The sequence below is a fragment of the Rhinoraja longicauda genome, chromosome 13 (assembly GCF_053455715.1).
Source record: "Rhinoraja longicauda isolate Sanriku21f chromosome 13, sRhiLon1.1, whole genome shotgun sequence".
NCBI classification, from domain to species: Eukaryota; Metazoa; Chordata; class Chondrichthyes; order Rajiformes; family Arhynchobatidae; genus Rhinoraja; species Rhinoraja longicauda.
In genome coordinates, this window is record NC_135965.1 from 23,007,171 (window position 1) to 23,078,151 (window position 70,981).

The 70,981-nt window shown below is 51.2% G+C and overlaps 2 protein-coding genes across 3 annotated transcripts in view; both read left to right on the forward strand.

Moving 5' to 3' along the window:
- Window positions 1–1,019: 1,019 nt before the first annotated feature.
- LOC144599545 (traf2 and NCK-interacting protein kinase-like) lies at window positions 1,020–38,261 on the forward strand. Of its 2 annotated transcripts, XM_078410560.1 has the most exons (18): window positions 1,020–1,639; window positions 9,586–9,750; window positions 9,994–10,251; window positions 12,521–12,627; window positions 13,159–13,358; window positions 15,402–15,496; window positions 18,577–18,776; window positions 20,059–20,194; window positions 26,099–26,266; window positions 27,605–27,707; window positions 28,666–28,836; window positions 30,471–30,614; window positions 31,069–31,203; window positions 32,307–32,407; window positions 32,490–32,639; window positions 34,185–34,344; window positions 35,722–35,861; window positions 37,398–38,261. In XM_078410560.1, exons 1-18 carry the CDS (start codon window positions 1,172–1,174, stop codon window positions 37,479–37,481), a joined length of 2,985 nt encoding a protein of 994 aa, XP_078266686.1. In that variant the 5' UTR covers window positions 1,020–1,171; the 3' UTR covers window positions 37,482–38,261. The 2 variants fall into 2 exon arrangements, with proteins under 2 accessions (XP_078266686.1, XP_078266687.1); XM_078410561.1 differs by lacking the exon at window positions 26,099–26,266 and having other exon boundaries at window positions 1,021–1,639.
- A 20,630-nt stretch (window positions 38,262–58,891) lies between these two features.
- slc2a2 (solute carrier family 2 member 2) overlaps window positions 58,892–70,981 on the forward strand; it is a 32,090-nt gene continuing 20,000 nt past the window's right edge. Inside the window, exons 1-3 of the mRNA XM_078410563.1 lie at window positions 58,892–59,007; window positions 68,448–68,540; window positions 70,420–70,613. Of these exons, the coding sequence (XP_078266689.1) occupies window positions 58,960–59,007; window positions 68,448–68,540; window positions 70,420–70,613 (335 nt within the window). The 5' untranslated portion in view covers window positions 58,892–58,959. The remainder of the gene's footprint in view (window positions 59,008–68,447; window positions 68,541–70,419; window positions 70,614–70,981) is intronic.

Sequence of the window (70,981 nt, forward strand, 5' to 3'; positions counted from 1 at the left end):
AGCGGAGTCAGGGGGTATGGGGAGAAGGCAGGAACGGGGTACTGATTGAGAATGATCAGCCATGACCACATAGAATGGCGGTGCGTACAGGCTCGAAGGGCCGAATGGCCTCCTCCTGCACCTATTGTCTCTTGTCCGTGCCATTTGCCCATGTTTGGCTCACATCCATCTAATCCCTGTACCTATCCTCGTAACTTTCAAATGTTGTTATAGTATGTGTCTCAACTACCTCCTCCTCCAGCAGCTCGTTCCATATACCCACCACCCTCTGAGTGAAACACTTTCTCCTCTGAGTGAAAAACTTTCTCCTCAGTTTCCTATTAAATCTTCCCCCCCCCCCCCCCTCTTAAACCCATGTCCTCTGGTTCTTGATTTCCCCCACTCTGGGTAAAAGACTGTACCTCTATCCTATCAGTTCCTCTCACGATGTGAAACATCTCTATAAGATCGCCCCCCCATCCCCCTGCGCTCCAAGGAACAAAGTCCAAGCCTGCCTAACTTCTCCCGAAAGCTCAGGCCCTCGGGTTGTGGCAACATCCTCGTAAATCTACTTTGCACTCTTTCCAGCTCAATGCCATCTTTCCCATAGCAGGGTGACCAAAACTGAACCCAAACTCCAGATGCAGCCTCACCAACCTGTTGTATAATTCAAAAGCCAAGAGTGCTTTACTGTAATACTAGACCAAGCAGACCTCTCCTCCCCCTCCCCCCTCCTAGTAGACTGCAGACAGTAAATACCACAATAAACAACAAAATAGTTCAGTACATATAGAAAAAAACAGACAAATAGATAGGCAATAATAGTGCAAAGTCAAAAAATGATGCTGGCAGGTTTGTGAAGTTCCTAGTCTGTTTGGAGGTTGTGGTGTTTAATGGGCTGATGGGTGCGGGGGAATGATGCTGGCAGGTTTGTGAAGTTCCTAGTCTGTTTGGAGGTTATGGTGTTTAATGGGCTGATGGGTGTGGGGGAAGAGGCTGGACCTTCCAGTTCTCACACTACTCTACCTTCTCCTGTGCCGTCTATAACCGTAAGTGTCACGTTGCAACTTGTCTACTCAAGACTGTGACTGATGATGGCCTTCTTCACCACCCTGTCTACCTGTGACGCCACTTTGCTCTCTCGCCCAGCTTGGGCTCGGGAGGGGAGGGGAGGTTTGTGTGTAAGTTGTGAATGAGTAATGTTTTTGTCCTGATTCAGGTTCAGCGGAGGGCACAAAGTAACTCTCCACAGCGCACGCCCAACCAGGACGGGTTGGGTACGAGGTCCAGCTCGTTCAATGACATCTCGGGGGACCCGACCGACTCTGGCTGGTCGCCGTCGGCCCCCCACTTGCATACGACCACTCACCTGTCCTCCGATGCCGCCCAGCCCCCCGGGAAAGGCAGGGGGATGGGGTGCAGCCCTGGCAAGGAGCAGAGCAGGCAAGGCGGCCCCAAACCACAGCCTGGTCCCAACCAGGCACCGGGCAAGTTGCCGAGGCAGATGAACAGGACGCCGGGGAAGCCCAAAGCGTCGCTGGGATTTGTGTTTGACTTTGGGCCAGACGGCGTGGTGAAAAAGGAAGTAACGACTGCCGGCGGCCATGCCCAGGGTGTGGAGGAAGGCGGCAATGACAATGTGATGGGGCACGGTGGGACGGTGAGGAGGCAGCACAGTTACCACCTCACCCCCGAGGCCAGCAATCCAGTGCCAGTGCACAGACCAACGAGAGGCCCCGCCATCACACTGCACTCCCAACACGAGGAGCAGACGCCTCAGTGGGAGGAGGGCAGGGGCTCGGAGATGCACCACTCCCATCCCTCCTCCACCCCCCCTCACCTCGCCTTCTACCCGCTCCACCCACCCCTCACGGCCGCTGACTACGACGTCTTCCACCCCAGCCCCAGTCCCCCGTCACACTGCGGCCGGCCGGGGTCTGAGCAGACTCTCCTCTGCCCCCTCAACCACTCTCTCGGCTCCAGCAACCCCGAGCTGTACCGCCGGGCCCGGTCCCCTACCCCCATGTTTGGGGGGCACGACTCAGCCTCAGCCCATGCCAGTCCCAGCGGCTCCCCGCTCTTCCCCCGCCGCATCCCTGCTGGTGCTGCCTCTCCCACTCGGGGGTCCGCTTTTTCCCCCGTCCCCTCCTCCTCGGGCTCCCTCTCCCCCCACTGTCCACCAGACTGCACCGATGACCACGGCAGGGCGCTGAGGTACAGCCCGGTGTTCAGGCTGGACATTGAGTCGGAGGAGGGGGACTGTCTGAAGAGTTTGGCGGCTCGCTCCCCCTCCCCACAGGGGTCGGCCGCAGACTGCCAGCCTGCCCACGCCCTCTCCCACTCCCACCCCGAGGGGTGGCTACACTCTCAGCTCAACCCGAGGCACAACCAACTCCTCCTCCGCACTCAGAGCATCCCCCAGACCGGCTCACCCCTCCCCTCCCTCCAGCTCCACACCCGGCACCTGCCCCTGCCGTCCCCACACCCACATATACACGCACACCCACACCCACACGCACACCCACACCCACACGCACACCCACACCCACACGCACACCCACACACACACGCACACCCACACCCACACGCACACCCACACCCACACCCACACGCACACCCACACCCACACGCACACGCACACGCACACGCACACCCACACCCACACCCACACGCACACCCACACCCACACGCACACCCACACGCACACGCACACGCACACACACACACACACACACACACACACGCACAGCCCTGTGCAAACCACTCACCGCCCCTCCTGCACCAGTGTGGCCCCTTGTCACACCACCCCGAGAAACAACTGCACACCCCCACCCCCAACCCAAACAACCATCACCACTGACCCCGTTCCACCCTATCTCTGCCCCCTATCTCTGCCCCCCTCTCTCTGCCCCCCTCTCTCTGCCCCCTTTCTCTGCCCCCTTTCTCTGCCCCCTCTCTCTGCCTCCCTCTCTCTGCCCCCCTCTCTCTGCCCCCCTCTCTCTGCCCCCTCTCTCTGCCCCCCTCTCTCTGCCCCCCTCTCTCTGCCCCCCTCTCTCTGCCCCCTCTCTCTGCCCCCCCTCTCTCTGCCCACCTCTCTCTGTCCCCTCTCTCTGCCCCCCTCTCTCTGCCCCCCTCTCTCTGCCTCCCTCTCTCTGCCCCCCTCTCTCTGCCCCCCTCTCTCTGCCCCCTCTCTCTGCCCCCTCTCTCTGCCTCCCTCTCTCTACCCCCCTCTCTCTGCCCCCCTCTCTCTGCCCCCGTCTCTCTGCCCCCCTCTCTCTGCCCCCCTCTCTCTGCCCCCCCTCTCTCTGCCCACCTCTCTCTGCCCCCCTCTCTCTGCCCCCCTCTCTCTGCCCCCCTCTCTCTGCCCCCCTCTCTCTGCCCCCCTCTCTCTGCCCCCTCTCTCTGCCCCCCTCTCTCTGCCCCCCCTCTCTCTGCCCCCCTCTCTCTGCCCCCTCTCTCTGCCCCTCCCCCTCTCTCTGCCCCTCCCCCTCTCTCTGCCCCCCTCTCTCTGCCCCTCCCCCTCTCTCTGCCCCTCCCCCTCTCTATCCCCCCTCTCTCTCTGCCCCTCCCCCCCTCTCTGCACCCTCTTTGCCCCTCCCCACTCCCCTCCACCCTTCCCCCCCTCTCTTCCCCCATCTTCCCCCCCTATCTTCCCCCCCTCTCTGCCTCCCCTCTCTGCCTCCCCTCTCCTCCCCCCCTCTCTTCCCCCCCCTCTCCCCCCCCCTCTCCCCCCCCCCCCCGCTCCCTGGCCCTAATCTTTGCCGCTGCCTCCTTGAGACCCACGCTATCGTCCCTCCGTCCAGCAGCAACCTCAGCACAGAAAACCACCTCCACACAACCCGACCCCCCGACCCCTCCACCCCCCGACCCCTCCCCATCCATGGCCCCCGACCCCTCCACCCCTGACCCCCCGACCCCTCCCCATCCATGGCCCCCCACCCCCCCGACCCCTCCACCCCCCACCCCCCGACCCCTCCCCATCCATGCGCCCCACCCCCCAGCGCTACGTAGCCCTCCCGCATGCCATGCCATGCCCTGTGACTGTCGGGCTGCGTGCATGCACACCACTGCAGGCCGTAGCTGCTATCTCCTGCCTGTACCCTTGCACAGTGAGAGCACCGCGAGCCGACCTGCCCCCTGGAGGATCAGAGAGGAAGCAAACGTTAGAGCTCCACGGTTTGTGTTGGGATTGGGGCAGGTGTCGATGGCAGCCGGAGGGAGGGGTGGTGTTCTGGGGGGTTCACCCAGAATCTGATCCGTAGAATCGTTGCATCAGAAGTCAGTAGACAGTGATCTTACCCAATCATCTGGTCTCTAACTCCCTCCCCCCCCCTCCCTCCCTCCCTCCCTTATCACCCTCCCACAGGCAACAATAGTAGGTGTTACCGAGGGGTCTTGCCCAGTGGATTGGCACCCTCATGCCAGGCTTGGCAAAGATTTCAGGGTTGCCAGTGGAACAGTGCCGGTGGGGGTCAGTGGTGGGAGATTCAGGGCAGGGTCTTGAATGCTGGAGAGATGGACAGAGACACCACCCAGTCATCACCTTCCCAAACTACTGAAGGGTCTGGTGGTATCATAGGTCCTATCTCGAACAAGCTGCTAGAGGAAGCTAGCGAAGTGGATGCAGTCACTACTTTAAAGAGGCATACGGGCAGATCTAAGGACACAGTGGGTTGAGGTTTGTTATTGTCACGTGTACCGACGAGGTACAGTGAAAAGCTTTGTTTTGTCATGGTATCCAGACATAACAGACCTGGCCAGGCCAGATCCAGGCCTGGATAGAGGGGAGGTGGAGAGCATGTTTCCACAAGTGGGAGAGTCTAGAACCAGAGGACATAGCCTTAGAGTAAAAGAACGTCCCTTTGGAAAGGAGATGAGGACAAATTTCTTTAGTCAAGAGTCTTTGGTCAAAGGGCGGTGAATCTATGGAATTCATTGCCACCGACAGCTGTGGAGGCCGTCAATGGATATTTTAAAGGCGGAGATTGACAGATTTTAGATGAGTAAAGGCATCAGGGGTTACGGGGAGAAGTCAGGAGCATGGAGTTGAGAGGAAAAGATTGATCAACCATGATTAAATGGTGGAGTAGACGATGGGCTGAATGACTAATTCTGCTCCTATGATTCATTATGCATGAATTCTACACGTAAATACAATCGAGTCAAACTCAAGTACAACAGGTAGAGTGGGCTTAGGTATGGGCCAAATGCAGGTAGATGTGTTCAGGCCAATATAGCATGGACCAGGCGGGCCGAAGGGCCTGTTTCCATGCTCTCTGTTGCTCAAATTAGCTATAAACGAGAGTTTTCCTGTGGCAGTTTCCACAAGCCCCTTTGCTCTCTTAATTCATTCTATTGTTGCCTGTGGCAAACGCATCCCCCAAATTATCTTTGATCCAGTCTGCTGATCTTCAACATACTGAGTGTGGTCATGTTACCTGAGGCATCAGTGTTCCCTGCCCTGTCCACTGTTGTGTTCCTGTGTCAGAGAGCACTATTGGAGACGGGTCCTAACTGTTGGAGTTGGCACCATTACAAGATGGACATCATTACACATTGACATGAAGCTGGGTGGTTGCAGAGTTCCCGCTCAATGTGAAATTCAGTCTTGAAGCTTCACCCACTGAGAACTAACCTGCATCAGTTGTGACTGTCACATTTATAAAGCACCTGAGCACAGAATAAAACTCACCACGCTATAATCAAGGCCAGAGACAACGTGCCGGTGTAAGTCAGCAGGATAGGCAACATCTTTGGAGAACATGGATAGATGGCGTTTTGAATCGGGACCCTTCTTCAGACCCGAAACGTCACCTATTGCTTTGAAGAAGGGTCTTGACCAGAAATCTCCCACCCCTATTCTCCAGAGATGCTGCCTGACCCGCAAAGTTACTCCAGCACTTTGTCTTTTCCTTTGTAAACCAGCATCCGCAGTTCCTTGTTTCTACACTTTATCGAGCACAAGGTCTGGTCAGAAGATGTTGAGAAACAAGGTGCCCAAAAGATGGATCGAAGAGGTTGGTTTAACTCTTCGGAAATGGAGTGCATTAATGGAGAGAAAGAGAGGCATTGTGGGAGGCAGAGCAGACTCGGGAAGCTCAGTAGGAAGGTCGCTGAAGAGATAGCCAACAGGAGTGGAAGTATTTGGGGATACGCAAGAGGGCACAATTGGAAGTGCGCAGAGATCTGGAGGGTATGCGGCGGGGGAAGGATTGAGGGATTAGGAGGGGTGGATCTAGGTTTGGTGAGGTCGAAGGGTGCAGCGGGTAGAGCTGCTGCATTATAGTGCCAGACACCTGGGTTTGATTGTGACTCGATGCTGTCTGTGTGTGGAGTTCCTACGTTCTCTCTGTGACCGCATGGGGTTTTCTCCGGGCCCTCCAGATGTACAGATTTGTAGGTTAATTGGCTTTGGTAAAAAATCTAAATTGCCCCTTGTGTGCAGTATAGAACTAGTCGCTGGTCGGCACGGACTCGGTGGGTCAAAGGGCCTGTCTCCGCGCTGTACCTCCTACACCCCAAGTGCGTGAAGGAGAGATGTAGGAGGTCCTTCCTGCCCGCTGCTGTGAGACTGCACAACCAGTACTGCTCCCAGCAGACGAGTCAACAATAACAGCTAAGAACACACAGAAAACGGATGACAATTTATGTATCTTTTATTTATAATGAATGATCTCTTGCTATCCACTTTGCTGCTGTAACACAGCAAATTTCCCCGGTGTGGGACGAATAAAGGAATATATTATTATTAAGTCTAAAGTTCATGGAAAGTCTGAGTTAGAGTAGTGTTTTTATCTATTGGGGAAATGAAATTAAACAGCCAGGTTGAGTCTTTCCCCTTTAAACCTCCCCCTTGGACTAGACCTACTCCTCCTGACTACTTAACGTGGCTTGTTGATGAGTATTCTGTGCTCTTTGCTCTATAAATGGTTTGCTTTCAACCCCAAGGCAAACGTTACCCTGCCAGGTGAGCCAACTGATGCCTTCCAGATCTAAAGTACTGACAGAAACTGTTAGATCTCAACGAACCCACCCAATTTGAACCCATTCTCTCCTTGCTGCCATTTGTAATGTTAAGCACTAATCCTGGCGTTGCGTCCGAGGAAATAATTGATCTTCACACCACTAACCCCTTGCTTGGTGCGGGAAGAGGCAGGGGGCTGTGCTGCTGAGTTTGGAGAGTTTGCCTGATGCATCTGGGTGGCTGCTTTGGAACTTCACTCCAAGAGCGAAGACACAAGGCGGCTTCTCTTCATCTTGTGGGACCAGAGGTTGGAGAGACCATGTTCTTCCTGAAGAGCAGGACTGGCCTGAGAGAGAGAGATCTGCCAAAAATGAATGGACAACCTGTTTTGGTGACAGTCCAGGATTGCTGGATCTTCCGTCTGAACTCGTGAACAGCCATCAGGAGCCAACTTTCATGTTTGGACCTTGGATGTTAAATTTGGAGGGATTTTCCCTTGGAGTTTGAAGACCTCGCCATGTGTCAACCAATGCGACTCTAATCTTTACATCTTCTCCTCTTTGGGACTTCCCTCTAGGTGTCACGGGCTGCGGTCTGATGGGATACTGTCTTATTCTTTGATTGTTTTTCCAGGATGTGCGAATGTTTGGCAGAAGCTGTTGGGAATTAGTAACCAGTATTGAAGAAACATGAAAGCTCCTTGCTTTAATTGGAATTTAATCTACTCCTGCCCCTTGGGAAGACCACCAAATGAATCAGCCCCCTCACTCGAGAGGCTCGCAGTGGGTCAGAAGGAGAAAGCTCACCTTGTTTATCAGAGGCACTGATTCATTTATAATGAACCGATTATTACCTATGTTCAATTAACAAATGGCACGCTGCAGAATGCTGCCTGGATTGGTGGGTATCAGCTACAGGGAGAAGTTGGGCAGACTTGGATTGTTTTCTCTGGAGTGTCAGGCTGAGGGAAGACCGGTATGAAATCTTGTGGAGGTGGCTGTGTGGAAAGAATTGCCAGAGGGGGCAGTTGAGGCAGATACTATCGCAACATTGAAAAGACATTTGGGCAGGTACATGGGTATGGAAGGTCGAGAGGGATATGGGCTAAACCTGGGCAGGTGGACCAGTGTTGATGGGGCCTCCTAGTCAGCACGGGCAAACTAGGCTGGAGGGCCTGATTCTGTGGTGTAACTCAAGTGTATAAAATTATGTAGAGCATAGCTAAGAGCAGAACCTTTTTCCTCGAGTGGAAATGTCAAGGACTAGAGGGCATAGCTTTACGGTGAGTGGGGCAAAGTTTAAAGATGTGCGGAGGTAAGGTTTTTACGCGTAGGGTGGTGGGTGCCTGGAACGCGCTGCCAGGGGTGGTGGTGGACGCAGATACGATAGTGGCGTTTAACAGGCTTTGAGACGGTTACATGAAAAGGCCAGGAATAGAATGACATAGATCATGGTAGACAGATGGGATTAGCTATATTGGCATTATGGTCAGTGCAGACATGGTAGGCCAAAGGGCCTGTCCGGTGCTATGTTCTGTGTTTGTGTCTGGATCAGGCGGGCTAGCTGAGGGTGGAGCAACTGATGTCTAGGACCTTGTGGTCAAAAACTTAAATTATTCCGACTGGGAATGTTCAGAAACGTTCAACGTTCAAAATCCTTCCGGTTGGAATTCACAGGAGTTCTGCTGCTTGGTTCCCACCAGCTTCTGGCAAGCCGCACTACCACAAATTAATTGCTCGTGGACCTCTGTTACCAATCAGCCTTGGATGTTGTAGGTCAGCCATCAATGTGTGCCAGCCGCTGGCAACGCATGGTTTTCGATCCGAAGCAGAATACTGCCAGTCCTTCCCCACACCTCGGGAGTACAGCCCCTGTGCTGCAGACCCAGCCCCAATTGGATTCCATCGTTTGCCGCCAAAGTAAGACCCCCATTCCTCCTTGAGTGGGCTTGCAGTTCAGCTGCTCGGCTGGTGCTGACCAGGTCCCGTCCCTGTGCCCTATCGGATATTCTCCTTGGGAGATGAGTTGTACCGCCCCTCCTAAAGGGAGTCTGGTTACTCCCGGAGGGAATGGTTGCTGGAGAATGTATCCATCCACCCAGAAAGTGGTGGCAAGAATACGTGGATTGCATGAGAAGGTCTCAATCCAAGCTCACTGGTCCCAGCTCCAAGCTCACTGGTCCCAGCTCCAAGCTCATTGGTCCCAGCTCCAAGCTCACTGGTCCCAGCTCCAAGCTCACTGGTCCCAGCTCCAGGCCAGTGGTCCCAGCTCCAAGCTCACTGGTCCCAGCTCCAAGCTCACTGGTCCCAGCTCCAAGCTCACTGGTCCCAGCTCCAAGCTCACTGGTCCCAGCTCCAAGCTCACTGGTCCCAGCTCCAGGCCAATGGTCCCAGCTTCAAGCTCACTGGTCCCAGTTCCAGGCCAGTGGTCCCAGCTCCAAGCCAGTGGTCCCAGCTCCAGGCCAATGGTCCCAGCTAGAAGCCCTTGGACCACTGCATAGTATCTGCTTCGGGTGGAGATGTGTGCTGGGGATGGTGTGCAGGACCAAGATGGGATGAAGGTATTGCTTTGAGGTAACTAACCCTGGTTCTTTCATCCCCCCCCCCCCCCCCCCCCCCCACTGGCCGCGGCCGACCGTCCAGGTGGAGGAGCGTTCCAAGTTGAATCGGCAGAGCTCGCCGGCTATGCCGCACAAGATGGGCAACAGGATGTCCGACCCCAGCATGCCCCCTCGCTCCGAGTCCTTCAGCAGTGGCGGAGTGGCCGCCCCGCGGAATCCTCCTGTGCACGAGGCCACCGAGTCTCAGGTGAGGTCAGGGCTCCTGCCCCCACACCTGGGATCTTTCCAGAAGGTCTCTCACTCTCCCCCCTGTGCGCACGATCCCTCTCTCCCCCATCGCCAGGTCTCCCCCTGATTTCCCCCCACCCCCGACACAGCACCTTCTTGCCCCGGTCTCAGTCTCTCTCTTTACCCCCTCGCCGAGTCTCTCTCTCTCTCTCTCTCTCTCTCTCTTCCCCTGTTCCTTCCTGACGGTGCTCTCTCTCCTCAGGTGCCAGTGGCCCACCTGATCAAGGGGAAGCCCCCTGGCTCCTCCATGACCGGCTCCCAGTCGCTGCATGAGCCGACTAAGGGGCTGTCGGGCACCTTCCTTTCGCAAGAGGGGGTCCCGCCTCACCGGGGGGACATGCCGCGCCAGAACTCGGACCCCACCTCTGAGACGCCCCCCCTCCCACCCCGCATCACCACAAGTGATGACAAGTATGGGGGTGGAGGCTGGCTCAAGCAAGAGGACGTTACCCCGCCCAAGGTAGGCACTGGCCCCGGGCACATGGGCATGAGCACGCGGAGTGGGCAAGTGGCATAGTGGGCATGTGGGCGGGTGGGCAAGTGGGTAACTGGACCAGTGGGCAATGGCCATGTGAGCAGGCAGGTGTGTGGACAAGTGAGTATGTGTGGACAAGTGGCCATGTGGGTGCGTGACCCTCTGGACGAGCGGCCCAATGGGCAAGTAGATGTGTGGACAAGTGGTCAAGGAGACAGGTGGGCCTGGGGGCAAGTGGTCTAGGGAATATGTGGATTTGTGGGCAAGTAGCCCATTGGGCAAGTAGATGTGCGGGCAAGTGCAACAGCAGGCAAGTGGTCCATTGGGCAAGTGGATGTGTGGGCAAGTGAACCAGCAGGCAAGTGGTCCAGTGGGCAAATGGATGTGCGGTCCAGTGGGCAAGTGGATGTGTGGGCAAGTGGATGTGTGGGCAAGTGGACCAGCGGGCAAGTGAACGTGTGGGCAAGTGGACGTGCGGGCGAGTGGTCCAAGGAGTTTATGGATTTGTGGGCAAGTGACCGGGTGGGCACGTGCCCCATGGGGCAAGTAGATGTGTGGGCTGGTGAACCAGTGGGTTTGTGGGCAAGTGGCCATATGGGTAACTGGTAGTGTGGGCCACTGGCCCTCTCATACATTGGAACCAGAAAACCTTGTACCTGTTTCTTCCTTGGCGAACACGGTTTCAGGTTTAGGTTTATTACATTGTCACATGTGCCGAGGTACAGTCATACGCATTGTTTTGCATGCTATCCAAACGGATCAGATAACACCACACATAAATACAATCAAGCCAAACTCAAGTACAATAGATACAGCAAAGGAGAAGTTACAGAGTGCAGAATATAGTTGTCAGCATTGAAGAGCATCATTTCCAGAGACAAAGTCCAATGTTCGCAATGAGATAGAGGTGAATCGGACAGTGCCGTAGCTTATGGGAGGGCCGTTCAGTAGTCTGACAACAGAGGGGATGAACCTGTTCCTGAGTCTAGTGGTGCGGTCTTTCAAGCTTCCGTACCTTCTGCAGGAAGAAGAAAGAATGACCAGGGGTGGGATATATACATAAATACATAGACAATAGGTACGGAGTAGGCCATTCGGCACTTCGAGCCAGCACAGCCATTCAATGTGATCATTGGTGATCATCCACAATCAGTACCACGTTCCTGCCTTCTCCCCATACCCCTTGCTTCCGCTATCCCCAAGAGCTCTATTTAACTCTCTTTTGAATGCATCCAATGAATCGGCCTCCACTGCCTTCTGAGTCAGAGAATTCCACAAATTCACAACTCTCTGCGTGAAAACGTTTTTCCTCGTCTCCGTTCTAAATAGCCTTCCCCTTATTCTTAAACTGTGACGGGGACAAGTCTTTGATGATGTTTGTTGCTTTCCCGAGGCAGCGTGAAGGGAACACGGAGTGAGTGGTGGGGAGTCTGGTCCGTGTGATGGACTGCATGTCCTCCGACGCCAACTAGACCTCCCATCTACCTCATTGAAGACCCTTGGACTATATAATCAGACTTTACTTGACATTATCTTGCCTTAAACTTTATTCCCTTTATCCTGTATCTGGACACTGGGAATGGCTCGATTGTAATCATAGAGTGATACAGTGTGAAAACAAGCTCTTCGGCCCAACTTGCCCACGTCGACCAGCCTGCCCCGTCTACAGTAGTCCCACCAGCCTGCGTTTGACCCATATCCATCTACACCTTTCCTATCTATGTACCTGTCCAAATGTTTTTAAAATATTGTGTTAGTACCTGCCACAACTACCTCCTGTGACAGCTTGTTCCATATACCTACCACCCTTTGTGCAAAATAGTTGTCCTTCAGGCTCCTATGAAATCTTTCCCTCCTCACGTTAAACCTTTGTCCTCTGGTTCTTGATTCCGCTACTGTGGGTAAAAGATACCCTATGTATCCCTCATGATTTAGTTCTATAAGATCTGCCATTTGCCCACACACCCACTTGCCCACACACCCACTTGCCCACACACCCACTTGCCCACACGTCCACTTGCCCACACATCCACCTCTATAAGATCACCCCTCAACCTCCTGCAGTCCAAGAAATAAAGTCCTAGTCTGCTCAACCTCTCCCTGTAGCTCAGGCCCTCGAGTCCTAGCAACATCCTCGTAAATCTTCTCTACACCCTTTCCAGCTTAGTCATGTATAGCCTTTCTGCTGACGAGTTAGCAGGGTACCTCGGTATACGTGACAACAGAATCTAAATTAAACTGACTCTGTCCACAGGTCCCTCAGAGGACCACGTCCATCTCCCCAGCGCCTGGCCGCAAGAATTCCGCAGGGAACAGCGCCGGGCTGGCGGCTCGGCCCGGAGCGCAGCCATTAAGAGCAAGGTAATGGTCGGTGTGGTGGCTAGTGCGGCTACAAGGGTTTCCCAGCCTTGGGGAAGAGTTAGCGATGGCTCTGAGTTCTGAATGCTGAAGGAACTGAGCGTGCGGCAGGGATAACAATTCCCAGCATCCCAACGGGACTTGGAATATCTGGAACGCCAGGACACGCTCGTGAGGAGTCGCTGAATGGGCACAGTGTTGGAAATGGACATTCGGCCCATTGCTCCTATGCTGGGGGGGTTGGGCAAAGGAGGGTTTGGGGGAGGGGAGCGGAGGGAGTCTGGGTGGGCAGGGAGGGGGTGGGGTGGAGGGTTGGGTGAGGGAGAGGTAGGGAGGGGTTAGGGAAGGGGGTCTTGCAGTGGGCAAGGTGGCTCAGGGACGGGGTGGGTTGGGAGGTCGGTGTTGGGCGGGTGGAGGGGCAGGGTGGGGGAGGGGTTGGGGAGGAGAAGGGAGGGGATCTCACAGTGGGACAGGGCGGGAACGGGTTAGGGGGCCAGCTCTGACCTTGACCCTTTCTCCCCCCCCCCCCCACAGTAACCCGGACCTGCAGAAGGTGGAGCCCCCCCTGGAGACCGCCCTCCATGTGAGCAGCAGTGGCAGCTCGTCCAGCTCCAGCACGCCCAGCTCCCAGCCTAGCTCCCAGCCTGGGTCCCAGCCCGGGTCCCAGCCTGGCTCCCAGCCTGGGTCCCAGCCCGGCTCCCAGGCTGGCTCCAGTGAACGCAGCCAACTGAGAGGTGAGGCCTGGTGGAGGGGGGAGGGGGAAGAGGAGAAGAGGGGGGAAAGGAAGACAAAAGGGGAAGGAGAGAGGGTGGGGGAGGAAGGGGAAAGTGCGAGGAGGATGGGGAGGGGAGGGGGAAGGAGGGGGAGCAGAGGGGAAGGGGAGCAAAGGGGGAGGGGTGGAGGAAGCGGAAGGGGAAAAGACGGGATGGGGAAGAAGGAGAGAAGGGAGGGAGGAGGGGGCTGGAGGGTGGTGAGGGATGTGCTGGGGGGCTGTAAGGGTGGGTGATTAGGGTGTACAATCGAGGACTCGGGGAGAGGTTGGACAGGCTAGCACCATCCCTTGGAAGAGGAGGCTGAGGGGCAACCAGGGTCTGGAATAGATGTTGAGTCAACTTCACCCCAGCTCCAAGCATTGCTCTGTTGCTTGTTGCCCCTCTCCCAGTGAGTGTGGATCCTCTCAATACAGTCAGAGGGACATACGACATGGAGACAGGCCCTTTGGCCCAACATGTCCATGCCGACCAAAATGCTACACCTAAGCTAGTCCCACCTACCCACGCTTGGCCCATAGCCCTCTCAACCTTTCCTGTCCATGTACCTGTCCACATTAGGAAAGCTAACCAAATGTTCTTGTTTATTGCCGGAGTATTTGAACGCAAGAATAGGCATACCGTGTCAGCATCTATGTTGTTATAGTAACCTGCCTCAACCATCGCCTCCCATTCCATATACCCACCACCCTCTGTGTGAAAGAGTTGCGTATCAGGTCCCTATTAAATCTTGCCCCTCTCACCTTAAATCTATATCCTCTGGTTCTTGATTCTCCTAATCTGGGTAAAAGACCTTGCATTCACACTATCTGTTCGCCTCATGATTTGGCCCACCTCTATAAGATCACATCTCAGCCTCCTGCGCTCTAAGGAATAAAGTCCTGGCCTGAGTAGACACAAAATGCTGGAGTAACTCAGCGGGACAGGCAGCATCCCTGGAGAGGAATAAGTGACGTTTCAGGTCGAGACCCGTCTTCAGACTTTCTTCAGAAAGTCATAGCCCTGTTATCTGTCCCTGTAGCTTAGGCCATCGAGAACCAGCAACATCCTCGTAAATGTTCCCTGCGTTAGACGTATGCGCAGGCTAGGACTTCATTCCTTGGAGCACAGGTGGCTTTTCTTTGCTTTAGACTTTAGAGATCGCGGAAAAAAGACCCTTCAGCCCAGCGAATCCGTGCCAACCAGCGATCCCCGTACACCAGCACGATCCCCGTACACCAGCACGATCCCCGTACACCAGCACGATCCCCGTACACCAGCACGATCCCCGTACACCAGCACGATCCCCGTACACCAGCACGATCCCCGTACACCAGCACGATCCCCGTACACCAGCACGATCCCCGTACACCAGCACGATCCCCGTACACCAGCACGATCCCCGTACACCAGCACGATCCCCGTACACCAGCACGATCCCCGTACACCAGCACGATCCCCGTACACCAGCACGATCCCCGTACACCAGCACGATCCCCGTACACCAGCACGATCCCCGTACACCAGCACGATCCCCGTACACCAGCACGATCCCCGTACACCAGCACGATCCCCGTACACCAGCACGATCCCCGTACACCAGCACGATCCCCGTACACCAGCACGATCCCCGTACACCAGCACTAAACTACACACTGGAGACAATTTACAATTTACCACAGCCAATTAACCTACAAACCTGTGAGTTTTGGAGTGTGGGAGGAAACCGGAGCACCCGGAGAAAACCCGCAGGGAGAACATACAAACTCCGTACTGACAGCATCCATAGTCAGGAATGAGCCCTGGATCTCTGGAGCTGTAAGGCAGCAACTCTGCCACTGTGCCGCCCTTATATTTATAAAAGATGTAATGTACTGTGGCATGAACGCAGTCCCCCACCACCACAGACTTTGCAGTTGAGTATCCTGCATTTGGGGCCAGGCGCTATGTGAATGCAGGTTGTTGTTGCGGGGGGGGGGGAGGGGGTCTGTTCCGGCCCCTCACGTTGCTCCCTCGTTGTCGCCGCAGGTACAGGCAAGGCTGAGGGATCACCCGTCCTGCCGCACGATGCCACCCGGAGACCTGAGGAGAGTCACGAGCTAACGAGGCCGGGGAGGCCGGCGGTGAGTCCACGCCCGACTATAGGCGGAGGGGGGTGGGGGTGGGGGCGATAGGTAGGGGGGGGGGGTGACAGACACAGCCATGCTCCCATGCTGACCAATGTATTGGGGCAACACCCGGTCTTGGACAATAGACGGAACGGGTTGACCAGTCAACTGGGCTGACAGGCAGAGGGGCCAGCCGGCGGACTGAGGCTCCTCATCTACAACACACCCACTGTCATGGCACCTGAGGATGCCATTCGGCCCATTGACTGCATTCTGGCTCCATCTGGCTGCACGACAGAGACTGCTCGGCCCATCTTCAGTGGGACTATCCAGTCCAGCCCACGTCTCCCTGTTCTTTTCTCATTATCCCTGAGAACTGTTTTGTGAGGCATCCCGCATTTTTTGTTTGTTGCCTTGACTACCTGTTGGTGGGGGCCCAAGGAGTATTGAGGAACGGAGGGAGTCTGATGAGCAAGTCCAAGGATGCTTGCAGGTGGCAGCAGATGGTGGTAATGCTGGCGCTGAAGAGGGTGCAGAGGACATTGCACTGGGATGGAACTAAGGACCAGAACCCGAGGGCACCGCCTCGGAATGAAAAGACGTACCTTTCTTTAGCCAGAGAGTGGTGAATCTGTGGAATTCATTGCCACAGATGGCTGTGGAGGTTTAGCCGTTGGGTACTTTTACAGCGGGGGTTCTCATTAGTAAGGGTTCCTCATTAGTAAGGGTGTGAAAGGTTATGGGGAGAAGGCAGGAGAATGGGGTTGAGGAAAAGGTAGGTCAGCCATGATCGAATGGCAGAGCGGACTCGATGGGCCGAATGGCCTAATTCTGCTCCTGTGACTTATGAGCCTCCTCTTGGCCTTATGGAAGGTAGTTATGAGGAGAGGCTGGATAGGATGGGATTCTTTTCCCCAGGGAGCAGGAGGCAGAGGGTGGGTGTTACTGACCCCCGGTGTAGGAAGTTACTGCAAATGCTGGTTTATACCGAAGATAGATACAAAGTGCTGGAGTACCTCAGCGAGTCAGGCAGCACCTCTGGAGAAAAGGAGTAGGTGACGTTTCGGGTCGGGCCCCTTCTTCAGACTGACCGACCCCCTGTTCTGCGTAGGGAAGCAATTACCCCCTGTGGACAACAGGAGGGCCTAGTGAGCAATGCCATCATTTTGTTTGATCAAGTGATGTGCCATCAGGCGTTGAAATTGTCCGTCGGTTTTAACTTTTTTTTAAACTAACATCTCCAATTTTTTTTCTTTAACCTCTGTCTCTATCTCCCTCTCCCTCTCCCTCTCCCTCTCCCTCTCCCTCTCCCTCTCCCTCTCCCTCTCCCTCTCCCTCTCCCTCTCCCTCTCCCTCTCCCTCTCCCTCTCCCTCTCCCTCTCCCTCTCCCTCTCCCTCTCCCTCTCCCTCTCCCTCTCCCTCTCCCTCTCCCTCTCCCTCTCCCTCTCCCTCTCCCTCTCCCTCTCCCTCTCCCTCTCCCTCTCCCTCTCCCTCTCCCTCTCCCTCTCCCTCTCCCTCTCCCTCTCCCTCGCCCTCTCCCTCGCCCTCGCCCTCGCCCTCGCCCTCGCCCTCGCCCTCGCCCTCGCCCTCGCTCTCGCTCTCTCTCCCTCTCTCTCTCTCATATATCTCGATCGCGGACTAACATTCCCTCCCTCCCAGAGCTATAAGAAAGCCATTGATGAGGTTAGTGCCACCTCCACAGGTAACCGTGGGAACGTACGCTGACTCCAAAGTGGGCTTTCTATCATAGATATAAGGAACTGCAGATGCTGGTCAACCAAAAATGCCACAAAGTACTGGAGTAACTCAGCGGGTCAGGCAGCATCTCTGGAGAAGATGGATAGGTGATGATTTAGGTCCGGACCCTTCTTCAGACTGGCCTGGATGTACACCCATTTCTCCCTGCCCCCTTCCCCCTATAGTCCTTTCTCTGGCTTCACATTTTCCACCAATCTCGTTATCTCACACTTTTTGTCTTTTCATCGCTGGTCTTTGTCCTCCCATCTGCCAACCAACACCCCCCTCTCCTGTATCCACCTATCACTGACCAGGCTGTCTCACCAACACCTCTCTTCCAGCTTACTCTCCCCCCCTCCCCCACTACAATCATTCTGAAGAAGGGTCCCGACCTGAAACGTCACCTGTCCCTGTTCTCCAGAGATGCTGCCTGACCCGTTGATTTACTCCAGCACTTTATGTCTTTTTTGTTTGAGTTTTCTATTTATTCTTTTCTGAAAAGTAAAGGCTTGAATTGTTGTGATTGGTTGGATGATTTACTGGCACTCTAGTCATGTGAACTAGTTCCAATACCCAATAGGCCATTCAACCAATTAGCCTTCATTCCCATTCCCAAAACTAACAAGAAAGATGGTACAGAAGTGTGAAAACGCACACCTCAAGATTTAGGGACAGTTTCTTCCCAGCTGTTATAAAGCAACTGAATCATCCTATCACCAACTAGAGAGCAGACCTAGCCTCCCATCTATCCCATTGCAGACCCTCGGACTATCTTTAATCGGACTTTACTGGACTTTATCGTGCACTAAAGGTTATTCCCCTTTGTTGGATCTCTACACTGTGGACGGCTCGATTATAATCATGTATATCCACTGACTGGTTCGCACACAAAACCTTTTCATTGGACCTGTCCTGAACTCAACTTTGAAATAACTGTTTCTGTTCTCCCATCGGACTCTTGATAGCTGCTGTTGGATTGTTGAGGAGCAGGGCTTTCAGATGCTCGATGCCCTCATTCCCTCCATCTCCTCCTCCCTCTATCCCTCTCTCCCTCCTGAGTTTATCTGGCTTCCCCTTAACCCCATTCCTCTTTCTCCCTCACCCACTGCCACCACGCTCTCCGTAGTACCTGACTACATCGATGTGCCGGTATTGTCCTTGGTTCCTAGTTCTGGACTTGCCCACAGGTAGAGGTATCTCTACACGTCCCCTATTGGAGGGGGGAGGGGGGGGGGGGGAGTGCCCTTGCCTGCGCTGGAGACTTGTCCCCCCTCTCCAGCCCTCAGTACCGGACAAGAATAACAACATGACCTCCTTCTGGAGAGTTTATATTTTCCTCTCGTTTCTTTCTCCCTCAGGACCTGACTGCTCTGGCTAAAGAGTTACGGGAGCTTCGGGCTGACGAGACCAGCCGGCCTCCCATTAAAGTGACCGACTACTCCTCGTCCAGCGAGGAATCGGAGAGCAGCGATGAGGAGGAGGAGGAAGAGGAGGAGGAAGATGGGGACAATGAGGCTCAGGATGGAACGGTGCCAGTCAGCGGCATTCCCAGGATCATGTAAGGGAAAGGTCAAACATCACTCCCAACTGGAAAACGGCACTGAGTAGCGTCCCCCCGAGTAGCGTCCCCCCCGAGTGACGGTCCCCCCCCGAGTGACGGTCCCCCCGAGTGACGGTCCCCGAGAGTGATGTCCCCGAGTGACGCCCCCCCCGAGTAGCGTCCCCCCGAGTAGCGTCCCCCCGAGTGACGGTCCCCCGAGTGACAGTCCCCCCGAGTGACTTCCCCGAGTGATGCCCCCCCCCGATTAGCGTCCCCCCGAGTAGCGTCCCCCCGAGTGACGGTCCCCCCCGAGTGACGGTCCCCCCCGAGTGACGGTGTCCCCCGAGTGACGTCCCCCCCCGAGTGATGCCCCCCCGAGTAGCGTCCCCCCGAGTAGCGTCCCCCCGAGTGACGGTCCCCCTGAGTGACGGTCCCCCCCCGAGTGACGGTCCCCGAGTGACAGTCCCCCCCCGAATAACGCCCCCCTTCAATGATACTTTATAGCCACATGCACCTAGATACAGTGAATCTCTTTGTTTTATCAAACAGCCCTGTAAGGTCATACAGCACCTTACCTAAGCAGTACACAGAGAGGTGCCATATTTCTAGTACCCAACAAAGTTACATAAAGTTGATCAAGTAGACTTATTTTCTGCTGCCAGAGGTGAAGCCCCTCTCCTTGCTCTCGATGGCGCGGGTCCCCCTACTCCCTCGGCCGTCCCCCTCACACTCGACAGCCCACCTCACTCCGCACATGACTAACAAGGAACTGCAGATGCAGGTTTACGAAAAAAAGACGCAGAGTGCTGGAGTAACTCAGCAGGTCAGGCAGCATCCCTGGAGAACATGGATAAGTGGCGTTTGGGGTTGGGACCCTACAATCAGTCTGAGGAAGGGTCCCGACCGAAACATCACCCCGGCCTGAAGAAGGGCCCCGACCCAAAACATCACCAATTCGTGTTCTCCAGCGATGCTGCCTGACCCACTGAGTCACTTGCAGCACTTGTGAAACCAGCATCTGCAGCTCCTTGTTTCTCCTCTTCAGGGCTCGTGCTGTCCAAGAGGCAGAGTGTTTATTACAAATAAACCTTTGAACCAAACGATCCCATTATCATTGGTGCGTGGAAAGCAGCCTTTGAATGTCATCTCTTCCCAACCCCTGGCCTGAGAACCAACGCTATCGAGCTGCCAATCTTCTCTCCCTTTTCAACCCTCTCCCTCCTTGGTGTCTCTCCTTCCTCCGCCCTCAGTCCTCGCTGCGTACACACTGCCTCTGCTGACTCCAGCTCTTTGCCTGCAGGCCCACCTCTGCCCCGGATGCCGGCGAGCGCTACAGTAAGGAGTATGGGGTGGGGCAGGGGGGAGTGTGCGAGGGACCCCTCTCCTCCGATCGCTACAGAAATCCGTCCGCAGATGGAACCCTGATTATCCGAGAGGTATGTGCCTGCTCCGTGGGTTCAAGGGTCAGGCAGAGTGATGGTTGAAAGGTCAGCTGGTGGACCGGCCCGTCGGTGCAGGGAACAAGCAAAACCTCTGGTCCGCCTCACTTTGTAAAAGGAAGCCTTGCAGGTTGGTTGAGTGGGTTGGGCAGGGTTTATGAGACCCGCGAAGCTGAGTGATGAAGTGATGCCTGCCAGTGAGTGGGCCATAAGACAAAGGAGCAGAATTAGGCCATTCGGCCCATCAAGTTTGCTTCGCCATGGCTGATCTATCACTCTCAACCCCATGCTCCTGACTTCTTCTCATAACCCCTGACGCCGTTTCTAGTCAAGAATATGTCAATCTCAGCTTTAAAAATACCCAATGATGGCAGGCACCATCGTGTCTGGCAATGAATTCCACAAATTCACCACCTACTAGAAATTCCTCCTCATCTTGATTCTCAAGGTACACCCTTTTATTCTGAGGCTGGAGCCTTTGATTATAGACGCTCCCATAAGTGGAAACATCCTTTCCACATCCACTCCATCAAGGCCTTTCACTTTTCAGCCTTGTGGATGTCAGAGGTCAGAGGGGTCGAGGTAGAGAGAGAGATGGTTTGAGAAGATGGGGGAGCAGGGGTTGGGGAGAAAGATCACAAACCAGCTGGCCACGGCTCTCCCTACAGTCCTCCGAGGGTTGGTATTGATGAGACGTAGAACATAGAGCAGTGCAGCACAGGAACAGGCTCTTTGGCCCACAATGTCTATGGCGAACACAATGCCAAGGCAAATACTCCTGTTAGATGTGTCCTGTTTTTAGAGAAGCTTGTACCTACAACGGGCTAAACCCCCATGTCTGTGCATCTGGCCAGATGTGGTCCCCATGTGATTCTATGAAGCCTACAATGATGTTTGACAACGTCTATAGCAAAGCCACACCAGGATCTGCTCAGTTCACAAGCAAAGCACAGCGTACTGGAGGAACACAGCGGGTCAGGCAGCATCTGGGGAAGGTATGGACAGGCGACGTTTCTGGTCGGGACCAATTCTTCAGATGGGTTCCGTCTGAACAGTCTGAAGAAGGGTCCCGACCTGAAATGTCGCCTGTCCATACCTTCCCCAGATGCTGCCTGACGCGCTGAGTTAATCCAGTACTTTATGTTTTGCTCAAGATTCCAGCACCTGCGGTTCCTGTTGTCTCTGCTCCCAGTTCACGTTGATCTAGGAAGGCAAAGATGTGTCTTATCGGTTTTGGTTTATTGCTGTCACCTGTACCACGTTTCAGTGAAAAGCCTTGTTTTTCATGTTTTCCAACCAGATCCGATAATGTACAAGAACATATTCAAGTCAAACTCGTGCAATAAGTAGAGCAAAGGGGAAGATACCGAGTGCAGAATATAGTTCTCAGCATTGCAGCTCACCAGTTCCATCGGCAATGCCCACAATGGGGCAGAGGTGAATCTGACAGTACCCTTCCATAAGGTCCTTCCATAAGGTCCTTCCATAAGGTCCTTCCATAAGGACCTTCAGAAACTTGATAACGGAGGAGAAGAAGGTATTTCTGAGTCTGGTGGTACACGTTTCAAGCTGCTGTACCTTCTGCCAGACGGTAGCAGGGAGAAGGAGGAATGACCAGGCTGGGACAAATCTTTGATTATGTTGGCTGCTTTCCCGAGGCAGCGTGAAATGTCGATGGTGGGGAGTCTAGTCTGTGTGATGGACTGGGCTACATCTACAATGCTCTGTAATTTCTGGCGGTCTTGGGCAGAGCTGTTCCCAAACCGGGCTGTGGTGCAACCCGACTGTATGCTTTCCATGGTGCATCTGTAGAAGTTTTGTAAGAGTCACTGGAGACATGCTGAGTTTCCTCAGGAAGTAGAGGTGTTGTTGTAGCTTCATGGCTGTCGCTTCAACGTGGTTGGTCCACGACAGACCATTGGACTTTGACTGCTGGGATATTATTTGTTGATCGAATCACTGAACCTCACAGCACAGAAGGAGGTTGCTCAATGCACTTGGTCAACTCTTTGAAAGAGTTCTTTGGCGTGAGCCTTGCAACATTTCCCTTTCAGGGTTTATTCCTTACTTTTTCGAACGTTCCTCTTGAGTCTGTTCCCACCGCCTTAACAGGCCAGGCGTGCCGATCAGAGTATAAGAAAATAACTGCAGATGCTGGTACAAATCGATCAGAGTAATAAATTGTCTACGCAGGGTATTCTGAATCCAAACGGGCATCAAGCAGCATGTCAGACGGCTTCTGTGGAGTGAGGGAGGGAGGGAGAGTGAGGGAGGTGGGAGAGTGAGGGAGGTGGGAGAGTGAGGGAGGTGGGAGAGTGAGGGAGGGAGAGTCAGGGAGGGAGGGAGAGTGGGAGAGGGAGAGTGAGGATGGGAGGGAAGGAGAGTGAGGATGGGAGGGAGGGAGAGTGAGGGAGGGAGGGAGAGTGAGGGAGGGAGGGAGAGGGAGGGAGATTAATGGAGGTGGAGAGAGTGTGGGAGGGAGGGAGAGTGAGTGACGGATGTGGAGAGAGTGAGGGAGGGAGGGAGGGAGAGGGAGAGTGAGGGAGGGAGAGTGAGGGAGGGAGAGTGAGGGGCGGAGAGTGAGGGAAGTTTAATGGTTCAGGTTGACAAAGCTCCATCAGAACAAGGAAAGTGAGAAAATGTCACAGACCACAACAAGGAGACAGGCCCTTCGGCCCACTTTGTCTATGCCAACTTGCTTACATGTTGGGTTGGTTTCTTTTGCCTGCATTTGGCACATATTCCTCTAAAACCTTCCTATCCATATATCTTTAAAAACTCCTGATTGCAGTTACTAGTGGGGTGCCGCAAGGCTCGCTGCTGGGACCCCAGTTATTTACAATATATATTAACGATTTAGACGAGGGAATTAAATGTGATATCTCCAAATTTGCAGATGACACAAAGCTGGGTGACAGTGTGAGCTGCGATGAGGATGCTATGAGGATGACTTGGATAGGTTGGGTGAGTGGACAGATGCATGGCAGATGCAGTATAATGTGGATAAATGTGAGGTTATCCACTTTGGTGGCAAGAACAGGAAGGCAGATTATTATCTGAATGGTGTCAGATTAGGAGAAGGGGAGGTGCAACGAGACCTGGGTATGCTTGTTCATCAGTCACTGAAAGTAAGCATGCAGGTACAGCAGGCAGTGAAGAAAGCGAATGGCATGTTGGCCTTCATTAAAAGAGGATTTGAGTTTAGGAGCAAGGAGGTCCTACAACAGTTGTACAGGGCCCTAGTGAAACCTGGAGTATTGTGTGCAATTTTGGTCTCCTAAATTGAGGAAGGACATTATTGCTATTGAGGGAGTGCAGCTTAGGTTCTCCAGGTTAATTCCCAGGATGGCGGGACTGACATATGATGAAAGAATGGGTCAACTGGGCTTGTATTCATTGGAATTTAGGATGAGAAGGGATCATAGAAAAATATAAAATTCTTAAAGGATTGGATGGGCTAGATGCAGGAAAAATGTTCCCGATGTTGGGGGAGTCCAGAACTAGGGGTCAAAGTTTAAGAATAAGGGGTAGGCCATTTATGACTGAGATGAGGAAAAACTTCTTCACCAGAGAGTTGTGAATCTGTGGAATTCTCTGCCACAGAAGGCAGTGGAGGCCAATTCACTGGATGTTTTCAAGAGAGGGTAGGATTTAACTCTTAGGGCTAAAGGAATCAAGGGATATGGGGAAAAAGCAGGAGCGGGGCACTGATTTTCGATGATCAGCCATAATCATATTGAATGGTGGTGCTGGCTCGAAGGGCCGAATGGCCTACTCCTGCACCTATTGCCTGTGTTTCTATGTATCTGCTTCTATAGCATCCTCTGACAGCTGGTCCCAGATATGGAGTGATGTGCAGAGGAGAAGGTTTATGGTAGGTTCAGGTTTAATTATTGTCACGTGTACAGAGGTACAGTGAAAAGCTTTGTTTTGCATGCTATCCAATTACATAAATACAATCGGGCCAAACTGACGTTTGGCTGAAGGGCCTGTTTCCATGCTGTACAGCTCCTTGACTCTATGTTCCAGCTTCCCCTGCCTATCTTTATCCAGCTTTCGTTTGGAAGTTGCAGTTAAATCTGCCTCCATTTCTGTTCAGACAGCCTTTAGAAAGCACCCCTCACATCTCTGACACCTGACCTCCCCTCTTGTCTCCTGCAACTACCGTCCCCACCCCAAACATCGTCTGTCCATTCCCTCCACATTTGCTGCCTGACCCACTGAGTTCCTCCAGCACTTTGAGCTTTGCTCGTTATTTCAGGATCTTCAGTTCCTTGTGTCTCCATTGTTACTGCACAGTTTGAAACTGGCTGAGGTGAATATTCTTCGCACTGTCTTTGAATAGTTTGTCATATTGTGATCGAGAAGGAGACTATTCAGCCCATCAAGTGTATGCTAGCTCACAGGGCAATCCCATCAGCCTTATCTCTATTTCCTTGTCATGTATGGTCTCCCTCATGTTCATCATCTCCAGGAAGAGTGGCAACCCGAAACATCGCCCGTCCACCTCCATCTCCACCGCAGATGCTGCCCGACCCGCTGAGTTCCTCCAGCAGTTTGTTTTTTGTTTGCTCCAGTTTCTATTGTCTGCGGTCTCTTGTGTCTGTGCCTTAAATCTGCATGCTCTGATTTGCCAGCCTTCCTCTCTGTGTAAGATCTCTGTTCTTTCCTGGGATATTTAAGGAGTCAAACCTAGTGTTTTTAGTTTTCGTTCTTCAGTTTTTGATTTAGTGATACAGCGCGGAACCAGGCCCTTCGGCCCACCGAGTCCGTGCCAACCAGTGATCCCCCATACACTAGCACTACCCTATACAACGAGGAACATTTTACAACTGACAGAAGCCAATTATCCTACAAACCTGCACGTCTTTGGGATGTGGGAGGAAATCCACACGGTCAAACGTGCAAACTCCACACAGTGTGATTCACAGTGGAGCCCCAGTGAATGCCCAGGTACCAGGCGCAGTGTCCCTGGGCGAGGGCTGTAGGGAGGTCCTTCATCCATGTAACTGCGCACCAGCCTGGTCTCCATGTTCTCCACCATGGGTCATGGGCCTGGTCTTAGATGTGCAGCATGAAAGTCAGCAACCTTGCTTCCACCCTCTCCTCTTCCATCATCCAGGCCTTTCCCATGTCCCATGTTGTTTCCCCTCCCCCTACCCGCCATTCGCACTGCCAATTGGCCAAATAGTTCAAGTTCATAAGTCATAGGAGCAGAATTAGGCCATTCGGCCCATCGAGTCTGCTCCGCCATTCGATCGTGGCTGATCTGTCTCTCCCTCTCAACCCCGTTCTCCTGCCTTCCCCCCGTAACCTTTGGCACTCTTACTGATCAAGAACCTGTCAATCTCTGCTTCGAAAACACCCAATGACATAGCCTCCACCGCTGTCTGTGGCAATGAATTCCACAGATTCACCACCCCCTGGCTGAAGAAATTCCTGCTCATCTCCTTTCTGAAGGTCGATTGGTGCTGGAGATCTATTCAATCAGGCGTGGAGGGCTTGAGTCCTTCCCATTGGCCGTTGGAAGACCAGTGGCCTTGCGTAGTGGGCCAACCAGAGATGGCAGCCCTGTCGATTCCCCTTGCCCAATGGACGATGTCCTCCTCTCCTGTCTCTGCTGCCGTGCCCTGCTCCCACTCTCAACCTCCTTCCATGGGTCGCTCCTCCACCGTGCCCATAAAGCCATTGAAATCTCTGCACACCTCCAATTCCGGCCTTCCCCAATTCTTGCTGCCATGGACCTTACGCCAGGGGAGAGGAGGGGGGTGGAGAGGGGCTAGTCCTACTCTGTCTTGGGTGGCGGTAGCTGGTGGTGTATGTGCTTCCCTCTGTCTGTCTTCTGCCTGTCCTCTCTATCTATCTATCTATCTATCTATCTGCCTCTCTGTGTCTCTGCAGACTTGTGGCAACAGATCGCGGAGTGGCCATGCTGACAGTAATGGCTTTGCCAGCCAAACCAATCTGCCTGATTTGGTTCAGCAGAGCCAGTCTCCTGCCACCACGCCAACTGAAGCCCTGGGGCGGATATCATCTCAGCTCGCTCAGGAAAAGGACTCAGCCGCTGGGGTAGGTGGCGCCACTGCTGGGAGGGCCTCACCGGGAGGAGAGAGCCCTCTCACCCCAGGAACCATCTCCTAGATAGACCTCAACCAACACCAACAAGGTTCCTCATGCAAAGAGCTAGCACGGTGCACGACAGGCCGAACAGCCTCCTTCTTTGCTGCTCCCGTGATTCTATGTCAAGGGGTCGTAGGGTGAAATCATTGACATTGGGTCAAGCATTTTCCATTTCTATTCTCTGAACCAACTTAGATATTTGTTCAGAACACAAAGTGCTGGTGGAACTCAGCAGGTCAGGCAGTATCTGTGGAGGGAATGGATAGGTGACATTTTGGGTAGGGATCTGACCTCCTCTACATGGAGTCAGTCAACACGGAAACAGGCCCTTCGGCCCATCTTGCCCATGCCAACCAAGATACCACATCAATGCTGGTCCCGCCTGCCCGCCTTTGACCCATATCCCTCCAAACCTTTCCTATCCATGTGCTGTCCAAATGTCTTTCGCATGTTGTTAAAGCACGTGCCCTCAGCCCCAAGGCCTCATGGGTCCACTCTCAACATTCCATGGCCTGCTCCTCCACCCTCCCATTAATCCATTGAGATCTCATCACACCTCCAATTCCGGCTTTTCCCAATTCCTGTTGCCATGGTACCGCTGACCATGCCTACACCCACCTGGGACCCGAGGCATGGGATTCCATCCTTAACCCCCTTCTTTCAACCCCCTTCAATGGCCCAGCCTTGGCTGCCCATTCTCTCGGTCGCCCCGTCTTCCTCGAACCTGCAACGGGGTAAACAGCTATCAGGGAGGCGCTCCACTTTCTCCCCCCTCCTCTCTCCTTTCTTCCTTCTACTTTATTCTTTCTCTTCAGCAAGGTGCCCGCAACATTTATAAAGAGGTGCTGTTGAGGAGCGGCATGGCAGCGCAGCAGTAGAGTTGCTACCTCACAGCGCCAGAGACTCGGGTTCGATCCTAACTACGGGTGCTGTCTATACGGAGTTTGCACGTTCTCAGTAACCACGTGGGTTTTCTCCGGGTGCTCCGGTTTTACCCACACTCCAAAGACGTGCGCGTCTATAGGTCAATTGGCTTTCGTGAAATTGTAAATTGTCCCAAGTGTGTAGGATAGTGCTAGTGGACGGGACGATCGCTGGTCGGCACAGACCCAGTGGACCGAAGGGCCGGTTTCCACACTGTGTCTCTAAAGTATGAAGGTTATGGGCATGAGAGGTTTTGCTCTGTTCAAGGTGTTGTGCGATGTGTGGGTGTTGTTGGGTGCAAGCCTTTGGTCCTTCCCCAGGGTAGACTCCTTGCCCTGATCGGTCGGTGCGCTTGCTTTACAGTTCGGCCGGGGGACGGGCACAAAGTCCTCCTTCACCCCTTTCGTGGACCCCAGGGTGTTCCAGACGTCGCCCAGCGGCAGTGAGGAAGAGTCTTCAGCAGCAGGTGAGCGATGACCAATTGGTCATTTTTCCCTTAGACCATAGAACATAGAACAGTACAGTACAGGAACAGGCCCTTCAGCCCACAATGTCCATGCCGAACATGATGCCAATTAAACTAATCTCTGCCTGCACATGTTCATAGGTTATAGGAGCAGAATTAGGCCATTTGGCCCATGAAGTCTACTCCGCCTTTCAATCATGGCTAATCTATCTTTCTCTCTCAAACCCATTCTCCTACCTTCCCCCTACAGCCCTTCCCATGACACCATTACTGTATAACCCTTACTTCTCTCTGACACCATTACTAATCAAGAATCTATCAATCTCTGCCTTAAAAATATCCACTGACTTGTGCCACGTAAGGCTGTGGAGGCCATGATCCATATCCTTCCATTCCCTGCACATCCAAGTGCCCATCTAAACAGCCTCTTAAACGTCACTACCGTCCGTACCTGCCTCCACCACCACCCCTGGCTGAGTGCTCCAGGCAACCACCACCCTCTGTAAAAATAAAACCTGCCCCGCACGTCTCCTTTAAACTTTGCCCGTCTCGCCTTCAAGCTATGACCTCTAGGCTTTGATTCACATCCAAATCATTGATATAGATGAGAAGCAGTAATAGGCCCAGCACCAATCCCTGAGGCACATCACTAGTCACGGGCCTCCGGTCTGACAAGCAACTTCCCACCTTCGCCCTCTGCTTCCTTCCATCGTACTAATTCTGCATTGCTCGCTAGCTTTCCCTGGATCCCAAGTGATCCAACCTTCCAGAGTCACCTGGATGTGGAATCTTAGCAACGGCTTTGCTGAAGCCTCTGAGGATGATGTCTACTGCCCTACCCTCATTGACCCTTGGGTGTGTGCGGTGGTTTAGAGAGGGGTTGGACAGTGTGGCTCCTGCCAGTCCCCGCGGGCACATCCTGGATCTCCATCCTCAGACGGCTCCCGTGTTTCCACAGTGATCTTCACCTCGGAGATGCTGAGGCAGGAAGAGGCCAAGCTGAACGAAGTCCGGAAGATCTCGGTGGTCAACGTCAACCCCACTAACATTCGGCCCCACAGTGACACCCCCGAGATCCGCAAATACAAGAAGAGGTTCAACTCCGAAATACTGTGCGCCGCACTGTGGGGTGAGTCATGGGCTCCACTCCCCCCCCCCGCCCCCCCCAACACCTCCAGCCCACCACTCCCCACCACCTCCGATCATATCCCCACTCCCCCCCTCTTCATCAGCCAGTTGGCGGTGGCTTGGACTGGGAGTTGGGTCAGGATGGGAGTTTCCTCCGCTCCACTGCCCGGGGTCGCTGTGTTGTTGTGCTGGGGAACTCTGCACGGGAAGACCGTCGGCTTCTCCGCTTCCCACGGGCAGGGCAGCCAGGGCTTTTCTAAGGCGCAGACTGGAGCTGCATATTCCTAGTGGGACTGAGCCACCATAGTCACGGGCGGGACAGGGCCATCTTGGTCACGGGCAGGACAGGACCATCTTGGTCACAGGCGGGACAGGGCCATCTTGGTCACGGGCAGGACAGGGCAATCTTGGTCACGGGCAGGACAGGGCCATCTTGATCACGGGCAGGACAGGGCCATCTTGGTCACGGGCAGGACAGGGCCATCTTGGTCACGGGCAGGACAGGGCCATCTTGGTCACGGGCGGGACAGGGCCATCTTGGTCACGGGCAGGACAGGGCCATCATAGTCACGGGCAGGACAGGGCCATCTTGGTCACGGGTAGGACAGGCCATCGTGGTCACGGGCAGGACAGGGCCATCTTGGTCACGGGCAGGACAGGGCCATTGTTGGCAATGTTGGGATTGGGGCGATTGTTGGCTGTGTTAAACAGCACCCCCTGGTGGGTGTAGAGCAGTGTGGCTTCCAGAATCACATTGTCCGGAGATGTTGCCTATCCTGGAATAACTTGGAGTCGTGTGTGTGTGTGTGGGAGCGTATGGCTGTGTGCATGTATGTGTGCATTGGAGTGTGTGTATGAGAGTGCTGTGAGGAATGTGTGTGTGTGTTGCATGTACGCCTGTTAAGAGTGCATGTGTGTGTGTACACATGTCTGCTGTGTACATGCGTTGCATGCCTTGATTGTGCATGTATGTATTGCGAGTGTGTGTTTTTCATATGCGTGTGTGTATGTGCATTTACACTCGAATGCATGTATTTGCACAGGCTTGGACGCATGCACCTGCCACGCCTCACACGTGATGTGACGTGACGACCTCTCCTAGTGCCGTGATGGAATCAGCCGCCCGTTGTCCTGCTCCCACCCCTCACCTTCAGGGTGGTCCCGTACCATCCCCATAAACCCCACCCTCACCCTCAGGGTGGTCCCGTACTGTGCCCATTACCCCCCCCCCCCCCCACCCCTCACCTTCAGGGTGGTCCCGTACCATCCCCATAAACCCCACCCTCACCCTCAGGGTGATCTCGTACTGTGCCCATTACCCCCCCCCCCCCCACCCCTCTCTCTCAGGGTGGTCCCGTACCATCCCCATAAACCCCACCCTCACCCTCAGGGTGGTCCCGTACTGTGCCCATTTACCCCCCCCCCCCCACCCCTCTCTCTCAGGGTGGTCCCATACCGTCTCCATAAACCCCATCCCCACCCCTCACTCTCAAAAGCAAAATAAATCCTGGCATTGCATTTGCCTTCCTTGCCGCCGACTCAACCTGCAAGTTAACCTTTTGGGAATGCTACATACTTTGCACATTGCAAGCTCCCCTCACCCACAAAGATGTGCTTCCGTGCTTTGTCTTCTAGGAGTGAACCTTCTGGTGGGCACTGAGAACGGTTTAATGCTGCTGGATCGGAGTGGGCAGGGGAAGGTCTACAACCTGATCAGCAGAAGGCGTTTCCATCAAATGGACGTCTTGGAAGGTCTCAACATCCTGGTGACTATATCCGGTAAGCGGTTTGAAGAGTTGATGGTTTGTGAGTGTAACCCAGCCTCCTCCATGTGCTTTGTTTACTTTAGTTTATTGCCACGTGTAACGGGCCGTCTATAATGTACGCTTGGGCAGCTGACAACCCAGCCGTATGAGGGTTGATTTCTTTCATTTCAAGCACCAATTCCACTGTTTGCATCCTTGTATCTCTCTCATTGTTACCTCTTCCTCAGCCAACAATGGGTCATTCTAGGCGCCTCCCTTCCTAAGGTAGTATAAGAAGGTCTTGACCCGAAACGTCGCCCATTCCTTCTCTCCTGAGATGCTGCCTGACCTGCTGAGTTACTCCAGCATTTTGTGAATAAATCCCTTCCTAAGGTCATCTGTTGGCGGCCCTGATTTGTTCTGAACCTTTCTTGCCTCCACTGTCGTGATAGATTTAAATGTCGTGATCATCTTTCCCCTCTGTACAGGGAAGAAGAACAAGCTGAGGGTGTACTACCTGTCCTGGCTGAAGAACAGGTTTCTGCACAACGACCCGGAGGGGGAAAAGAAGCAGGGTTGGACCACTGTCGGGGACCTGGAGGGATGTGTGCACTACAAAGTCGGTACGTAGGGGCTGCCGCTTCACCAGCGTGGGTTTCCACTCGCCGGGCCCGACTCTCCACTCGCCGGGCCCGACTCTGCACTCGCCGGGCCCGACTCTCCACCCACCCCTGTGGAATAAGGTTGTCAGAACCAGGAGAGAGGAACAAACCGCTGGAGGAACTCAGCGGCTCAGCTGGGGAAAAGGTTCTGACTGTCTACCTCGTCTGTACAGATGTGAACCCCCAGATCTGTGCCGCAGTGTTCTGTACATATGTGGACCCCAGATCCACACAGTGCCAATATCTTTAACTTAGTGTCACAGGCTCATACAACATGGAAACAGGCCCCACAGCCGAACTTGCCCATGCTGACCAAAGTGCCCCATCTACGCTAGCCCCACCTACTCACAGTCCATGAACCTGTCCACGTGTCTTTTATATATTGTCATGGTATTGCCTCCTCTGGCAGCTTGTTCCATAGTTTAGTTTAGTTTATTATTGTAGCGTGTACCGAGGTAGAGTGAAAAGCTTTTTGATTGCGTGCTATCCAGTCAGCGGAGAGACTGTACCCATTACAATGAAGCTGCCCACAGTGTACAGATACGGGATAAAGAGAATAACGTGTAGTGCAAGATAAGTCCGATTAAAAATAGTTTGAGGGTCTCCAATGAGGTATAGAGCAGGTCGGGACTGCTCTCTAGTTGGTGAGAGGACGGTTCAGTTGCCTCATAACAGCTGGGAATAAACTGTCCCTGAATCTGGAGGGGTGCGTTTTCACACTTCTGTACCTCACGCCTGATGGAAGAGGGGAGAAGAGGGAGTGACCGGGGTGAGACTTGTCCTTGATTATGCTGCTGGTCTAGCCGAGGCAGCGTGAAGTCACGATGCCGCTGAGGCCAGGCACATCTTTGCTTGCTGGTCCCAGAAGTGGATCTGCAATCATTGATTACAATCATTCCATGTACCCACCACCCTCTGAGTGAAAAGGTTGCCTCTCAGGTTCCAATTAAATCTTTCCCCCCTCACCTGAAATCAATGTCCTCTCATTCTTGATTCCCCTACACTGGGCAAAGGACTCTTTACATCTACCCTCTCTATTCCCAACTTCTCCAACCTTGTTGCAGTGAAGTACGAGAGGATTAAGTTTCTGGTGATCGCTCTGAAGAACGCGGTGGAGATTTATGCCTGGGCCCCCAAACCTTACCACAAGTTCATGGCCTTCAAGGTACAGTAGCCTCACACTGTGCTTTTCTCCATGTTATTTGGCAAAACCTTCATTGTTTAAACGTGCGATGTTTCCTCGACAGTTTTTTGCAGATCTCCAGCACAGGCCATTACTGGTTGACTTGACGGTGGAAGAGGGGCAACGGTTAAAGGTTATCTATGGGTCCAACTCTGGCTTCCACGTGATCGATGTGGATTCAGGGACCGTCCATGACATATATGTACCCTCACATGTAAGTACCACGCTCTGTTTATCCAAGACTATGCGGAACCTCTGTGATCCGCATCGAGGTTACGTCCCACACGCCCTTGTGTAAGTCGATGTTGGGTAAGCCAGAAAACGGAAGCGAAAATTTATTATTCAACGCGGAGACCACGGGCAGCTCCAATGTGGAGACCACGGGCAGCTCCAACGTGGAGACCACGGGCAGCTCCAGTGTGGAGACCATGGGCAGCTCCAGTGCGGAGACCACAGGTAGCTCCAACATGGAGACCACGGGCAGCTCCAACGTGGAGACCACGGGCAGCACCAACGTGGAGACCACGGGCAGCTCCAACGTGGAGACCACGGGCAGCTCCAGTGTGGAGACCACGGGCAGCTCCAATGTGGAGATCACAGCATGAGCTCTGATACGGAGTAACATTGTCCCTAATTTGTAGGATCGTGCTAGTGTGTGGGGTGATCGCTGGTCAGCATGGACTCGGTGGGTCGAAGGGCATGTTTCCATGCTGCAAGTCTAAAACCCTCTTTAAAGTCTCTTTAAAGGGACTTAAAAGGCATTGGACAATGATGTACCACGGTGCTCCTAGTTTCCTTGCACTGTTGTAACAATACTCCAACTCCCTTGCAATGAAGGCCAACATCCCATGGCTTTTTGGTTTCTTCTTGAAACTGTAGGCCATAACCACACCGTACACCCGTGTACACACTGTATACCATGTGCACAACATATGTACACCATACACCCATCACATGCACCGTATGGCCACCAAATACACCATATACCCACACCCTGTATCGGCCATTGTGTGAATTGGTTTCCCCTCAGTCGTTCCCCTTTAAATGTCTGCCCCCTCGCCCCACCCTGAGCCCCCCAGATCTAATGGTATCTTCCCCTCTCTCTCCCCCTCTCTCTCTCCCCCTCTCTCTCTCCCCCTCTCTCTCTCTCCCTCTCTCTCTCTCTCTCTCCCTCCCCCTCTCTCTCTCCCTCTCCCCCTCTCTCTCTCCCCCTCTCTCTCTCTCCCTCCCCCTCCCCCTCTCTCTCTCCCCCTCTCTCTCTCCCCCTCTCTCTCTCTCTCCCCCTCTCTCTCTCCCCTTCTCCCTCTCTCTCTCCCCCTCTCTCTCCCCCTCTCTCTCCTCCTCTCTCTCTTCCTCTCTCTCTCCCCCTCTCTCTCTCCCCCTCTGTCTCTCCCCCTCTGTCTCTCCCCCTCTCTCTCTCCCCCTCTCTCTCTCCCCCTCTCTCTCTCCCCCCCTCTCTCTCCCCCCCTCTCTCTCCCCCTCTCTCTCTCCCCCCTTCTCCCTCTCCCCCCCTTCTCCCTCTCCCCCCCTTCTCCCTCTCCCCCCTCTCCCTCTCCCCCCTTCTCTCTCTATCCCCCCCTCATTCTCTCTCTCTCTCCCCCCTCATTCTCTCTCTCTCTCTCCCCCCCTCTCTCTCCCCCCCTTCTCTCTCTCCCCCCCTTCTCCCTCTCCCCCCCCCCTCTCCCTCTCCCCCCCCCTTCTCTCTCTATCCCCCCCTCATTCTCTCTCTCTCCCCCCCCTTCTCTCTCTCCCCCTATAGATTCAGGGCAACGTTACCCCTCATGCGCTCATCATCCTTCCCAAGACGGAGGGGATGGAGATGCTGGTGTGCTACGAGGACGAGGGTGTGTACGTCAACACGTACGGCCGCATCACCAAGGACATCGTGCTGCAGTGGGGGGAGATGCCAACCTCCGTCGGTAAGGCACAGACGGCCATCCTTCCCCTTCCCACCGTCCCCTTCCCTCCCTCCCTCCCTCCCGTGGCCAATTGAAGTGAACTCCCATTGACGTGAACGTCCATCTCGCACCCACGGAACCCAGAGGTACCCAGACATTTGGGAGTTGGTGCAGGTGAACATGCAGGTTGAATGGGTAGTGGCTGCCAGAAGGTTAACTCTGAAAAGACAAAGCACAGATACTGTGCGTGAGCGGACTTTGCAATGTACAGTGCAGCATTCCCAAAGCGTTCATTTAAGCGGTAGCGAGGAAGGCAAATGCAACTTTAGCATTCATTTCGAGAGGACTAGAGTGTTAAAACAGGGCTGTAATGTTGAGGCTTTATAAGGTGCTGGTCAGGCTGTATTTGGAGTATTGAGAGCAGTTTTGGGCCCATTATCTAAGGAAAGACATGCTGGCTATGGAGGGAGTCCAAGGGAGGTTCACTCGAATGATTCTGGGGATGATTGGGTTAACGTGTGAGGAGTGTGTGTTGTCCCTGGGCCTGTTCTTGCTGGAGTTTAGAAGGATGAGGGGGAACCTCATTGAAACTTACCGAGTAGTGAAAGGTCTGGAATAGAGTGAACCGATACGATACGATAGAACTTTATTTATCCCAGAAGGGAAATTGGTCTGCCAACAGTCATCAAAGCACAAAATACATGAAACATGAAATTAAAGTGACAAGTGGAAAGGATTGGGGATGTGCAAGGATTCGGGAGGGGGGGGGGGGGGGGGAGCGGGGAGAGGAGGGGAGTCAGTCTACCCCATGACGGAAGGGGGAGGAGTTGTACAGTTTGATAGCCACAGGGAAGAAGCATCTCCTGTGGCATTCTGCACGGCCATCTTGGTGAATCCAGCGTGTCATGGAGGGGGTGGGCTGTATTGTCCAGGGTGCCCCGCAGTTTGAGGAGCATCCTCCCTTCCAAGACCACCTCCCATGAATCCAACTCCGCCCCCAGCATGGAGCCAGCCTTCCTTGTGAGTTTGTTAATCCTTGTGCATGTGAAGAGGATGTTTCTACTAGTGGGAGTGTCTAGGACCAGAGGGCGTAGCCTCAGAATAAAAGGACGTTTTTTTTTAAAGGAGACGAGGAGGAAGTTGCTTGAGTTAGAGTGATTGTGTGGAATTCTGTGGAATACATTGCCACAGAAGGCTGTGGAGGTCAAGCCATTGGGTATTTTTAAGGCGGAGGTTGACAGATTCGATTCGTACGGGTGTCAGGGGTTACGGGGAGAAGGCAGTGGAATGGGGTTGAGTGGGAAAGATAAAATGGCGGAGTAGACTCGGGCCAAGTGGCCTAATTCTGCTCCTACAGCATGAATGTTTTGGTGAACCTCCTCCTCTTGGTCTCCACAGCGTACATCCACTCGAGCCAGATCATGGGCTGGGGAGAGAAGGCGATTGAGATCCGTTCGGTGGAGACGGGTCATCTGGACGGGGTCTTCATGCACAAGAGAGCTCAACGCTTGAAGTTTCTGTGTGAACGTAACGACAAGGTAGGGGTCCCGCCAGCCCACGTACCCTGGGCAGCAGCAGCAGCTAGCTCCATGAAGAGGCCTTTAGGCAGCCGTCGGTCACAGAGTGCTGGGGAAGCTCAGCGGGTCAGGCAGCATCTGGGGACGGGATGGACAGGCAGCATTTGGGGTTGGACCTTTCTTCAGACTGATGGAGGTGGGGGGTGTGTTGGGAGAATGCAGGAAAAGAGAAGAGGCAGGACAAACCCTGGCGAGTGATAGGTGGATACAGGCGAGGTGACAGGGTGACCAAGGCTAAAGGAGACTAAAGGGCTAGATCAGGAGAGGAGGAGTGAAATGTAAAGCCAGAGGGAGGGGTATAGCTGGAAGGGGACGTGGGGGTAGTGGGGGGGGGGGGGGGGAGAAGGGGGGTCGGAGATACTGGGAGAAATGTGTGCCCTCCACAGCGGGGGTGGAGGATGGGCACATGTAAAAGTGGGGGGAGGGGGGATGAGGAGGAGGGTGTAATCTAATGGTTAGATAGGCACGTGGATATGCAGGGAATGGAGGTTCACATGCATGCAGATGAGATTGGTTTAACTTAGCACCATAGAACAGTACAGCACAAGAACAGGCTCTTTGGCCTACAGTATCTGTGTCGAACATGATGCCAAGACCAACTCTTATCTGCCTGTATCCCTCCATTCCTTGCATATCCATGTGTCCATCTAAAAGCCTCCTAAACACCACCATCGTATCTGCCTCCACCAACTACACCTGCAGCGCGTTCCAGACGGCCACCACTCTATGTGAAAATAACTTGCCCCACACATCTCCTTTAAACTTTTCCCCTCTCTGGTGTAATACTGGTGTAATAAAATGAACTGCTGATGCTGGTTGGATAAACATCGACACGAAATGCAGGAGTGACTCAGCAGGGCAGTCCGAAGAAGGGTCTTGACCCAAAATGTCACATATCCATGTTCTCCAGAGATGCTGCCTGACCCGCTGAATTACTCCAGCACTTTGTGTCATAAGATCATGTGATAGGAGTAGAATTAGGCCATTCGGCCCTTCAAGTCTACTCCGCCATACAATCTTGGCTGATCTATCGCCCCGTCCTAACCCCATTCTCCTGCCTTCTCCCCATAACCTCTGACACCTATATCTATATGTCTTATCTATAGAATGAGTGAGAACAGGTGATCGATGATCGATGTGGTTGGATGGCACCATCCTAAACATACCTCTCATAATTGCAAGCTCAATCACTGTGGTGCAGCGGTAGTGTTGCTGCCTCACAGCGGCAGAGACTCGGGTTTGATCCTGAGTAAGGGTGTTGTCTGTACGTACTCCCTGCGACCGCGTGGGCTTTATCCAGGTGCTCCTGTTTCCTCCCACAACCAAAGACGTGCAAGTTAAAATTGTAAAATGTCCCTAGTTTGTGTAGGATAGTGCTAGTGTACGGGGTGATCGCTGGTGGGCACGGACTCGGTGGGCCGAAGGGCCTGTTTCTGCGCTGTATCTCTAAATCTAAATTCTCTGCCCCCGGTCTGACGGTCTCCCTTGTGATTACAGGTCTTCTTTGCGTCGGTTCGTTCGGGCGGCAGTAGCCAAGTCTTCTTCATGACACTGAACAGGAACTCGATGATGAACTGGTAGCAGGGTTCGGGGTGTGCGCTGAACTTCGAAACCGCACCGAGACCATGTCTGTCGAGAACCTGGGGAGCAATCTATCAGTGAAAGGCACACTGCCTCTTGACATCAAGGCAAAGCTGCAATGGGACTACTGCAACATTACCAAGCCCGTGTCGTGTGTCTGGAAGCCCCAACGGCGATTTCCTAATTTTTTTAACGTCCCGGTTAACTTTCTGTGCGTGGTGAAAGTCTTCAGTCGGAGCCGCTGGTACACTGGGGTAGCTGGAGACGTGATTGCTCCTGCTATTCCTGAAGACAGAGCGATGGTGATTCCAACTGGGGCAGGTTGGTGGGGTGGGAGAGGGAGGGATGTCGGCATGTATAGATCCTTGCAAATTACTCTTTTTAATTTTGGCTTCCTGTAAGTACAGTATTAGAAACAGAGTCCCGGTGGTGTGGTGGATGGGTCTGTCTATATAGGTAACTCTCTGAGTTAGCTGGAGGCTTCGCCATGTGGGAGCTACAGTTTCCCAAGAGGGCGGTGAATGACTACTGATTTAAAAGCCCGTGTTCCCTTGTTCGTATGGGGTCGGGGCTTCAGTTTACACTGGGTGGAGTGAATTTACCAGAGATGGGACACACACGCTACTATAGCTAGGGTTAAGGAATGAGGAATTGGAGCTGGGAACGATATCCCATACGACAGGGAATACCAAGGGTTTCTCCCTGAGTTCTGCCTTCCCGGAGGGTGGAAGTGTGGGCAGATTGGGCATTAGATGTGTGTGTGTGCACGTTGGGAGTGAGGGGAGGGATGAGGGTGGGAGGATGTAAGGGTGGGAGGGGGTGGTTTGTGCTGGCCAGGGACATTGACTACCAGGGGTGATTGGGGAAGGGGGGGCTGTCTCCACCCCAACCTCTACCCCTGACAGCCTGAACACTCGCGGCCCCTCGCGGGACACTCCATGGGTCTGTACTCGCGTGTGTGTGTGTGCCCGCCCCAAGGGTGCTCTTGATTAGCCGTTTGGTACATTGCTGAGTTGGCATCTTAGCCGAGAGTAAGGGTGGACCTCTGGCCAGCTGTGACGCTACCCTTATTTCAAAAACCGTGTACAAAATGCCAAAAATAAACAATTAGTTTTCTGTGCCCAGGGGGAGGGTGAGATGATGGTCTGAGGGAGGGAGTCTGTGTCCATGTGTTACTTGGGAGCCCAGCCTCGTACTATATAGAGACACCACATGTTAAGTGGTTTGGAGACTGATGTGAAGAATATTCTTTCTTTAACTAGCTGCACGGCATGGCTAATTATGGATTAGAGTGTTGTCGTGGATCAGCCTATGTTACAGGTCCTATCCTTAACCTACCTCCTTATCATTCTGTGTGTAGCTGTTTGAGCAGCAGGTATTAAGGTTGAAGCTTTTTCTATATATATTTTAAAAAAATTAAATGTGTCATTTCTTACTAATTTCCCCCCCCCCCCTTCCCCCCCCCCCCTCCGCTTCACAAATCCTTCTTCTCCCGAAGGCATTCCATCTCCCAGCCACCTCCCAGTCTCAGAGCGTCCCTTTGGTTCAGGTTTATTATTGTCACGTACACTGAGGTACAGTGAAAAGCTTTGCTTTTGCATGCTATCCAAACAGAACAGATAATACCATACAAAAATACAATCAGGTCAAACTCAAGTACAATAGGTAGAGCAAAGGGGAAGATACGGAGTGCAGAATATAGGTCTCAGCATTGCAGCACACCAGTCCCAGAGACAAAGTCCAATGTTCGCAATGGGGCAGCGGTGAATGGGAGAGTACCCAAGCCTTATGGAAGGACCATTCAAAAGCTTGATAACAGAGGGGGAAGAGCTGTTCCTGAGCCTGGAGGGGAGGGGGGGGGGGGCATGCTTTCAAGCTCCTGTACCTCCTGTCAGATAGGAGCGGGGAGAAGAAGGAATGGGTGAGACAAGGACAAGTCTTTGGTTATGTTGGCTGCTTTGACTATTGGGCAGTGTGAAGTGCACATGGAATTGATGGTGGGGAGTGTGGTCTGTGAGATTGTTCCTCTGTATGTTTGCAGCCATCAGAGGGGGTGGTGAGATGGGGGGAGGGGGGGGGGCAAGGACAGACCACAAAGCGGTGCGAACCTCGAGCTTTGTCACCCAGGGGCCGGCCTCAAGGGAACCAGAATTGGCTTCAACCCTGACCTCAGCTGCTGTCTGCGCGTGGATTTTGCAAGTTCTCCCTGCGAACCTCGTGGGGCTCCTCTGGGTTTCTTCCCACATCCCAAAGCGATGCGGGTGTGGAGGTTAATTCCCACAAGTGTGTAAGGAGTGGGTGTGAAAGTGGGCTAACTGGTGTGAACTGGCAGTCATTGGTCGGTGGGCTGAAGGGCCTGTTTCTATGCTGTATTCTAAACTAAACTAAGCAGTCTAGGCCCTTCGATTGAGAATTTTTAATTAAATCAACCCCATCCTAGTGAGTTCTGTTCTCATGTGCAGGAAGGAACTGCAGATGCTAGTTTATACGGAAGACAGACACAAATAGGTGACGTTTTGGGTTGGAACCCTTCTGCAGTCCTGACCCGAAACAACACCCATCCTTTTCTCAGCGATGCTGCCTGACCTGCTGAGCTGCTCCAGCACCTTGTGTCCATCTGAGTTCTGTTCTGACACCTGATGGATCTTGGTTCAATTCCCACACACATCCAGAGCAGGGAGCGAGGGACCATCTTTTAGCTCATTTCAAAAACCCATGACACTCCCTGTCTCGGCCTCCCATCACCGACACTCCCCGCTAGTCTCTCAATGAATGTAAAACATTTCTCTTGGCCATTACTCTGCACAAGAACCAGTGCAGCTTATACTCCAGCCAGATCCTCAATTACAGCATTATAGCCAGCTATAACCCTGTGCTGTGTGTGAGAGTTTGCATTGCTGTGTTCACTACAGCGCAGTGACCACACTTCAACACGTGTGTGGTGGTGCAGTAATGCCGCCCATGCCAACGACATTAAAGGTGCCATTGAATGGAATGCTCTCCCTCATTGTCCACTTTGTGTGCGCATGTGTGCATGCAGATGTGTATGTGTGAACATGTACACGCACGTGTGTGAGTGTTATACATGCCTGTGCGTGTGTACATGCATGCCTGCACCTATGTGTGTGCGTGTGCCTATGTTCCCATTCCTACCCTCTCTCTCCAACCCGTCAGTGTGTGTCTTTGTGTCACCCCCAGTGGCCAGAGTTGTCCATGAGGAGGGTCTGGCCAGGAGAGGTGGGGGTGGGGGGAATTGACAAATCTCTGAAAGTGGTGGCACACTCCTCTCCCTGGGCAATAAGGAGTTAGAGTCACGCACAGCACAGAGACGGGCCCTTCAGCCCAACCTATCCATGCCAGCCAAGATGCCCCATTTAAGCCAGTCACATTAGGCTGCATTTGGGCCCGTATCACTCCAAACCTTATCAGGTACCCTCTGAACATGGTTGCGATCTTATCCACTATTTCCTAGTTAAAATGTGTGGGTAAGGCTAGTCTATGTTCAAGGGAACAATGTTATAGCCCAATGCAGATCAGTTAGGAGTTGGTGTGCATTTGGAGTCATCTCTGGCCTTGACTGTTGAAGGATATCAGTGAACATGGCTGGTTTCTACAACCACCCAGTCATTTCCCCTTCGCCACGACTTGCGTTAGCCTTTCGTGCCTGGTTTATTTAATTAGTTAACAAAATCTAAATTCCGCAGCTACCCAAGTGGTATTTGAACCAGGTTAACAGAGCAACTACACACAAGCTGTGTGAGCCTCACCACCGCCCTCTGCTGTCCTGAACCCAGTCTGCATCTCTCCTCCACACCAAGCGTAACGTTAGAGGAGACAACATAAAGATCGTCTGAGGAGGGAGAGGACAGGCAACGTTTCGGGTCGGGACCCTTCATCAGTGTGATGAAGGATCCTGACCCATAACGCCATCTTCCCTCCTGAATCTTGAGTCCCTCCAGCGCTTTGTTTATTTTTGCTCAAGTTCCCAGCATCTCGCGTCCCTCTGTAATTCTATTTCCACCCTCGGCGCCCATGGTGAAAAAAGGAACTGTTGGTCTGTGAACCGATTATTTACTGTTAAATTGTTTACTACTGATAAAGATTGATTGGTGAAGTGCTCTGAAATGCAACTAATTTTGCACATTTGAATTCCCTTTTAATGTGTGTCTTTTTTTCCAATAATAAAATTTCAATGGGTTTCCACTCTGGGTAGAATGTTTGTTTCGATGAGTTTGATCATCTGCACTGTCTGATATTTTATCAGAAAGTAATTAAATTGTTTGATTGGAGGGGACATTGGTGCCAATCTAGAATCCTACTGGGTGCTGATTGGAAGTGATTGGCCAATTATCAATAGCATGAAGCTCGCAGTCTATTTCCTCTGAGTAGCAACATTGGAATGATTGATATTAAACTGGAAAGGGAGCTGAGAAGACTTACAAGGATGCTGTCACAGCGTGAGGGCCTGAGGTACGGGGAGTGGTTTGGCAGGCTGGTAGCGCATTCCTTGGAGTGAACTTAGAGAGGCGTATAAAATCATGAGAAGAGTAGATGGTTTGAACGCAGTCTTCACCCAGAGCAGAGGAATCAAGAACCAGAGGACATTGGTTTAAGGTGAGATGGGAAAAAAGTTTAATAGGGACCTGAGGGGCAAGTTTTTCACACAGAGGGTGGTAGGTTTTATGGAACGAGCTGCCAGAGGAGGTAGTTGAGGCAGGTGCTATAACAACATTTAAAAGACGTTTGGACAGGTACATGGATCGGGAGGGTTTAGAAGGATATGGGCCAAACATGGCCAAATGTAACGAGGGTAGATGGGGCATCTTGGTCAGCATGGATGAGTTGGGAGAAAAGGGCCTGTTTTTGTGCTGGACGACTCTATGGCAGCTGCAGCCTTCAATTAAGGTGGTTGCCATTGTGGAGGCCTTGACCCATCTTGTGGCTTTGTGGTTGAGGACTTTACGTGTTCATTGTCGACCTGCTGAAGAACTCTTCTTCATGGAGGGAAGGAGGGATGGAGTCACAGGGAGGTTACAGCGAGGGAATAGGCCGTCCATCCCATCTTCTCCATACTGGCCTTTGCTCCATGTTGATCACGTCCCACCATTTTCCACCCCCCTCTCTCCCTGATGCATTGTCCTGACACCTTCTCCCTACTGTTGCTTTGACCCTTCACTGCAGGAACATGCCCAAATTCCCATCCCTCTCTGGGGAAGGGGTGCTCTCCTGAATTCCCGCATGGATTGGCGAGTACCTGTCTGATATTATCATATCATATATATACAGCCGGAAACAGGCCTTTTCGGCCCACCAAGTCCGTGCCGCCCAGCGATCCCCGTACATTAACACTATCCTACACCCACTAGGGACAATTTTTACATTTACCCAGCCAATTAACCTACATACCTGTACGTCTTTGGAGTGTGGGAGGAAACCGAAGATCTCGGAGAAAACCCACGCAGGTCACGGGGAGAACGTACAAACTCCTTACAGTGCAGCACCTGTAGTCAGGATCGAACCTGAGTCTCCGGCGTTGCATTCGCTGTAAAGCAGCAACTCTACCGCTGCGCTACCGTGCCGTGATATTGATGGTGTCCAGCCCTGGAGCCAGCACTTGGAAAGAACTTCCTTCCATTCATCCTCGCGGGGCTGTGATAAGGTCCCATCTTGGTTCATGTCCTTGGCTCCTGCTAGCTTCATCATATGATGAGAGGCATAAATAGGGTAGATAGAACCCTTTGTGTTTGCATTATGAAACCAGCAGGGAATGTCGGGAATCTGACAAAGGGTTCCAACCCGAAACGTCACCTGTCCATGTTACTGCCTGACCTGCTGAATTACTCCGGCACTTTGTGTCCAAAGATTGAGGACTAGCGGAGAGAAAATAATATCACCTCACCTCTGCCTTATAATTGGTTGCCCTTTTCGTTCAGTGGTGCTCCCACATTCTGGGTTCTTCTTAGGAAGGAAAGATCTCTTCACATCCAACATGCCAAGTCCCCTCACTCTCACCTCTCCTTCATAGAATTGATCTTCTCACACATTCATCCCCTACTGATTTTTCATCCAGTTGACCCTAACAGACAATAGGTGCAGGAGTAGGCCATTCAGCCCTTCGAGCCAGCACCACCATTCAATGTGATCATGGCTGATCATTCTCAATCAGTACCCCGTTCCTGCCTTCTCCCCATACCCCTGACTCCGCTATCCTTAAGAGCTCTATCTAGCTCTCTCTTGAAAGCATTCAGAGAATTGGCCTCCACTGCCTTCTGAGGCAGAGAATTCCACAGATTCACAACTCTCTGACTGAAAAAGGTTTTTCCTCATCTCTGTTCAAAATGGCTTACCCCTTATTCTTAAACAGAGGCCCCTGGTTCTGGACTCCCCCAACATTGGGAATATGTTTCCTGCCTCTAACGTGTCCAACCCCTTAATAATCTTATATGTTTCAATAAGATCCCCTCTCATCCTTCTAAATTCCAGTGTATACAAGCCTAGTCGCTCCAGTCTTTCAACATATGACAGTCCCGCCATTCCGGGAATTAACCTAGTAAACCTACAAGAATATCCCGGGGATATCCTAGTGAACCCTCAATAGCAAGAATATCCTTCTTCAAATTTGGTGACCAAAACTGCACACAGTACTCCAGGTGCGGTCTCACTAGGGCCCTGTACAGCTGCAGAAGGACCTCTTTGCTCCTATACTCAACTCCACTTGTTATGAAGGCCAACATTCCATTGGCTTTCTTCACTGCCTGCTGAACCTGCATGCTTCCTTTCAGTGACTGATGCACTAGGACACCCGGATCTCGTTGTACGTCCCCTTTTCCTAACTTGACACCATTCAGATAATAATCTTGATAATTTTATATGTTTCTATAAAATCCCCATTCATCCTTCCAAATTCCAGTGAATACAAGCCCAGTCGCTCCATTCTTTCATCATATGACAATCCCGCCATCCCGGGAATTAACCTCGTGAATCTACATTGCACTCCATCAATGCGTCAGGTCAGGACCCTTCTTCAGTCGGGCCCGAACCGTCGCCTGTCCATTGCCTCCATAGATGCTGCCTGACCTGCGGCGTTCCTCCAGCACTTTGTGTTTTGCTCAAAATTCCAGCATCTGCAGTTCCTTGTGGCTTCATATGACCTTTGCCTGGACGGGAGTGCTTGCGTTATCAGGAGAGACGGGATAATGCAGTGAAGATTGACAAGGTTCTCGTCAGGACTTGGCCTGAGTTATGGCGAAAGGTTAGGCCAGCTCGGACTTCATTCCTTGAAGCACAGGAGGATGACGGTGGCCATTATAGAGGTGTATAAACCAATGAGTGGAATAGATCGGGTGAATGCACAGAGTCTTTTACCTAGAGTAGGGGAATCAAAAACCAGAGAACATTGGTTTAAGGAGAGAGGGGAAAGATATAATAGGAATCTGAGGGGCAATTTTTTCACACAGGTGGTAGGTATATGGAACAAGCTGCCAGAACAGGTAGTTGAGGCAGGTACTATAACAACATTGAAAAGACATTTGGATAGGTACATGGACAGGAAAGATTTAGAGGGATATGGACCAGGGATAAGGGATAAAAGCAGGCAGATGGGACAAACTCAGATGGGGCATTTTGGTCGGCATGGACGAGTTGGGCCAAAGGGCCTGTTCCCGTGCTATGTGACTATGACTCTATTCAACCAGAAGCCTCTCGGTTTTCAAACCACCGCCGGTGGCAACCTCGACCACTCTCTCGGACTCCTACTGCCGGCTGTGTGAAGCACTCACCTCATGGGGAACATGAGGACAACCATGACGTGGAAGGGGGGGAAGATGGTCGACGTTCATGGAGCAAAGGTCAGTGCAGGGACAGTTTCCGCAGTGGTCGTTACAACAGCTTGCAGTAGGGTGGCTTCTTTCGGGTTTGAGATTAAATCTTAAACGGGGCGGGGCGGGACAGTGACGCAGTGGTGGAGCCACTGCCCCACAGCGCCAGAGATCCGGGTTCAATCCTGATCGCGGTGGTTGGACATTCTCCCTGTGGGCCGCGTGGGTTTCCTCCAGGTGCTCTGGTATCCCCCCACTTCCCATGGATGTGCGGGTTTGCATCGCCTAGCCAGCGGTCCTGACCTCCCACCTGCCTCATTGGAGACTGTTAAACTATCTTTAATCGGACTTTATCTCACACATATATCCGTTATTGTAATCGTGTAGTCTTTTCTTTGATGGGATTGCACGCAACAAGAGGCTTTTCACTGTACCTCAGTATATGCAAAATTTATAAGAATCTAAACTAATTTAAATTACCTGTGGTGTGCAGGGAGTGGATGGGAAAGTGGGACAATATAGAATTAGTGTGAACGGGTGATTGATGGTTGGCGTCGACTCGGTGGCCGAAGGGCCTGTCTCCGTGCTGTAACTCTAAAACTGACAATCATCTCCCAGAGCAGAGCCTTACCCTCGGAAGCTGAGGGCTGATGGTTCCCGAAATGATGGAAGATCGAAAACCAGCGGAAACATAGAGTTCAGTGGTGTAGCGGATTCCATCCTGACTAATGGGAACTGTTTACATAGATCTTGCACGTTCTCCCAGTGACCTCAAGGGCTTTCTCTGGGTGCCCCGGTGTCTACCCAGATCCCAAAGACGAACAGCTTTGTAGATTTCTTGGCTTCAGTTAAATAATTGTAAATTTATAAATTGGCCTCTGTCAATTGCTCCTAGTGTTTAAAATAGAACGAGTGTACAGGGTGATTGTGGGTCGGTGCGGACTTGGTGGACTGAAGGGCCTGTTTCCCCACTGCATCTCTAAACTAAACTCAACTCATTGGGCCCCCTGGGGGTGATATCCCTTCCCTTGTCTGAGGGGTGTTCCCACTGGATTCCGCCCCTCAATGTCCAGCAGAGGAAGGACTAGTCTGTGGTCCTCCCCCACAGCGTTGGCTGCACCGAGCTTCAGCGCGTCCCTCAGCACATACTCCTTCCTGCAGGCCAGTCAGTAACATTCCCCGAAGGACATCACACTCTGCTGGGAGACCAACCAAGTTCAAGTTCAAAACACATTATTTGTCCCCACGGGGCAATTTACAAAGGGGGGGGAAGAATTATCAGGTTGAGCAGCGGGACAGGGGTGGTTGGGAGTTGAGGAGCTGAACAGCCATGGGGACAAAGGTTGCTCTTCTCCTCTGTGTCCCACAGCCTGGGCAGCCAAGCTAGCGTCCTGAGGGGAGCCACTCAAACGCAGAGCACAGGACGTGTGAGGGCCCCCGTAAAATCCTGCCAGCTGACCTTAGCCTCTGCTGGTCGCATAGGGTGGAGAGGGCTCTGACAGGGAGTCCAATCATTTTGGAACAGACCTTGGCTGTGGTCTGCAGGCAGTTTCTGTTCTGAAGGCTGACGGAGTGGAACCAGCAGGTGAAGGAGAACGTGATGACGCTCTCAATGAAGGAGGAGTAAAACGTTATGAGGATGTCCTTGCTGGCCCCAAAGGGGTTGAGCTTCCTCAGGAGATACTGCCGCTGCTGGCATTTCCTGAGGATACCCTCTGGGTTGGAGGCAGAGTTCAACTGCAGAGGTCTCCCTGACCTGCAGGGGGCGAGATGTGGCCAGCGTAGGAATCGCACACTCCCACCACATGGATAGCAAACATTCAGAGCCCACATCCAGCGGCACAACTCCCTGGAATATCCTGGAGTCTCCTGACATTAAAATAAAATTACCCCAGGCTTCCTTAATTCAAACACAGCGGCACAGTGGGAGAATTGCTGCCTTACATTGCCAGAGACCCGTGTTTGATCCTGACTACATGCGCTGTCTGCATGGAGTTGTACGTTCTCCCTTTGACCGCGTGGGTTTTCACCGGTTCCTCTGGTTTCCTCCCACATTCCAAAGACGTGTGGACTTGTTGGGTAATTGGCTTCTGTAAATTGCCCCTAGTGTGTAGTGTAGAACTGGTGTAGGGGGAGATCATTGGTCAGCATGGACTCGGTGGATCGAAGGGCGTGTTTTCACGCTGTATCTCTAAAACTATACCAGGCAAGCACATCAACATTAGGAGCAGGAGTAGACCAGTCAGTCCCTCGAGCCTGTTCTGCCATGCAGTAAGATCACTGTCGATATGATTGTAATTCCAACTCATTCACAACTCTTTCTCCTGCTAACTTTCACCTCCTCATTAGATCTAAACAAACATAGATCCACACAACATAAAAACAGGCCCTTTGGTCCTACTCGTTCCTGCCGACCAAGATGCCCTATCTTAGCTAGTCCCATTTGTTCATGTTTGGCCCATATCCTTCTAAACCAGTCCAAGTGTCTTTCGAATGCTGCTTTTGTACCTGTCTCAACTACCTCCTCTGGCAGCTTGTGACATATTCCCATCATCGTCTGAATGAAAAGGTTGCCTCTCAGGTTCCTATTAAATCTTTCTCCTCTCACCTTAAACCTAAGTCTTCTGGTTTTTGATTCCCCTACCCTGGGTAAAAAACTCTACATTCACCCTATCTATTCCCCTCATGATTTCATACATGTTGTCTCTCCTATGGAACACCGGTTTATATAATTTGGCCTGAAGTGTGTATAATGATCCATACTTTCAGTCACACAAACCTCCGAAGACCCTACTTCCACTATGCTATGAGGAAGAGAGCTTTAAACTCTCAGCGGTAGAGTTGCTGCTTTACAGCGAATGCAGCGCCGGAGACTCAGGTTCGATCCTGACTACGGGTGCTGCACTGTAAGGAGTTTGTACGTTCTCCCCGTGACCTGCGTGGGTTTTCTCCGAGATCTTCGGTTTCCTCCCACACTCCAAAGACGTACAGGTATGTAGGTTAATTGGCTGGGTAAATGTAAAAATTGTCCCTAGTGGGTGTAGGATAGTGTTAATGTACGGGGATCGCTGGGCGGCACGGACTTGGTGGGCCGAAAAGGCCTGTTTCCGGCTGTATATATATGATATGATATGATATGAAGAAGGATCCTGACCCACAATGTTACCTATCCATGTTCTCCAGAGATGCTGCCGGCCCTGCTGAGTTACTCCAGCATTGTGTAAACCAGCATCTGCAATGCCTTGGGTCTGCATTTGAGGAGGGAAATGGGCAGGTGATGATTATCTATCGTTCATCTTGTCTTTAGGATGTGGGAAGAAAATGGAACACATTACGTGCATGTAAACTGCACACGAAGGGCACTCGAGGAAAGGAATGAATGAACCCAGGTCATGGGAGCAGTGAGTAGGCAGCTCTACTTGCACTATGTTTCTCTCTTAACTTTTACTCTTGGAGAATAGTGAATGGTGTTCGTACATTTGCAGTATATTTTCTTTCAAGGAATCCAGGGACTTTTGGTAAATTCCCAGTCAGTACATCCACCTCTCTGCCGCCGTTTACGTTAAGACCCTGGGATGCTGAACTTAATTCCTTCCTTCTGACGTTGAGGGGGGTCTTGATAGAGGTTTATAAAATCACGAGAGGTAGACAGTCAGAACCTTCTCCCAGGGTGGGAATGTCCTGCAGCAGAGAGCATAGCTATAAGGTGAGGGGGAAAGTTTTGTGTTTACACAGAGAGTAGTGGGTGCCTGGAACACACTGCCAGGGGTGGTGGTGGAGGTAGATACGACAGTGGTGTTTTAGAGGCTTGTAGATTGGCACATGGATATGCAGGGAATGGAAGGATATGGATGTACAAGCAGGAAAGATCAGTCTCACTTGGCATCATGTTCGGCACAAACGTTGTGGGCCGAAGGGCCCATTCCTGTGCTGTACTGTTTGTTCTATGTTCGATTTTTCCTGCTAATATTTTCCTCTTAAGATAATTATTGTCCAAAGTTCCTTTTTGCTCTCTTCTATGACTTTGGGCAACTCTTTTGTTTCTGTTAGCTAAAGCCTGTTCCAACATTCAATCAGTTTACTGATCTCTGACCTGACCCTGCAATTTTGTTCTGTCCCCACACCCGTTACTAATCATTGGCTAATAAAAATCAATCATATCAGATGAAATATTAACCATTAATCCTCCATCCTTTGCCGTTTGCGAAGAAAGGTTCCAAATTTCCTTTGCTATCAGTTGTATGGAAAAATTCAGACCTAAAATTCCAGGTCCTCATTTTTAGACTCGCCTGGATCATTTTAAATGCACATAATTTCATTTTTTTTGGAGGGTGGGGGGAGGTCAAAGTGTGAAGCTTTCTCTTGCATTTTGCATTAACGGGGGAAAGGAGTGAAATAGTGCAGCGCAGGAAAGTTGAGTTAAAAGTTAGGGAAAAGTGGAGATCCCTGTAGCTTGTTACAAAAAGTGGGTTAAGGGACAGACAAGGAGACAAGGTGATTTGCAAAACAAAATCAGAAATACAAAGTGTGACCGCTGGGAATAAGAGAGCACGCTGAGTTACCCTGCCATTTGATCTGCTATTGATAGAGTTGTACACCACAGACACAGGCCCTTTGGCCCAACTTGCCCATGCCGACCATTGCCGAATTACTTCCACCCTCAGTGTATCGAAATATTCAGGTCTATAATTCCTAGTCCTAATGTTTAGACACTCCTGGATCATTGTAAATGCACATCTTTTTTTCAGAGGAGGGGAGTCAAAGTGGGAAAGGCTTTCTCTGGCATTTTGCATTAAGGCTTTCTCTGGCATTTTGCAAGGAGTGAAATCGGGCAAACGGTTGCTGTTCTTTCCAAAATATGTCCTTTTCTATTTAAATTAAAGTTAATGTTACACCATCTCTGGCACCCATATCATATCATATCATATCATATCATATCATATCATATCATATCATATACATACAGCCGGAAACAGGCCTTTTCGGCCCTCCAAGTCCGTGCCGCCCAGTGATCCCCGTACATTAACACTATCCTACACCCACTAGGGACAAAAAAATTTTTTTTACATTTACGCAGCCAATTAACCTACATACCCATCTCATGCTGCAGGCCAAGGTCTGACTCAGAGATTGCAATGTATTTGTTTAGTTGGCCAAGCTTTGCTTGGCACGACAAATATTTGGATTGACACTTTTAGAAGTAGTTTTAAACCACTTATAGAGTGAGATATAGAGCGAAAATGGGCCCTTCGGCCCGCCGAGTCCGTGCTGACCAGCGATCCCTGCACACTAACAGCATCCTACACACACTAAGGACACTTTCCAATTTACAGAAGCCGATTAATCTTCAAACCTGCACATCTTTGGAGTGTGGGAGGAAACCGGAGCACCCGGAGAAAAACCCATGCCGTCACAGGGAGAATGTACAAACGTTCAGACAGCACCTGTAGTCAGGATCGAACCCGGGTCTCTGGCGCTGTGAGGAAGCAACTCTACTGCTGCGCCACTGCGACACACCTAAGTTGTGGAATGAGAATATAATTGAAAAAATGAATTTCAGAACCCGAGTCAGCCAATATATTCCAGTTACAAAAACTAGGTCATAATGTAAAACTCAAAATGTTAGAATCCAAATGGGATAAAGCAGCACAGGGTATTGTGTAGGTATATTATTGTCACATGCAGCGAGATACAGTGAAAAACTGTTTTATCCAGGTAAATCATTCTAGACATGTACAATCAAGCCAGACACAAGTACAACAGGTAGCGCAAAGAGAAAAATACCAGAGTGTAGAATATAGTGTTATAGCGTTATAGAGTTACAGGTACAGAGTCTAATGTTTGCAATGAGGTAGGTTGGAAAATTGGGATTACACCCTCATTTATGGGAGGACCATTCAGTAGTCTGATAACAGTGAGGAAGAAGCTGTTCCTGAGACTGGTGGTGCGTACTTTCAAGTTTCTGTATCTTCTGCCCGATGGGAGGGGGGAGAGGATGGAATGACCGGGGTGTGAGTGGTCCTTGATTATGTTGGCTGCTCTCACGAGGCAGCGTGAAGTGTAGATGGAGTCGATGATGGGGAGTCTGGTCTGTGTGATGGACTGGGCTACATCTACAACGCTGCAACTTTGAGTGATGTTGGGCAGAGCTGTTGCCAAACAAAAGAACCAATTGCAAAGGACAAATACGTAGCTGTTAAATCAGTGATGCAGGCTGGTGAAGTCACAAACCGAGGACTGTCCTTTACATTTAAAGAGCTGATTGCAGCGCAGAAAAGGCCCCAGAGCAGAAGAGTCCACGTCGCGAGCCTGGAAACTGGAAGTGTCCTGAGCTAATTCTGCTACCACCATCATCTACTGTACAAGTGATGGCTCCCACTGATTGTCGCCGGAAGCTTGCGCCCTTTTCAGGACGGATGATGACAGCGATGTAACATTTGAAACATGGATGATGGACATGAAAGAAGAAGTGCAGAAAAGTTGAGATAAAAGTTAGGGAAGGGTGGAGATCTCATCAGCATTTTCTAAATCGGTTAAGGAACAGACAAGGACAACAGGAGATTTACAACACAAAATCAGAAATGCAAATGATTGGTAGGAACGAGAGAATCTGCTGGGTTACTTTGCCATTGGGTCTGTTTTAGGTAGAGTCACACACCATGGAAATAAGTCACACAGCAGGGCCCAACTTGCACACACCGACCAAGATGTCCCATCTACACTAGTCCCACCCACCCTCGTTTGGCCCATATCCCACTAAACCTTTCCTGACCATGGACCAAATGTCATTTCAATGTTGTTTTAGTACCTGTCCCAACTACCCCCTATGGCAGCTTGTTCTAAAACATAGCACAAAAAGTAAGGAAATTTGTGTTTGGTAGATTATTTCTTTGTTGTAACAATGCTTCTTGGCAATAAATCTTATACCATTGGAAAGCCTGTTTATTTCCCTTTTAAATGGTGCCACATTTGTAAGGAACATGCATTTGTGGGATGAGCAGCAGAGCTGAGTATATGGGTTGCGCCCATGAAAAATTTGCCAAATCTTCTCTGCCAATGCCAAACAGCTTATTCTGCTGTTGCTATTGACTCTTGTTTTGAGCTTCTGGTACCCCCAGGTGCTGACAATCAGGTGCCTGGGTCCAAGATGACAATGCTCGCCCCCACAGAGCAGGGTTTCTCAGAGACTACCTCCAGAATTTGGGAGTGGAGAGGATGGAATGGCCTGCCAGCAGTCCTGACCTCAACCCCATTGAACACTTGTGGGATCAGCTTGGGCGTGCTGTTCGTGCCAGAGTGACCAACACAACCACGTTGGCTGACTTGCGACAAATGCTGGTTGAAGAATGGAATGCCATCCCACAACAGTGTGTGACCAGGCTGGTGACCAGCATGAGGAGGAGGTGCCAGGCTGTTGTGGCTGTGTATGGTTCTTCCACACGCTACTGAGGCTCCTGTTTATTAAATGAATAAATTGTTAAATTGCCAATATGTCTTGTTTCTTCAGACTTCAATCATCCAATCCACCAAACAACACCGAACAAGAGTCAATGGCAGAATAAGCTGTTTGGCATTGGCAGAGAAGATTTGGCAGATTTTTCATGGGCGCAACCCACATACTCAGCTCTGCTGCTCATCCCACAAATGCATGTTCCTTACAAATGTGGCACCATTTAAAAGGGAAATAAACAGGCTTTCCAACGGTATAAGATTTATTGCCAAGAAGCATTGTTACAACAAAGAAATAATCTACCAAACACAAATTTCCTTACTTTTTGTGCTATGTTTATATACCCACCACGCTGTGTGTGAAAATGTTGCCCCTCAGCTTCCTATTAAATCTTTCCCCTCTCACCTTAAACCTAAGTCCTCTGGTTCTTGATTCCACCCTTTTCCAACTTTCTTCTACCTCTTACAATCAGTCCAAAGAAGAGACGAGCTAAGAAGAGACACCTATCCATGTTCTCCAAGAGATGCTGCCTGATGCACTGAGTTACTCCAGCACTTCGTGTTCTTTTGATTCCTCTACGCTGGGTAAAAAACTGCATTCACCCTATCTATTCCTCTCATGACCTTGCACATCTCTAAAAGATCACCCATCAACCTCCTGCACTCAAGGAATAAAGCCCCAGCCTGCTCAACCTCTCCCTGTAGCTCAAGCCCTCGAGTCCTAGCAACATCCTTGTAAATCTTCTCTGCACTCTTTCCAGTTTAACGACATCTTTCCTATAGCAGGGTGAGCAAAACTGAACACAATACTCCAAATACGGCCTCACCAACATCTTGTACAACTGGAACATAATGTCCTCATTTCTATACTCAATACCCTGACTGATGAAGACCAATGTACCAAAAACCTTCCTGACCATCCTATCTATAGGAAAGATCTTCGCAAGCATTGTGATTAGAACCATTTTTCCACCTGGCGTGATGATAATGTGGAAAGGGTTCCACTGGGATAATTGGAGCCAACAGAAGAGGTAAAAAGGGAAGCCAGGTAAATGCAGAGAGGGAAGTACATCGAAAGTATAATCAAGGACCACTCACATTACCCGGTCATTACCTCTTCTCCCCTCTCCCATCCAAACTACAGATTTAGACTTTAGAGATACAGTGTGCAAACAGGCGCTTCGAGTCTGCGCTGACCATCGATCACACCGTAAGCCAGCACTACCCTACGCACTCGGGACAATTTGCAGAAGTCAATTAGCCTACAAACCTGCATGTCTTTGGAATGTGGGAAGAAACCGGAGCACCCGGAGAAAACCCATGGGGTCACAGGGAGAATGTGCAAACTCCATACAGACAACTCCCGTAGTCAGAATCGAACACGGGTCTCTGGCGCTGTGAAGCAGCAACTCTACCGCTGCGCCACCGCGCCCCCTTGGCGTTCCAGATGCTGGAATCTTGAGGAAAAACTCAAAGTGCTGGAGGAACTCAGCGGGTCAGGCAGCATCCGTGGAGGGAATGGATAGGTGAGGATTTGGGTCGGGGCCATTTTTCTGGCTGAGAGGGTTTGACCCTGTGGAGCCAGTGCATCGAGTGCAATTTGTGTTTGTGGAGATTGCTGAGGTAGACAGTGTGTTTCACCCTGATGACCTGCCCGCTATCAGCACCATTAACAGCTTATCACCCTCAAACAGATAATCAATAGCAGGCAAACAACTGGAGCCATCCTGAAGATGCTGCAATCATTGACCTGGATTTTGAAACTGTTTTTTATAATGTCTGGAACATTTATACGTAATATATTTGGCTGAATACATTCAAGAGAGAGCTAGATAGAGCTCTTAAGGATAGCGGAGTCAGGGGGTATGGGGAGAAAGCAGGAATGGGGTACTGATTGAGAATGATCAGCCATGATCACATTGAATGGCGGTGCTGGCTCGAAGGGCCGAATGGCCTACTCCTGCACCTATTGTCTATTGTCTATTGTCTATTGAATATTTTGAAGGCGCACTGATTAGATCAGTGTATCAGTCATGGTGTAGAGTCCCCTTTGTATCCTGTAAACACAAGGAACTGCAGATGCTGGTTTCCCAAAAAAGACAGAAAATGCTGGAGTAACTCAGTGGGTCAGGCAACATCTTGGAGAACATGGATAAGTGACGTTTTGGGTCGGGACCCTAATTTAGACATAAGACCGGTCTCGACCTGAAACATTACCTATATATCAGTCTGAGTCTGGAAATGTCTCATACATGTTCTTATACAATGGCACGTGTCCCATTTGTACCTTGCTTGAGTATCAACCCCTCAACGCCCCCAATACTCTCTCCCTCTGCCATCGGAGAGCAGTGTGTCCAGTATATACCGTCCCAAAACGCACTGTGGTTACTCACGCAGGTTCCCAGTTCATTCATTCATATGTTCATTGGGAGCAGAAGTCGGCCATTCGGCCCATCAAGTTTACTCTGCCATTCAATCATGGCTGATCCATCTTTCCCACTCAACCCCATTCTCCTGCCTTCTCCCCATAACCCCTGACATCCTTACTAATCGAGAACCTGTCAATCTCCGCCTTAAACATACCCAGTGCCTTGGCCTCTACAGCCGTCTGTGATAATGAATTCCACAGATTCCCCACCTTCTGACTAAAGAAATTCCTCCTCATCTCTTTTCTAAAGGTACATCCTTTTATTCTGAAGCTGTGCCCTATGGTCCTTGACTCTCCCACTAGTGGAAACATCCTCTCCACATCCACTATATTCACCCCACCCCCCCCCCCCCCCCCCCATCCTTCCAAACTGCAGCGAGTGTAGGTCTAGCACCATCAAATGCTCATCATACATTAACCCAATCATCCCCGGAATCATTCTTGTAAACCTTCTCTGGACCCACATCAACGCCAACACGTCTTTCCTTGGGTATGGGACCCACAACTGCCCACAATACTCCAAATGCGGCTGACCAGTGCCTTATAAAACGTCAGCATTACATCGTGTAGGAAAGAACTGCAGATGCTGGTTTAAATCGAAGATAGACCCAAAATGCTGGAGTAACTCAGCGGGACAGGCACCATCTCTGGGGTGAAGGAATGGGTGACGTTTCGGGTCGAGACCCTTCCTCAGTCTGAGATGCTGCCTCTCCCGCTGAGTTACTCCAGCATTTTGTGTCTATCCTCAGCATTACCTCACTATTTTTATATTCTATTCCCCTCAAAGTAAATGCCAACATTGCATTTGCCCTCCTTGCTGCTGATTCAACTTACAAATTTGGGAATCAACCTTTTAGGAATCCTATACCAACACTCCCAAGTCTGGCCCCCACCTTTCAAACCCCGTGACCTCTCCCGCCAAGGTGGACTGCAGTTGCAAGGAACACCAGCCTCTGAAGGTTGCTCTCCAAGTCATGTCCCATCTTGAAGCGTATTGTCGTTCCCTCGCCGTCACTGGGTCTGAATCTTGGATTCTAGCCCCCGGTGTCACATCACCACCACCTTCTGTTTAATTTTAGTTTAGTTTAGAAGGTTTTTAGAAGGTAGTTGAGGCCAGTTCATTGGCTATATTTAAGACGGAGTTAGATGTGGCCCTTGTGGCTAAAGGGATCAGGGGGTATGGAGAGAAGGCAGGTATAGGTTACTGAGCTGGATGATCATATTGAATGGCGGTGCAGGCTCGAAGGGCCGAATGGCCTACTCCTGCACCTATTTTCTATGTTTCTATGTTTCTATATTTAGAGATGCAGCGTGGAAACAGGCCCTTTTGCCCACTGAGTCCACATGGACTACTGATCAACCATAGATAGACATAAAATGCTGGAGTAACTCAGCGGGTCAGGCAGCGTCTCTGGAGAGAAAGGAATAGGAGATGTTTGGGTTCGGAACCCTTCTCCAGGTCATCCGTACACCATCTATCCTGCAGCCTTGGGGCAATTTGCAGAAGCCAATTAACCTAAAACCCCGCACGTCTGGAGTGCGGGAGGAAACCGAAGAACCTGGAGCAAATCCAGGCGGTCTCAGGGAGAATGTGCAAACCCCGCACAGACAGCAGTCGTAGTCAGGATCAAACCGGGATTGCTGGCGCTGTACCACTGTGTCGCCTATATCTCAAGGAAAGTTCAGGAGAAGCAATAAATGTTGGCCTTGCCTTAAATGCCCAGGTCTACCCCTGTGTCAAAAATGCCATCTGAACTCTACCCTACCCTCCTGCAGGCGAAGGTTCCACACCTCCACTACCCTCTGCGCCAGGGAATCTTTCCTGACCCAAAGCCTGGAAGCTAAGATCATGAGGGGAATAGATCGGGTGAATGCACAGTGTCTTTTACCCAGGGTAGGGGAATCAAGAGTAAGAGCACAGAGCTTTAAGGTGAGAGGGGAAAGATTTAATAGGAAACCGAGGGGTAACATTTTCAATCAAAGGGTGGTGGGTGTACGGAACGAGCTGCCAGAGGAGGTAGTTGAGGCAGGTACTCTAACACCATTTAAATGACTCTTGGAGAGGTTACATGGAGAGGAAAGATTTAGAGGAATACGCCCATTCCCACCCCCCCCCCCCCATTCTCTCCTCCCCCAACCCCAATCTTACTCTCCCCACACACCCCCTTTCCCCACGACCTCCCCTTTCCCAGTACCCCTATTTCCCCCACCACTAAAACCTCTGTAACTTTAGAAATACGCGACCGAATCAAATAAAAAAATCATTATCCAGCAGCGTTCAGCGTGGTGATGAAGGTGGTGCAAAAATCGTGGCGCTACGGTTCACCGTTTTCCCCGCAATCAGCCGAAATAACTGAGAAAAAAAAAGTCTTGACTTTTAAACCTCTGTAACTTAACAAATATATGGGCCCTCTGCTGATCTGATGTCTGCTATCCCATTACAGTGGGAACAGAGGCCATTCAGTTCATCGAGTTGCCGTGGGCCCTCTGCTGATCTGATGTCTGCTATCCCATTACCTCGCCCTCTCTCTGTTTCCCCTGAATAGGCCTGGGTTTAAGTTAATGTAGGCACAAGGAACTGTGAAGGGGGTAGGAAATGGGCAGGTGTTGCATTGTGGAACTGCAATAAGATGTGTGGGGAATGGTTGGCAGATGGGGAGGAATGAGCAGTGAGTCACAGAGGGAATGGTATGAAGCCACAGGGAACTGCAGATGCTGGAATCTCAAGCAAAACACGAAGTGCTGGAGGAACTCAGCGGGTCAGGCAGCATCTGTGGAGGGAATGGATAGACTTTTCTGGTCAGGATCCTTCTTCAGAGAGGGATTAGGTGTCTGGTGATGGAAATGTCATAAACTGTGGAGTATGATCCCTTAATTGTGGGTGAACCAGGGAAACGAGCTGTCAGAGGAAGCTATAGAAGCAGATACATTTACAACTTTTAAAACACATTTGGACAGATTTTAGACTTTAGAGATACAGTGTGGAAACAGGTCCTTCGGCCCACCGAGTCTGCAGTGACCAGAAATCACTTTAACCTACAAACTTGGGACAATTTTTATAATTTACCAAAAACAATTAACCTGCAAACCTGCACGTCTTTGGAGTGTGGGTGGAAACCAGAGCACCCAGAGAAAACCCACGTGGTCACGGGGAGAACGTACAAACTCCGTACAGACAGGATAAAGGAATAGGGGACAAGGGAATAATGTTTAGTGCAAAATAAAGTCCAGTAAAGTCTGATTAAAGGTAGTCCAATGGTCTCCAATGAGGTAGATGAGAGGTCAGGACTGCTCTCTAGTTGGTGATAGGATGGTTCAGTTGCCTGATGACAGATGGGATAGGGTAGGAAGGAATCACAGATGCTGCTTTACACCGAAGATAGACACAAAATGCTGGAGTAACTCAGTGGGACAGACAGCATCTCTGGAGAGAAGGAATGGGTGACGTTTCGGATCCAGACCCTCCTTCAGACTGATCCCACCAACAGGGTTTAGAGGGCTATGGGCCAGATGCAGGTCAATTGGACTAGTCTAGAGTGTCAGCTTGGTCAGCATGGACAAGGTAGGCCGAAGGGCCTGTTTCCGTGCTGTACAGCTCGATGACACGCACCTTATACACACATAGAGCTCACACTCACGCCAGCAGGAGGAGACGCTGTTTAATGATAGAGTGAATCGGCCGGGGAAGCCGGTCCCACAAGGGGCGGCCCCTCTCCGGCACTTAAATAGCAAGCGTTTGGCAGCTGAAGCGGCCGCTCATCCCCCCGGCACCTGCCCTGCAGTGATGGCACCAGAGATGGAAAAGCGCAGCTTAGACGGGGGTACGCAGAAGGTAAGGCAGGTCTCCCGGGACACCGAGGGTGCGACCCCTGGGGCGGGCACTCTCCCAAACATCTCCCCCCAAACATCTCCAATCAAACATCTCCCCCCCCCCCCCGTGTTGTTCCTTCCGAGTTACCCCCAAGTTACGCAAACTTTCTGAAAGTTGCTCCGGGTTTCCTGAAGTTGCCCAAACGTGCCCCAGAGTTGTCCAGGTTTGTCTAAGGTTGTCCGACTCTGCCGGGACTGTCCCTCAGATGGGGATAAGTGTTGGAGAGGAATGAATGAGCCGGTGAGGTAGACAGACTCATACTGCCCCTAAATCAGTGCGGCGATCCTCCAGAGCCCGCCCTCACGGTCAATAGACAACAGACAATAGGTGCAGGAGTAGGCCATTCAGCCCTTCGAGCCAGCACCGCCATTCAATGTGATCATGGTTGATCATTCTCAATCAGTACCCCGTTCCTGCCTTCTCCCCATACCCCCTCACTCCGCTATCCTTAAGAGCTCTATCCAGCTCTCTCTTGAAAGCATCCAACGAACTGGCCTCCACTGCCTTCTGAGGCAGAGAATTCCACACCTTCACCGCCCTCTGACTGAAAAAGATCTTCCTCGTCGCCGTTCTAAATGGCCTACCCCTTATTCTGGCCCCATGTTCTGGACTCCCCCAACATTGGGAACATGTTTCCTGCCTCTAATATGTCCAATCCCCTAATTATCTTATATGTTTCAATAAGATCCCCCATCATCCTTCTATATTCCAGTGTATACGGCGCTCCCTCAGTCCTGCCTCTCGGTCAGTGAGGCGCTCCCTCAGTCCTGCCTCTCGGTCAGTGAGGCGCTCCCTCAATCGGTCAATGCGGCGCTCCCTCAGTCCTACTCTGTAATGCGGCGCTCCCTCAATCGGTCAGTGTCGCGCTCCCTCAGTCGGTCAGTGCGGCGCTCCCTCAGTCCCACTCTCTGTAATGCGGCGCTCCCTCAGCCCCACTCTGTAATGCGGCGCTCCCTCAGTCCCACTCTGGAATGCGGCGCTCCCTCAGTTGGTCAGTGCGGCGCTCCCTCAGACCTACTCTGTATTGCGGCGCTCCCTCAGTCCTACTCTTTGTAATGCGGCGCTCCCTCAGTCGGTCAGTGCGGCACTGCCTCAGTCCCACTCTCTGTAGTGCGGCGCTCCCTCAGTCCCACTCTCTGTAATGCGACGCTCCCTCAGTGGTTCAGTGCGGCGCTCCCTCAGTCCCACCCTCTGTAATGCGGCACTCCCTCAGTCGGTCAGTGCGGCGCTCCCTCAGTCGGTCAGCGCCCCTCCCACACTGCGGCGCTCCCTCAGCGCTTCCCCAGGAGCCGGTGTCCCTTCTAATGGAGTACTGGGCCAGGCTTGGAGAGGCACCAATAGGTTGAGCCAACAAGGAGGGTCTGTAGAAAATACCATCAGTCTGAAGAAGGGTCCCTCAGATTCAGGGACAGTTTCTCCCCGGCTGTTATCAGGCAGCTGAACCATCCCATCACCAACTAGAGAGCGGTCCTGACCTCTCATCTACCTCATTGGAGACCCTCGGACTATCATTAATCAGACTTTACTGGACTTTGTCTGGCACTAAACGTTATTCCCTCTATCCCGTATTCATACACTTTGGATGGCTTGATTGTAATCATTTCATGGACTGGATCGCACCCAACGATAAAGCAAAGTATTGAGTATAGAAGTTGGGAGGTCGTGTTGCAGTTGTGTAATACATTATTGAGGCCGCATTTGGAGTATTGCGTTCAGTTGTGGCACCATGGTATAGGAAAGATGTTGTTAAGCTGGAAAGGGTGCAGAGAAGATTTAGGAGGATGTTGGCAGGACTCAAAGCCTGAGCTAGAGGGAAGATGAGGGGGTGATCTTATAGAGGTGTATAAAATCACGAGAGGTATAGATCAGGTAATTGTACTCTCGTCCCTTGACCAGAGTAGGGGAACCGAGAACCAGAGGACATAGGTATCAAGTGAGGGGGGAAGGATTTAACGGGAACCTGAGGGGTAACTTTTTTACACAAAGGATGGTGTGCATGGAAAGAGCTGCCAGAGGAGGTAGTTGAGGCAGGTATTATCGCAACATTTAAGAAACATTTAGACAGGTACATCATGGACAGGGCAGGTTTAGAGAGAAGTGGGCCAAACGCAGGCAGGTGGGACTAGTGGAGATGGGACATGTTGGCTAGTGTGGACAAGTTGGGGTGAAGGGCCTGTTTCCACGCTGTATGACTCTATGGCTAAAAAAGTTTTCCGCTGTATCTTGGTACACGTGACAAGAATAAACTAAACTGAACGAAACGTCACCTATCCATGTTCTCCAGAGATGTTGCCCGACCCACTCAATTACTCCAGAACTTTGTGTCTTCTTTTGAGCCAACAAGCAGATGTCTGGACACGGGTGAAAGTTCCACCCTGGGGAAGAAGGTTCTGACTGTCTACCTGTGCCTCTCGTAATTTTATGATCCTTTATGTTCTCTTTTAAACTTTCCCTCCTCTCACCTTGAAGCTATGCCCTCTGGAAGCTAATAACTGGGAAATTCCTTGAAATCATCTGTCAATGATAACAATTCTCCAGGATCCTAATTAACTGTCATGTGAATACCAGATACCTTCCTCATGCACGTCCAAGTGACATCATTCTCGTGCAGATTTCTACACATCCCACCAGCTCATCACATCAATTATATTCACTGGTGTAAATGATTGCCAATGTCAAAAGCACAAACTGAATCTAATCACCACCGAAACTCAGCATTTCCCAGAGAGTGCCTCTGTTACATTGCAGGCAGTTCATCAGTGTGTATAGTATGTTGCTTGAGAGACACAAGGAACTGCAGATGCTGGAATCTTGAGAAAAGCACAAATTTGCTAATGGTACTTTTAATCCATTGGGAGGGGTGCACAGGAAAAAGTGTGTGTTAATGTGTCCCTATTTGTATGGTTTGCTTGGAAGTGTGTACCATCAACAGCTGACCCCATGGCAGTATTTCTAGTGGTTCCCCAGGAACGTGTCTGTATTTGCAGGAATACCTGGGAGACTGTGTAGGTTACTGCATCCTTTATGGGGGTGCAGAAGGAGTTGACTGCAACCTTTATGGGGGTGCAGAAGGAGGTTACTGCATCCTTAATGGGGGTGTAGAAGGAGGTTACTGCATCCTTTATGGAGGTGCAGTAGGAGGTTACTGCATCCTTTATGGGGGTGCAGAAGGAGGTTACTGCATCCTTTATGGGGGTGCAGAAGGAGGTTACTGCATCCTTTATGGGGGTGCAGAAGGAGTTGACTGCAACCTTTATGGGGGTGCAGAAGGAGGTTACTGCATCCTTTATGGGGGTGCAGTAGGAGGTTACTGCATCCTTTATGGGGTGCAGAAGGAGGTTACTGCATCCTTTAGAGGGGTGCAGTAGGAGGTTACTGCATCCTTTATGGGGGTGCAGAAGGAGTTGACTGCAACCGTTATGGGGGTGCAGAAGGAGGTTACTGCATCCTTTATGGGGGTGCAGTAGGAGGTTACTGCATCCTTTATGGGGTGCAGAAGGAGGTTACTGCATCCTTTAGAGGGGTGCAGTAGGAGGTTACTGCATCCTTTATGGGGGTGCAGAAGGAGGTTACTGCATCCTTTATGTGATTGCACAAGAAGGTTATGCCATTCTTTTTGGGGGTGGTGGGATTCCGTGATCCAATGCTGGGCCCCAATCCCCGGGGTGGGGGCACTCAAATCCAAGCCTCCCTCTACATTGGGATGGGGGTGGACATTGGCAATAGTGGGAGCACTCAGATCAAAGGGGGTGACATTGTCACAAAGTGGGAAGCCAGTGATATTAAAGCCTGCTTTTAAAATGAGTGGTGGTAACATCATCAGGGAATGGGGGCACTCAGATCAGAGTCTCCCAGTACAACAGGGAGGTGTGGTAATATTGTCAGGCAGTGGGGGCACAGATCAAAGCCTCCTTGTGCAAAGGACACAAAGTGCTGGAGTAACTCTGGGCCAAGCAGCATCCCTGGAGAACATGGATAGGTCTCATTTTGGATCAGGACCCTTCTCCGGTCTGATTGTGGAATGGGGGAGGGGGGTGAATAAAGCTGGGAGAGAGCGTCCCTCTTTATGGACATCGTTGCCTTCTTCTGTTCAGATCCATGATTGTACCGCAGATTGATCATTGAGTTAACATTGGGAGCCAGAGTCAACAGCAAAAAGGGCGAAGCCATGTTCTTCAGAAACTGGCCCAACCAGTCCTTGGTCCTCTTCACCGTCGGCTCCCACTACCTGAAGGTACCTGGGATATGGTTCGGAGGGGCTGAGGCAGGCAAAAAAAATTGGTTGAATCGAACTGGTAAAACAAAACAAACATTGGGACTATGGGGGCAGCATTCCCTTCTAATAATTGGTAAGAATCTGCTCATCATGTGCGAGCTGCTCTCAGGGCTGCTGTATGTGGTGAATGATGGCTCATCCGCAGGTCCTCCACCCTGGCAATTATCAAGTTTATCTAGAAATCAATGATGGAGCAGGTCATGATGCACAAGTCCAGCAACAACTTAGCCAAAAGCATACTGAACATCGCCCTCAAATTGATGGCCATCTTTGTGTGAGGCTGCAACAGCGGCACGGTAGCGCAACGGTAGAGTTGCTGCTTTACAGCGAATGCAGCGCCGGAGACTCAGGTTCGATCCTGACTACGGGTGCTGCACTGTAAGGAGTTTGTACGTTCTCCCCGTGACCTGCGTGGGTTTTCTCCGAGATCTTCGGTTTCCTCCCACACTCCAAAGACGTACAGGTATGTAGGTTAATTGGCTGGGTAAATGTAAAAATTGTCCCTAGTGGGTGTAGGATAGTGTTAATGTACGGGGATCGCTGGGCGGCACGGACTTGGTGGGCCGAAAAAGGCCTGTTTCCGGCTGTATATATATGATATGATATGATATGATACTGTCAGTATACACCATTAACTCCATCTACACTTCATGCTGCCTCGGGAAAACAGCCGACATAATCAAGGACCACTCACACCCTGGTCATTCCCTCTTCTGCCCTTACCTGTAGCTACAAAAGCCTGAATGCACGTACCACCAGATTCAGGAATAGCTTCTTTCCCACTGTTATCAGACTACTGAATAGTCCTTCCATAAATTAGGTCGGTCCCAATATTCTAACCTACCTCATTGTGGACTTTGCCCTTTTTCTGTAACCCCACAGCACTGAAAACTCTATTCTACACGCTCGTATTTTTCTCTTTGCACTTCCTCTGTAATTGTGTTTGGGCTCATGGTTGAACTAATGTATAGCGTGATCTGATTTAATTAGAGAGCACGCAAACAAAAGCTTTTCATTGTATCTTGGTGCACGTAACAATAATAAACCGATACCAGCCAACAGCAATACCAAAGTAGGAAATTTGTGTGTGTGTGTGTGTGTGTGTGTGTGTGTGTGTGTGTGTGTGTGAGAGAGAAATAAATAATGTGTGTGTTGGAGAAAGGGATAATGAGAGAGTGCGTGAGAGAAAGCGTGTGTAAAAGAGAGAGAGAGATAATGAGTATGTGAGAATGAGAGGGAAATAATATGTGTGTGAGAGAGATATAGAGATATAGTGTGTGTGCGTGTGCGTGTGTGCGTGTGTGTGTTAGTGTGTGTGTTATCATGTGTGTGTGTGTGTTATCGTGTGTGTGTGTGTGTGTTATCGTGTGTGTTATCGTGTGTGTGATCGGGTGTGTGATCATGATCTAATAAGAGACCCATGGCAGGATCTCTATATTTATAGGACACATTCTATATTTATATGGAGTAGATAGTAATAAGCGACTTTTGGGAGTGCCTCAGCTTTACTAGAGATCTCCAAAGGTGTGTTAGTATTCATCGGAGAGCCTCCAGAGAGGGCTGATATTTGTACTGAGACCATTGTTTCCCTGTGTGTAAATAGTGGGAAAGGTCAAAGACCCAATTAATTGATCAATGAAGACACAAAAAGCTGGAGTAACTCAGCGAGACAGCCAGCATCTCTGGATGCAATACTAGTCCCTATACCTCCTCCCTTGAATCTGTCCAAGGACCCTGACATTCCTTCCAGGTGAGGCAAAAGTTCATTTGCATCTCCTCCAACCTCATCTACAGTATCCGCTGTTCCAGGTGTGGACTATATATCGGCAAGCGTAGACTGGGCGATTGTTTCGCTGAACACCTGCACTCAGTCTGCCTAGGCCTACGCGATCTCCAGGTTACTAAACACTTTAACTGGACCTCCCATTCCCACAATGACCTTTCTGTCCTGGGCCTGCTTCACTGTCAGAGTGAGGCCAAACACAAATTGGAGGAAAAGCACCTCATCTGTTGCTTGGGCAGCTTACAACCCCGGTATGAATATTGATTTCTCTAATTTCACCTAACCCTTGCTTTCCCTCTCAGTCCTTCCCTCACCCTAGTTCTCCGACTAGTTTCACTGTCTCCGACTAGTTTTCACACCTTTCCTTTCCATATCTACACTCACTCTCCTCTGTTTCTCAGTCTGAAGAAGGGTCTCAACCCGAAACGTCCCCCATTCCTTCTCTCCAGCGATGCTGTCTCACCCGCTGAGTTACTCCAGCGTTTTGTGTCTATCTTCGGTCCAAACCACCATCTGCAGTTCCTTCCTACACAAGAGACTGCAGATGCTGGAATTCTGAGCAAAAACCCATGCTGGAGGAACTCTGCAGGTCAGGCAGCATCTGTGGAGTGCAAGAGAATAATGTCGCCCTCTGTGGTCAGATACAGAGTTGTCCCTGAGGGGAAGCTTGCCAAGACAGGTGGGGGTGGGTGGAATTAACAGGTCTCTGAGAGTGGTGATACTGTCCGCTTCCTGGGCCACAAGGAGTCAGAGTCAGAGTCACAGCACAGTAACAGGCCCTTCGGCCCAACCTCAGACTGAAGAATGGACCCGACCCAAAAGGCCATCTGTCCATTTCCTTCACGGATGCCGCTTGACCTGCTGAGTTCCACCAGCAGTTTATTTTTTAATCAACAATGAGGATCAGATGCCCTGTAGAAGGGTCTGCCTATGTGGGAAACGTTATGAAGGACAATTATTTAATGAAAGGTTATCTGTGGAGGCAAAAATCAACCTCCTGCTGCTGGTTCAACGTAATTAAACCTCCACTGAGCTCGATGCATAGGAAATCCAGGACAAAATGCATCATAGAATATATATAGCACAGAGTCAGGCCCTTCGGCCCACAATAACTAAGCTGTACATGATGCCAAGTTAAATGAATCTCCCCTGCCTGCACATGATCCATATCCCTCCATTCCCTGCATATCCATGTGCCTATCTATAGGCCTCTTCAATGCCACTATCATATCTGCCTCCATCACCCCTGGCAACCATCACCATCACCAAAGTGTAACAAAATATTTGCCCCGCACATCTTCTTTCAACTTTGCCCCCTCTCCACCTTAAAGCTATGCCCTCGTGTCCTTGACATTTTCATCGTGGGGAAATAGGATCTCACTGTCTACCCTTTCTGTGTCTCTCCTAATCAGGTCTCCCCTCAACCTCTGACTTTCCAGAGAAAACAATCCAAGCTTATCCAACCTGTCCTTACAGCTAATACCTTCTAATTCAGGCAGCTTTCTGATAAACCTCATCTGCACCTCGACATTCTTCCTGTAATGGAGCAACCAGAATGGAATGCAATACTCCAGCATTACCTGGAATCTAACCCAGAGTATGAAAGAGTTAACCTAGAGTGCGGGGTGGTCAATATTAACTTCAAACAGCCCATGGATTGTCCAGGTCTGATTCAGAAGGGTCCGCCTTTCTTCAGTCTGAAGCAGGGCCCCGATCTGAAACGTCACCTATCCATGTTCTCCAGAGATGCTGCCTGACCTACTGAATTACTCCAACACTTTGTATCCTTTTTCTTGGTAAACCAACAGGTGGAATCCTTTGTGACTCCAATTAAAACATACCAGTCAGTCCCAGCCTTCCTGTTCGACTTGATTTGAAGGTGTGACCACAGGGACTGTTGTATAAAAAATGCAGGTGCACATGTGGAATGCGGCTGCTGTGGCTGAAGATGCTTCGCATCCACTTGCCTTGGAATGTAACCAATGCTGGACTCTGCAAACCTCATCGGCAACTCATTGCCAGAGTCATCCGACATTGCAGATGTTGCAATCTTCAGCGAAAGTCAAACAGCTGGAAGAGGGATATGGGCCAGTCCCAGGCAAATGGGCAATGAAGGAAGTGCAGATGCTGGTTTACAAAAAAAAAGAGCACAATGTGCTGGAGTGACTCAGTGGGTCAGGCAGCATCACTGGAGAACGTGGGTAGGTGACATTTTGGGTTGGGACCTTTGTTCTGCCCCTACCTCTCATTTCCAGTTTTTTTCTTCCCTGTTCTTTCAGTCTGATGACTCGAAATGTCACCTATCTTTGTTCTCCAGAAATGCTGCCTGACCCATTACATTACTCCAGCACTTTGGGTTTTTTTAAGGGACAAATGGGACTAGCTTAGATTAGACATCTTGGTCAGCATGGACGGGTTGGGCCGAAGGGCCTGTTTCTGTGCTATGTGACTCTAAGCCTTTAACTCAGTCCTGACCCAAAGTACCCCTCTACCTCCACAGATGATGCCTGACCCGCTGAGTTCCTCAGGCAACTTGCTTTCCTTTCCAATATCTCAATGCTCTCCTGCTTTTGTTCATCCCTGCCCATTGACATGCTCTGTGTTTCTGCCCTTCAGAGCTGGTGAGGTTGGCTCAGTGTAAGGACCTTGCACTCCATGCTGGGCTGTGCTGGGCTGGTTGGGGGAGTGGGTTGGGTCAGGATAGTTGGGGCAGGGAAAGATTGGACAGTCATCAACAGGTCCTCTTCCTTCGTTTCCATCATCCATGTTTCAAATGTTTCATCACTGTCATCGTCCGTCCTGAAAAGGGCGGAAGCTTCCGGTGACAAACAGTGGGAGCCATCACATGTACAATAGATGATGGTGGCAGCAGAATTAGCCCAGGACACTTCCAGTTTCCAGCCCCGCGACGTGGACGCTTCTGCTATGGGGCCATCAACAGGTTATGACACTGAGGGTCTGAAGAAAATACCATCAGTCTGAAGAAGGGTCCCTCAGATTCAGGGACAGTTTCATCCCAGCTGTAATCAGGCAACTGAACTGTCCTATCACCAACTAAAGAATGGCCTTGACCCCCCATCATTGGTGGCCCGTGGACCATCTTTAATGGGACTTTTCTGCATTTCAAACTACAATTCAGTAAAGTCTGGTTAAAGATAGTCCGAGTGTCTCCCCTGAGATAATTGGGAGGTCAGGACCACTCTCTTACTGATGAGAGGATGGGAGGAAACTGTCCCTGAATCCCCCTCCTTTCCACCCCCTTGCGGTTGCTACAACGGGCACTGCCTGCCCCACGGTGTCGATGTCTAACGTGCAGTCTTTTGTGCCCCTCTTTCCCTGCAGACCTCCAGCCTCCTGCTTTTCTCCGTCTTCACCGCCGTGCTGGGATCCCTGCAGTTTGGTTACGGCACTGGAGTCATCAACGCTCCCCAGGAGGTAAGCTCACACCGGGGTGGACCATCACTGGCCTTCCTCTGTAGTCGGCCAGGGTACCGACTTGACAAGCAAAACACACAGTGCTGGGGGAATTCAGCGGGTCTGGCAGCATCCGTAGAGGGAATGAGTAGGTGATGTTTCAGACTGAAGAAGGGTCCCGACCCGACATGCCGATATCACCTGTGCATTCTCCCCACAGATGCTGCCTGACCCGCTGAGTTTAGTTTAGTTTAGAGATAGAGCATGGAAACTGGCCCTTTGACCCACCGAGTCCACACCCACCATCCATTGCCTGTTCATAAATTCATAAGACGTAGGAGCAGAATTAGGCCATTCGGCCCATCGACTCTACTCAGCCATTTGATCGTGGTTGATCTATGTTTTCCCTCTCAACACCATTCTCCTGCCTTCTACCCGTAATCTTTGACGCCCTTACTAATCGATAACGTATCAATCTCCACTTCTAAAACATCCAATGACAGACTCCACCGCTATCTGTGGCAATGAATTGCAACGATTCACCATCCTCTAGCTCAATAATTCCTCCTTGTCTCCATTCTAAAGAATGCCTTTTATTCTGAGGCTATGCCCTCTGGTCCTAGACTCTCCCACTACGCATATCGGGTAGACACACAGTGTCTCTTGCACCAGAGAACATAGGTATAAAGTGAGGGGTAACTTTTTCATACAAAGAATGATGGGTTTATGGAACCAGCTGCTGGAGGAGGTAGTTGAGGCAGGTACAATCACAATGTTTAAGAAACATTTAGACAGGTACATGGATAGGACAGGTTTAGTCGGATACGGGCCAAACGGAGGCAGGTGGGACTGGTGTAGATGGGACATATTGGTTGGTGTGGGCAAGTTGGGCTGAAGTGCCTGTTTCCACTCTATTTGACTTTACTGGGAACCTCCTCTCCACATCCACTTTATGTTCACATGAGTTCCTGCAGCACGTCGTGTTTTGCTCCAGATTCCAGTGTCTGGAGTTCCTCCAGCCTCATACCCAGACAGCATCTCTCAAACCAGCTCTGGCATCAAGAAGGACAAGGGATGTGGGTGCCAGTGAGTACTGCCTGGCATTTTACTGCTCAGGACTTTGTGCCAATCGTGGAAGGCTGTGGGTGGGGGTCAGAGGGAGCTCAGAGGCACAATATTTCTAGTCCTGTTTTCCAGGGTCTGTTTTCCTGTTTAAATGAAGAAGTTAACCAAGCATCAAAAGGACACAAAGTGCTGGAATGGGTCAGGCAGCATCTCTGGAGAACATTGATAGGTGACTTTTCGGGTCAAGACCTTTCTTCAGGCTAAATAAATGTCACCTATTCATATCCTCCACAGATGCTGCCTGACCTGCTGAGTTTTTTTTTTTTTTTTTTTTTTTACAGCCGGAAACAGGCCTTTTCGGCCCTCCAAGTCCGTGCCGCCCAACGATTCCCGTACATTAACACTATCCTACACCCACTAGGGACAATTTTTACATTTACCCAGCCAATTAATGGGAGTTACTCCAACACTTTGTGTCTTTTTGTGTAATAATCAGCATGTGCAGTTCTTTGTTCCTACATGAATCACGCATCAGCTGTGAGCAAGGTTACAGGTCGGTTTGTTTGGGTTTGGGTTTATTATTGTCATGTGTACCGAGGTACAGTGAAAAGCTTTGTTTTGCATGCCATCCAAACAAGTCCGCAATGGGGTGGAGGTGAATCAGACAGTACCTTAGCTTAGGGAAGGACTGTTCAGAAGCCTGATAACAGAGGGGATGAAGCTGTTCCTGAGTCTGATGGTGCGTGTGTGATGGAGGCTTCATCTCCCCCTGGATCAGAGCTGGGTGCTGAAGGCTGTTCCTCGTACGAGGGGTAACTCTCATTCTGCTCTGCAGGTTATCGAGAGGCATTATGCACAGGTCCTGCATATTGCCCAGAACGAGACTGGGGATGGCAATCTCACGCAAGAGGGCAGCCCGCTGAAGGACCGCCGGGTGGTGGTTTACTGGACTCTCTCCGTCGCCATCTTCTGCATCGGGGGCATGTTTTCCTCCTTCTTTGTTGGATATCTGGCGGACAAGCTGGGCAGGTACGTTCCCCGACCACCGGCGCACGGTGGCCGCAGTGTACAACGTCTTTACTTTAGTTTAGTTTATCATTACGTGTACCGAGGCACAGTGAAAAACTTTTGTTGCGTCCGATCCAGTCAGCGGAAAGACTATAAATGCTTACAATCAAGCCGTCCACAGCGGACAGACACAGGCTAAAGGGAATAATGTTTAGTACAAGATAAAGTCCAGTAGAGTCTGATTAAAGATAGTCCAAGGGCCTCCAGTGAGGTGGATGGGAGCTCTGGACCGCTCTCTAGTTGGTGATAGGATTAAGGAACATCTGCAGTTGTCCTCGTTGACCTGTTGTCCATCTGCAACAGACACTGCCGTTACTCACCCACACTTC

Bases quoted from the DNA above. Each gene is read 5' to 3' on its own strand.
- LOC144599545 (XM_078410560.1), top strand. From the start codon at position 1,172: ATGAGTAATGTTTTTGTCCTGATTCAGGTTCAGCGGAGGGCACAAAGT. The intron at 20,195-26,098 runs GTATGTGCCTGC...GTGTCTCTGCAG, and splicing joins GAACCCTGATTATCCGAGAG to ACTTGTGGCAACAGATCGCG. The intron at 35,862-37,397 runs GTAGGGGTCCCG...TTGTGATTACAG, and splicing joins TGTGTGAACGTAACGACAAG to GTCTTCTTTGCGTCGGTTCG.